The sequence below is a fragment of the Littorina saxatilis genome, unplaced genomic scaffold (assembly GCF_037325665.1).
Source record: "Littorina saxatilis isolate snail1 unplaced genomic scaffold, US_GU_Lsax_2.0 scaffold_892, whole genome shotgun sequence".
NCBI lineage: Eukaryota > Metazoa > Mollusca > Gastropoda > Littorinimorpha > Littorinidae > Littorina > Littorina saxatilis.
In genome coordinates this window covers 5,001-56,114 of record NW_027127074.1, presented here as the reverse complement: position 1 = coordinate 56,114, position 51,114 = coordinate 5,001, and the positions used below count along the sequence as shown (strand labels likewise).

Genomic DNA, 51,114 nt, shown 5'->3' with positions numbered 1-51,114 from the left:
TACAATCACAGGCTTGAGTGGGACTTAAGCCAGTCCTTAACTGGGCCAAGTCGACTATGTGAAGTATACTTCGCGAAAGCTGCCTGCACGAAGCTTTAGCACTGAGTTTTTGGTAAAAAAAAGTCTTCGCCTGGCACTAGAAAGTCAGCGCATAAGTTGACCACAGAGATCAGAAAAATCTCCACCCGTAACCCACCAGGCGCGGCCAAACTTTCCACATGGAAGGCTGACATCCTAAACACTGCGTGCTCATCAAGATTCCAGAAAAAAACACTAAAAGCAAACATCGAACAGACTTTTAAAAATTGGACCAACTTGGAGGAATGTCAGAACCATTCTACACACAACCAGACACATTAATTTTTGGTCATGCTCTAGCGGTTCTTTTGGTGTAGCAAACTCTTCAAGGGCTAGTGACAATCAAAAATCTGCCCTACCCAAGCGCAGAGTTTGCACAAGTTTCCAATACTTTGCTTACTCAAGTTTTGATAAAGCTCTGCAAGTCTCAACAAGCCTTCTCGTAACACACAGAAATGATGCTGACACTAGTAACAGGCAACCAGATTTGACACACATAAATGATTATTATTTTTTGAAAATGAAAAAATTAAATTTCAATGCAACACAAGTTTTGTCAGTCTGTGAAGCAAATGAGGTCAGATACATAATATATTTTCTTACCAGTAAGTGCACAGCAATGAATCTAAGATTTACTCACCCCATCCTTGTAGTTGACGTTGACAACAAGTCCAAAGGGCCTGGCACTGAAAGCTTCATTGGGGATAAAACCATACTCAAAGGTGGCCTGACGTTTCGAATCGACAACACGGTCCAGGGCCACAGCGGTGAACTGCACAAAAAGGGAAAACAAACAAAAATCAGAACCAGCTGTTGAACTGTTGTATCAGATAAGTGATAGATTGATCGGAACCAACTTTCAGTTTAACATACAACTCTTATGTTCCCCATTACAATGTACAGGTTGCACAGGGTGTAATGCTCACTTTTCTGTAGTAATATATTCACAGGTCTTCCAAGAGGTGCCCACTGAACTGGAACTGCCTCCTCATCAAACATAAACTGCCTCCTCATCAAACATGAACTGCCTCCTCATCAAACATGAACTGCCTCCTCATCAACCATATCTTATTAGAGCCTCTCCTGGCTTTAAAACTGACAACAGCACACACTTTTTTTTTTTTTTTGGTTTGGGGGGGGGGGGGGGGGGGGAGATGAATGCACAAAATCAAATACCTCTATACTTAAAGGTCTTGCTAGGGGGTTCTACAAAAACAAGTGGTAAACCAATTTCAAGAAGGGTTTTAGAAGCGGCTTAAACAAAAACTTAAAATTGGAGATGCACATAATTAAATTTGTAAACTTGAAGGTATTTGATTTGATCACAGTTTTGTCTTTGTTTAAAACAAATGTTTACTGCATTTAAGGAAAATTGTCATGCAAACAAAGCAAACACAGAAAATAACAGTCACCTCCCTTGTACTACACATTTTTACCTGTAGCTTATGATTTTATCAGTGTAGGTGGTAATATATTCTCAAATAATTGCTTGAACCAAATGAGAAACAAGTTTCATGTCAGTTTGTTTCAATTAAACACCTTCAAAAGGGCTAACTGCTCAGGTTATAAAAGAAGAAGGTTTAGACAAAAACCAGAAACCGCCAGAGTTATATCCCTTGCTAATTCTATACACAGTCTTCCATGGGTGAAACCTTGGAAAATCAAATTGACTGAAATTTTTTTGAGGCAGGGGTCCAGGGACGGCTCAGGCCCTGGCGGGGTACGGGGCAGGGCCCTGTTAGGGGGTCCAGGGGGGCAATGCCCCCCGGCCGAAAACGAATTTTTGCATTATTCATTGTGATTTTGTGGCCTTTCCTGACAAAACAAATACACTATCATGCAGGTCCAAAAAATACCTTCAGATTCTAATGATAATTGATATGGTAAAAAGGGTAAACAAAATCAAAACAATTCACAGAAGTAATCATTTTTGTGTGTATCCTTTCACACTTGCATCTTCCAACACAACGACACAATTGATAACAATTAATATTGACAACAGCCATACTACATGAAATAGAAAGTGAACAACTGAACAACTGAAATAAAAGTTCAAAATATTTAATTATAAGAAGCAAACATTGCCAGACAGGCATTGAAATAAATGATGAAACAGAATGTCACACATGCAAACAGCATAATGTAGCACTGCACAAAGTAGCAACTAAGCAGTAGCATCTCTTATACAGTGGAACCCCTCTCTAAGACCCCCCTCTCTAAGGACTACCCCGCCACAACGACCCTTTTTTTTTTTAACCGATGTGTTTCCTTATATAGTTGTCACCAGTGATCACAAACCAATCGAGATCAAAGGCAGGTCCATTGACATTGTGATAGCTGGGTGGCCTTGTTAAAAGACACTGACCTTCTTCCCAGGGGTCATTGACCCAGTTTTAGCTAGATAGGTGGTTCCCCTTTCATATCTGAGAGAGGAAACACTTCCTGCACCCCGGTCAGTGACCGAGTTTAACCTATGGGGAGTTTAACCTATGGCGCGGTCTCTCTGATGTCTTGAGAGGAAACTTGGCCAGGGTACTGAGATCTGAGGGTAGTACATGCACCAAAACTGGTGGACTGTCAAACATGAAATCGAAGCAGTTTGCTTGAGGAAACGGTCGTCAGCAACTCAAACTTCTGTTTTCTTTTTTTAAGAAAATCTGAGGTGACTTTCTTTGTGGCCCCCTGACCCCGCCCCCTCCCTCTGTAAGGACCCCCCTCCATAAGGACCGATTTTTGTCAACATTTTCAAGGTCGCTAGAGAGGGGTTCCACTGTAGTGCAAAGTTCTCGAGGAAAAGCACTTGAGTTTCAAGCACCAAACTTATCACACACAGTTTTAGTTTCATGAACTCCAACCAGTCCCATCGCCATTTGTTGGCTAGACCAGCATCAATAAGATCTGTCCGTGCGTTTTCCGTCAAAATCGGCATCTTTGTCGCAGAAATCGTGTCACCACTTCGTAATGCCTGCCAAAACGCGAGAGAACTTTTTTTTTTATCGTGATGCAGAGCGAATCCGAAAGCAAAGAAACCTCACCTACGGGGTTTACCACGAGCACGGGCAAAAGCGCTTCCGTTTCCAAGCAAACTGCAACCGGTTCACTATAGCAGTTCGAAAACGCGTTCCGCAAGTAGTTTCGGGTTTTTTTTCGGTTTTTTTTCTCAAATTTTTTTCTTCTTTTTTCAAAGTTGCGGATTGACAGACTTGTCAGATTGACGGATTTCAGTCAATTGACGGGCTAGTTTCACCCATGGTCTTCTGATGCTGCTTTTCAATTCATCATTTCAGGAGTTATATTGTAAAATTATTGTTGAATCATAGCTTGAATAAAAAGAGAAATATGTTTAAATTAAGTGTGTTTCACTTGCAAGCTTTCTAAAGGACTAATGTATCAGAAGGTAAATACCACTGGCTCACAGATTCGGAATGCAATTTTTTTCTACCACACCACTGAAGATCTCTGAATCCATGCAAGTGGGGTATATAAAGTTGTGGGTGAGCAGAGTTTTCAAATAGATAGCAACCAAGATGCCACATTCTCCAGGATGTCATGTCCTTGCTGCTTACATGTCACTCAAGGTATCAATTTGGTAATGGTGAAAGGTAGTTGACCTACTGTTCACAGAAGGGAGTGTAAACAACAGCTGCCAGGGATTAACCCAAAAGGTATAAAAAAAAATTTGCCAAAATTCTTCCTGGGACGAGTCAGGGACGAAAGAAATCCCACCCCGTGAGTATGACCGTTTTTACTGAGCCGTTTAGGCAGTCATACGCCGCTTTTTGGGAATGCATGTTTGCTATTTTCGTGATTCTATACACTGAACTCTAGACATGGATTGCAGGATCTTTTCTGTACACACGAAGCGGACGAACAGGTCTGCACATAAGTTGACCTGGGAGATCATTTAAGGCTCAGTAAGCCTCCCGTAAACCATCACAGATTCTGTCAGGCTTTTACACACAGTACAAACACCCTTCCATTTGAACGCTCAACGAAAGGGAACATCCTAGGTGCCCTACGTAAAGAGCGAGCAATTTTCAAAGAATTAATTTTGCGGATTTTCTCAGTAGACAATCGGACCGTGGTGTGTTTTGGCGCTAGACCTAACTTTTAAAATCTAAATAATAAATTGATAGCTTGTTACACAAACATTCTTAAATCATAAAAGAATTCTTTTTTCATCAAGACAAGCTCAGTACAATTCGAAGTTTTGAAAGTTTGAAAAAAGAAAAGCCCGGAAGCAGGGTCACGCAATGTTGTGGTTCTCGTAGCAGACGACGGTTTATGCCTATCGCCAGTTCCTCTGAACAGTCATAAGCCATCGCTAGAGTTCTTGTGAACGGCAGCCGTTTGTTTCGTGCACAGTCAGAGGTACATAATAACGTGCTATTGCAGATAAGCTCACAGCGAGTCGCCTTCGAATTACTAACTGACGACAACATTGTGAAAAAGGGAAACTGGATCACACAGGTTTACGATGGTTCAGGGGTAAGATAAACCACGCAAAATTAAATTCTTTGAAAATTTCTCGCTCTTTACGGAGGGCACCTAGGATGTTCTCAAGCGGTGAGTGTTTAAATGAAAGGGTGTTTATACTGTGTGTAAAAGCCTGACAGTATCTGTGATGGTTTACGGAAGGCTTACTGTGCCTTTAAATTCTCCACCAAAACCCACCAGGCGAGACCAAGATTTGAACTTGGGAGGCTGGCGTTGTATCCACTAGGCCACTGTGCCCGTCTCACACACACTCATCAAGGTTGAACATGGACTAGACACAGAGCATCAAGGTTGAACAGGGACTGGACACAGAGCATCAAACAACCCTTCAAAATAATGAACAAACTACGAGGCTGCACTTGACCAGCAGCGTCTGCCAGCCATATACACACCACCCACATTCATGTACCGCTATAGCGCCAACAAAGACAGCGCCAGCCACTCACGTTCTGCAGGAAGAAGCTGTAGTCCTGTGGGTAGCGGAAAGAAGCCTCCATGCTCTCCACCGTAAACTCGCCAGCTCCCTTGTTGGTGAACCCCACCAGGAGACGCACAGGTTTCCCTGCTGGCAGCTCTGTTCAACAACACCATACGAGAACTCTGTACATTTCTCTCCGCGCAACTTCAATTTAATGCAGCTTTGAATTTTTCCTTCAAAACTGATCTCAGACTAAGTTCAGTAGAACTCTTCTTTAATTTTTAAAGAATTTCGAAAGAATAACAAAATCTAGTTTGAAAAAGAAAGGGGTTCTTAGCATGAAGTAATTCAAACTTTACAAAATATGCGGAACAGAAAATCAGAAAAGGTAGGGTCCTCAAACAGTAAACCACAAGGGGGTTTCAACTGCAGTGTAACTAAATATAGCATAAAACAGACATCTTATTCAATTAATATCAAACTACATTATTGACTTGAGGTAAAGAGCTAAACACTGGACATAGCACGGTCTACTGGTTTTAATTACCACTACAATGTAAAAACCATTCTACACACAACCAGACACAGAACTTTTGGCCATGCTCTAGCGGTTCTTTAGTTTCACTCTAGCAAGTTCTTCAAGAGCAGAAGATCATAAAAAGATCAGTCCTACTCAAGCGCAGAGCTTGCAGTTCATTCCCTGAGCTACTTAAAAATGTTTTATCAGCTGTGCCCAAAACGAATAAACTTGTACCCTTGGACAACACCCATTATGACAAGTTTACCAGGCTCAATGATGAATCTTTTCAACCAGATGTAAGTTCCAAAGCTATGCATGTTTATGCATTTTTTCAATTTTAGAATATGCGTTGAATTAGAGATACATTTGTTTTACTTTTATACTAGAAAAAAAAATATAAGTAGAAAGCAATCTCTTCGCAAAAGTATTACTATTAGTACTGTCAGTGTCATGTGTATAATGTGTGACAACCATTTAAACTCAAGAAACAAAATCAACAAGCAAGTCAAGTCTTTCCTTGGCACCAGCTCCACCCACTCTCAGCTGATTATACGCTCTTTAAACTTCATCCGAAGAACTCAAATTGAAATGTGATAACCATTCTACACACAACCAGACACAGAACTTTTGGCCATGCTCTTGCGGTTCTTTTACTCTAGCAAGTTCTTCAAGAGCAGAAGACCATGAAAAGATCAGTTCTACTCAAGCGCAGAGCTTGCAGTCCATTCCCTGAGCTACAATGTACTAAAAAATCAGCTGTATCCAGAATGAATAAACTCGTACCCAGGAATGTGGAAACCTGATTAAGACAACACCCATTATAACAAATTTACCAAGCTGAATGACAAATCTTTTGCAGCAGATTTAAGTTCCATGGCTATCCATGTTTACCCTTTTAATTTTATAGATGTTTTTATGGGAATATGCTTGGTATGACTTTTTTTTTTTTTATAGCAAAAAGCCATTTCTTGAAACAAGTATGAATACAGACTACCTCATTGTCATACATGTGTATAATGTGTGATATCCATTTGAACTCCAGGAACAAAATTAACAAGCAATGAAGTTTTGCCATGCGTCAGGTCCACCCACTTTCTGCTGATTAACTGCCTACTACCCTCTTTTACCTTCTTCAAAAGAACTCAACTTGAAATGTGATAACCATTCTACACACAACCAGACACAGAACTTTTGGCCATGCTCTAGCGGTTCTTTTACTCTAGCAAGTTCTTCAAGAGTAGAAGACCATGAAAAAATCAGTCCTACTCAAGCGCAGAGCTTGCAGTACATTCCCTGAGCTACTTAAAATGTGTATCAGCTCTGTCCAGAACGAATAAACTCGTACCAAGGAATACGGAAACCTGATTTGGATAACACCCATATCACAAGTTTACCCAACTGAATGACGAATCTTTTTAACCAGATGTAAGTTCCAAGGCTATCAATGTATGTTATGCTTTTTGTTTTAAAGAATATTCTTTGAGTTACATTTTTTTTTATACAGAATTGGCAGAAAGCAATTTCTTGGCACAAGCGTCAGTGTCATGTGTATTATGCGTGACAATCATATGATTTCCAGGAACAAATCAACAAGCAAGTCTAGCCTTGGCACCAGCTCCAGCTACTCTCAGCTGATTAACTGCCTTATCATACGCTCTTCTTCAAAGGAACTCAAATTGAAATGTGATAACCATTCTACACACAACCAGACACAGAACTTTTGGCCATGCTCTAGCGGTTCTTTTAATCTAGCAAGTTCTTCAAGAGCAGAAGACCATGAAAAGATCAGTTCTACTCAAGCGCAGAGCTTGCAGTCCATTCCCTGAGCTACAATGTACTAACAAGAAGGGCAAAGCCCATACGACTCACATGCTTGACCTTGACCTTTACATGACCTTGACCTTCATGGTCAAGGTCAAATAACTAAACCTAGCAATGACATCATACACTAAGAACTGCTTTACACATTTTCCCTACCAAAATACATGTGACCTTGACCCAAGGTCAAGGTCATCCAAGGTCATGCAACACAAAGCTGTTAATTCAAGACATAGGAAGTACAATGGTGCTTATTGGCTCTTTCTACCATGAGATATGGTCACTTTTAGTGGTTCACTACCTTATTTTGGTCACATTTCATAAGGGTCAAAGTGACCTTGACCATATGTGACCAAATGTGTCTCATGATGAAAGCATAACATGTGCCCCACATAATTTTTGAGTTTGAAACAGTTATCTTCCATAGTTCAGGGTCAAGGTCACTTAAAAATATGTATACAATCCAACTTTGAAGAGCTCCTGTGACCTTGACCTTGAAGCAAGGTAAACCAAACTGGTATCAAAAGATGGGGCTTACTTTGCCCTATATATCATATATAGGTGAGGTATTGAATCTCAAAACCTTCAGAGAAAATGTGAAAAATAGCTTTTTTTTAGGCAACATTTATGGCCCCTGCGACCTTGACCTTGAAGCAAGGTCAAGATGCTATGTATGTTTTCTGGGGCCTTGTCATCATACACCATCTTGCCAAATTTGGTACTGATAGACTGAATAGTGTCCAAGAAATATCCAACGTTAAAGTTTTCCGGACGGCCGGGGGGGACGGACGGACGGACGACTCGGGTGAGTACATAGACTCACTTTTGCTTCGCATGTGAGTCAAAAAATTGGCTGTATCCAGAATGAATAAACTCGTACCCAGAAATGTGGAAAACTGATCAAGACAACACCCATTATAACAAATTTACCAAGCTGAATGACAAATCTTTTGCAGCAGATTTAAGTTCCAAGGCTATCCATGTTTACCCTTTTAATTTTATAGATTGATTGATTGATCTGTTGCTTTTGGGGTCCAGCGGACCATATAGGCCAAATCAGAACCCCACAAGTTTCCCCACAAGTTTAACATTACACAAATTTAAATTAAACCAATTTCAAAAAACAAAGTCAGGAAATGTATCACAGTAAAACTATGTATCACAGTAAAACTATGTATCACAGTAAAACTATGTATCACAGTAAAACTATGTATCACAGTAAAACTATTATCACAGGTGTGGCACCATGGTGCCTCTTCTCTTTTAAGCAGGTGAACATGTGTTATATAAGTGCGACCAGTGTGTAACCTAGCCAAAACACTTACTTCTTTTCTACTTGAAGCCATCAAAACTACACAAGATACGTCCTGAGCATTAAGGTGTCAGCCACTCATCCCCTGGTCACACATGACAAACTCGGAATTCACCATATTTTGGCAGAAAAAAAGGTTGAGAATTTTATGGGTTAGAAAAGGTAAGTTAAAGGGCTTTGGGGAGGCAGAAATAGAGAAGAGACAAGAAAAAGATCCTAATTAGGTTCACGGCATCGAGAGTGATGTGACCTTCTCTCAGAAGTTAGTAGAGAAGGCTCCCCCATCCACCACCCGGGGGACGCGCCTCTACGCCAATTAGGGGGCGCATGGAATTTTATAGATGTGTTTATGGGAATATGCTTGGTATGACATTTTTTATACTAAAAAGCCATTTCTTGGCACAAGTATGAATACAGACTACCTCATTGTCATGTGTATAATGTGTGATATCCATTTGAACTCCAGGAACAAAATTAACAAGCAATTGAAGTTAATTTCCGTCAGACTTATTTTCAGATTGACGGATTTCAGTTAATTGACGGGCTAGTTTCACCCATGAAGTTTTGCCATGTGCCAGGTCCACCCACTTTCTGCTGATCAATAACTGCCTTCAACCCTACCTTCTTCAAATACGCTCTTTAAACTTCTTCAAAAGAACTCAACTTGCAATGTGATAACCATTCTACACACAAGATCTGAAAAGATCAGTCCTACTCAAGCGCAGAGCTTGCAGTCCATTCCTTTAGCTTGTTGAAAATGTCATCAGCTGTGTCCTGAAGGAATAACACAGTGTCCACGAATGTGAATGATGCCATGACGGCATAAGTAAGATGGCTGCAAGTGCAAGCTAAATGGATTTTTCCTCTTTTTAACCCTTTGCCTCCCGCATTCTGAGAGCCTGTTGCTTATCTATTTCCCAGTGCAAGGGGAGTAACTCCGTACAAGGCACCCGGTTACCAACTTTAAAAAATCATATAAAAATAACTACTGTTCACATTTTAATGTAGTTTGGATCTAAAAATTGCTGAAAGATTTAACTTCTTTAAAATGAAACACCAGGAGAGTTTTACCTTAATCCACAGCTTGAAAAAAAATGATAAAGTTGACTGATGCAAAAAATCCACGTTTTCAGAATATATTCTAGTCCCCTTCTCTTGCTTTTTTAGGCACAAAAATGTTCCAAGTGGCAAAATTGTAAATTATACACAACTGCTAGTCAGTCAGCAGCATCATTTGATAAAAATAACAGTTATTATAATGGTGCTAGGTGTTTTTTCAGGACCAGTTTGTATTACGTTACACAATGCTCATTTCGAAAGTATCAGTGATATGACATTCTGTTATTAGAGTTAATAAAAACTATACAAAACTTTGCGTTGTTGGCTTGCTAATTTTGTCAGTCACTAAAATTAACAGAAGATGTGCCTGTTTCTGAGCAGCATAAAGGTTGGTCTGGGTGGCAATGTCCTCCCAGAAAGGTTCAGGAATAAGCAGACTGAAGTAGTCATACTCCGCTGCATCAGGTGGCAAATCATGCTGGGGACCGACAGGTGTCACACCAACATCGAACTTTTTTGGCTGGACAGGAGTAGTTCTATCACTCCACCTTGTTGTCAGTTCATTACGATTCTGTTTTGACAGCCGTTTTTTTTTCGACAAGGATTTGGAGCAGCAAGAACAGGTAAAATTATATCACTGTCACCACTGTCACCACTATCACCATGGTTATCACTATCACGATCACTGTCACTCGATTCAAATTCCCTCAGAAGCTGTTCATCGTTCACAACAACATCTAGGTCAATGTCACTTTCGTCCTTCTTGTTAATTTCGTCCAAAGAAAACCCCTCAAAACCACCTTCATCACTATCACTCTCGCCCATGATGGCACGCCAGAAGTCGCCATTGCTAAGATTCTCCATTTTGGCCACACAAAAAATTGACAAACTTTAAAAAATCACAGAGATCGAAACACTTTCAGTTTTGCCATGCAGTTTTCACAGGAAAACACCTTACTTCCTCCGGAAACGGAAGTGCGTATTAGCGGTATTGAATGATGGGATAGGTCAAAGCGAAACCGAAAGTAAGCGACCTAGTGTTTAGCGGCCGCTATCGGGCGTTACGGGAACTATAAAAGGCTCATTTTGCGGGCGCTAGCGGGCGCTGCGGGAGGCATTGGGTTAACTAGATTAGAAGAACACTCTGACCCAGTGTCTGCTTCAAACCCAGCCGGACACATTGACATGCACACCACTCCTAATTTGAACAAAACTTGTTATGACTTACCACTGAGCCAATTTTGTTGGCAGATTCAAGTTTTCTCCTTACTAGTAAAACAAGGTTGTGCTTTGGTTATCAACGCAATATAGAACGCAACTAATTCAGAGAAGTGTTAATGCTATTATACTTGTTATCGATAAGGTGTGACAATAACTTCCCCAGAAATCAAAATTAAAGAGCAATTAAATTCTACCTGGGCAACAGTTATAAGCAATCTGCTGAGAAGTATCTACTACTGGTACTATGCCCTCAATGCCTCATACTGTCTTCAAAAGAACTCAAAATCAAATACTGAAAAACAAAGCATACCATGTCCATTTCCAATGGGCTTTGTGAAATGGACGAAGGCATCGGCATCAGGGGAAGGTTTCAGCAGCTGTGCTTCAGATTCTTCCTCCTAAGTAAACACATAGAAAGACGTATTATATTTAAAACCAGCACCACTACCAGATACACATGAACATTGTTTTTTGAACCAGCAACTCAGCAATTACTTTACTTCAGGACATGGCTGGTTAGAATCAGGGTTCGACACTAGCGGGGGCGGGGGGCGGAACGCCCCAGAGTTTTGTGTTCCGCCCCAAACATTGCCGAAGCTTGGGGCCCACTCCGCCCCAGGATAAATTCCAACAATGACAAACCGAAAATTCTAATGCCAGCAGAGCCAATCACTAAAAATCGCCAGTCAAAGTCGCCACTGAAATTTGCGTTACGATCAATGCCGCAGTCAAGAAAAAAACACATTCAAATCGTCGAAGGACAATGTCGTAAGGGAAATAACTCCCAGATTGCGCTCTTTAGCGTGAGAGATAAGTATCGCCTTCAAATGCCAAACGCAAAATGTGGCGACACATCCCTGGTGTAAAAGGACATGAAAATGAAGATGAAGAACAGGGTGGAGAGAAACGAAAAAAGGAGACCGATGCAGCCGATGTCGTAATTTCAATGTCAAATGGTTGAAAGAATTTCCCTGGCTTCAGTACGATGAAGAAAAACAGACAATGCATTGCCGCACGTGAATACTGAGAGTGGGCCCCAGATTTTTTTTTCCGCCCCAGCAATTTCCATCTCTGGGGCCAGTGTGGCCCCAGGCCAAATAAGTTAGTGTCGACCCCTGAGAATATTAGCAGAAAAGATAAAACTGCACTTTTCTTGACATGATTTATGACGTTTACAAGAGAATCAAGCCTTACTACTAACAGAGCAACAGGTATCATTTTATTTTAAATGATAAATAAATCATGACCAATGCAGTAAGTTTGAGTAACTGCCCACTGTTGCAATGTGCAAAAGAAAAAATTCAAACAAAATCAAGATTACATCTAAACACACACCTGATCTGTTACTCCAGTATCAGGCTCCTCCCCTGCGTCATCATCTGATCCTCCAGCTGTATCTTCAGTCTCCACAGTCCCCTCATCATCCTCTCCTTCCATTGTGTCCTGGGCAAAGGCAAGATTGCTGCCAAGTTTTGCTAAAAAAAAATTAAAACCATCATCAAAATTAAGGTTTCAGGGATCCAGATTTCAGCAGATACGAATCAAAATAAATCTGCTGGACGAAAGTCACAGAACCAGTACAGATCAATGCATGGGAGGGAGCCCAAAATGTTGCCTTCTTCTTCTTCTGCGTTCGTGGGCTGAAACTCCCACGTACACTCGTGTTTTTTGCACGAGTGGAATTTTACGTGTATGACCGTTTTTTACCCCGCCATTGAGGCAGCCATACGCCGTTTTCGGAGGAACAAAATGTTGCCAGGACTGAACATTTTGGAAGGCCGGGGTCCAGGGGCCGCTAAGGCTCTGGCGGGGTGCAGGGGCAGCGCCCTTGCTGGGGGGTCTAGGGGGGCAGCGCCGTCCAGCCGAAAATGAATTTTAGCATTTTAGGGAGGGTTTAGGTGGCCTCTCCCGACTTGTAAATTTTAGAACAAACAAGCTTTTTTGAGATGCATAATATACAATCTTGTAAACTTGAAGGTTTTTGTAACTGACCAGCTGAAAATTAATTTTAGCATTTCATGAGGGGGCTATTTGAACCTCTGCTGGCTTTAAAACTGATAACAGCAAACAAACAAAAACAAATGGGGGGGGGGGGGGGGGGGGAGAATGCACAAAATCAATGACAATGTATCAGAAGGTAAATACCACTGGCTCACAGATTAGGAATGCAAATTTGTTCTACCACACTGAAGGTCTCTGAATCCCTGCAAGTTGGGTATTTATACCCAAACTTGTGGGTGAGCAGAGTTTTCAAATAGATAGCAACTAAGATATTGCCATATTCGCCAGGATGACATGACATAGCTGCTCCCTCAATTTGGTCAATTTGGTATTGGTGAAAGGTAGTTTACCTCAACAGCAGCTGCCAAAAAGCAGCTGAACAAAAGTATATATAAAAAAAAAATCCAAAATTCTTCCTGGGACGGAAATCCGTCAGGGACGGAAGAAATCCCACCCCTGCAGTATACACATGATACAGCCTCGCTACATATGCATCTAATTTACCAGCTTCTTTGCAAAACCAGCACGAGATGGCGTATATGGTACCTTATAACAAAGTAGCTTGCTATCAGTATCAGTCTCACTATCACAAGCATGTGATTGAGCTGTGTACAACTTTCTGTTTATAACAATGTTCATGCCGTCAGGAAAAGAGGCATTCGTAGTACACTTTATTTGCGTGTGACCTAGCATGGAAACTCAGTAATAGTAATACTGGTAGTTGAAGTACTTGTTCTAATTCTAATAGTAATACTTATAGTTATAGTAATACGAGATGTACTGCGATGTAAGCTTATTGCAAGTTGTAACAGATGGGATGAAGTTTTCGACTGAAATTCCGCCAGGCAATCAAGTTAACGCCACCACTCGTAATTGTTAAAAGAAGAGAACGTGATGCTTATCTATATATGCTAAACTAATGTGCCGTTATTATATAGTTTTAGTAGACACAATCACAACTTGTCAAATTGTGTCAAGCTGTCAACTGACAGTGACACCGACAATGGCTTGAGTCCTACGTGTAACTAAGGGCTAAGAAATCGCGTAAAAGGGTCGCCGCAACAAAAGCAGCATCAAATAGTATTGAAATAAGTATGTACTAGCAAAAGCAATTGAAATGTTCGCAATTTCACAGCGATATGAATAGTGTGCACTTGCACAAGGTACGTTTTCTGACAGCGTTTTAAATTCAACCGCTGCCACGTAGATGTAAACAAGACGCCCTCGGTCAGTTTTAACTTACGTTGTCCAACGAACAGGATCGTGGTCGGAAGCAGCAATAACAGCACAAGGAGATATTTTCCTATGATTCTGGTCATTTTGGCAGGTAGTTTCTGTCCTGTTTGTTCCTAGATTGCACCAGATTATCTTCAACTTCAACGCAACTTCCACGGCTCACGTAGTCGCCGGACCGGAAAAGACAACTTGCGGAAGTAGCATACTACTCCCGAACTGAAACGTAAAGGCTGTATTGATTGGCTGAACCTCCAGCAACACGATCAATGAAATCTGCTGTCATAACCACAGAGTGCATGCCACAGGAAAATGAGTGCCAAGTAAAAGGTTCCCGGCATTTCAGCTTTTGTTGTGCATTTTTTTCCAAGGGTAAGTTTTGCAAACTTTTGATCACCTGGACTTATGTAGCCAATATTGAACTACACCGCAAGCACAAAGCCGACGTTTTTTCTCGCTTGTTGCACTGAAACGAGTCCCGTGTTTTGGAGTGAAATTCAGGGTGCAAAGAGCACAGCCACAATGAAGGCCTGGAGCTACTACTGTACTAGCTTTCTGGTGTTGGGCCCACATCAGCTGGGGTTTGCTCGTGCTCCAGTCAATAGATCGATCGCTGAGTGCACTTAGCAAGTCTCCAACCTCGTTAAAGACGATGTGTGAAGTAATTCTATTGAAAGTGAAAACAGTAGGAGCTGTACGTCGTTCTCGGAGTTTAACAGGAGTATGGCTTTTCTCCTCGTGTTGTGCAGAACACAGGGAGTGATGAGAACACCTTTCCGTGGTACTCACTGAAACTCGGGAAACCCAGTGTTCATTCTGCACAGCCCTGCTGCAGCACGTTAATATTTCCTTGCAGTTAGACTGTGGTATTCATTTTCTTCTTCCATATTTTCTCTCCAGGCAGTGCACCTTTAAGTGCTTATTTTGAACATGATTGTGTTTTGTGCAGTATACTTTTTTTTGATGACACATATTTACCAGCAGCTATGAGATGATCACTCACAAAAGTTCAGTTAATAAAGAAAATGATGTGGCACATGGACAATAGTGTTCCAGTTCTGTCTCAAGTGACAAGTGTTGTGTGTTTGTGCATCCATGCGTCATTGCGTGTGTGTGAGACTGAAAGAGAGATCAAGAGAGACAAACAAACACGTAGAAACACACACGCACACACATGCATGCAGATGCACATACACAAAGAGGAAAACAAAGCTTGTAAAATCAGTAATCGAAGGTGCATTGCATACTCGTTTGTTGTTCTTTTACATTTGATGTCAGATCCTTGTAATATGAGTATGACTTTTGTGTGCGTGTATTATTAAGATCTTGTTATGAATTGCCATAATCTTTCTGGACCCAAGACTTGAACCTGGTGCGTTTATCAGATATGTGTTTTTAGTACTTTGCATAGTAGTACTGCTATCACTAAATGACCCCCCTCAGCCCCACCCTTTTGACCCCATCTTCTATAATTAGATACCATAGCTCAACCGGCATTCGTGCGTGCCACAGGAGTGGATGTTTAGAAGGAGCGAACAGAAGAAGAAGAAGCTCAACCGTATTTATGTTTGTGAACTCTTTTTTTTATCGTGGTAATCCGTAAGCCTGTGGCCGTTAATGGAATTAAAGACAGATTTTAAAGATTTCTAAAGTTTTGTCAAATGGCAGGTCGAAGAATATGGAAGAGATTTCAATATTTCGGATTCATTGACCCACCTTACTTTTCCTTCCAAACCTTTTTACCCTTCACAGTGTTGTTCCCAGGCCTCAGTCTTTGGTCACTTATCTCATCTGACACATTGTTCTGACCTCAGGCGGGTCTAATGTCCGAAGGTTTGATACATGGGATGTCTTTTGACACTTGTACTGTTTTTGAGGGGAGCATATTTTGACCAATATTTTGAATCTAGGTTCAACTGCTCCATTGTCTTCTGTGTCACTGGCAGGGAACTACACTGCGTTCATGAAAAAAATAATTAAATATATATGACAAAACTTGATTTTGAAGACTTTACAAGGAAAGTTGCTCTTCTCTGACATGTGTATGCATACCTTTTACTTATGTTCTAGTTAATTAGTTTTTGATAACCCGAGCCTATGCGAATATTAGACAGCAGTCTTTAATTTCCAAGCAAAAGTTTGATACTTCATTAAAACAAAATGCGTCACTTTCCTTACACCAACCTCATGGCACAGGTAATTTTATGATTTTATTTTTTTTATTTTTTTTATTTTTTTCACATTTTGCCAGCAAAACTTGACCGCTGAGGTTGTTATCGTTGTTGTTGTCATTGTTATTTTTGTTGTTGTTGCTTCTCTGTTGTTGTTGCTTCTTTGTTGTTGTTGCTTCTTTGTTGTTTTTCTCCTAATTTAACTATCAGAACAGCTGATGTGGTAGAAGAACACCTTTCTTAGACGACTGACTGTATCTTTTGAACCTGACATTCAGATGCACAATGTCGGGAGGGGCTGGAAGGCAGCATACACGGAATGGGACAGCTGGTGGAAGTGGCACCAGCAGGGCAAGGGATATTACTCCTGTCTCCACTGGATTTATGGTGGTTGCCTCCCCTGACCAACAAACTGTGCTTTCCACTGCAGTACCTCACAAACCAATGGCAGCTCTTCAAAACTCAGGTAAGGATATCTTTCATGACTTTTGCAAACTGTGGTTTGATATCTTTTATGCATGTACTGATGATAAAAGGTACAACAGATTGTGTGCAAGAGCAGTTGCTCTGCCGGGATGTTTCAGCTTCTCTTCTGGATGGAATCACTTATTTGCTTCATTCATTAATTGTGGTGCTCTCTTTAGCTTGGCATTTAGTTCAAATCTGCTGTAATTTGTTCAGACTGTCGCTTTTCAGCAATGGGTGTTTACAAAGTCCTATGATGACAATAGGATAATTCGACCACAAGCTGTGTTACTGTGAGTGAGTGTGTTTGTGTCCTTGTACTGTAGTTCACAATTGTACTTTTAAAATAACATTTTTTTACTGTTTGTATGATGTGACAACCTCTCCCCCACATCACCTACACATCTTAGTGGAATGTCTGCACTCTTTGATTAATTCTTGCATAGTTTATTTTTAATAGCACAAACTGGTTGTGTCAAGTTCATCAAACATTGTACAAACTAATAAAGCTTTAAAGGGTCAGGCCATTTTAGTCACTAGAATAAGTTTAGGTATAACATACATTGTTGTTGTTGTTGTTATTCATTGTTGTTTGTTTTTGTTTTGGTGAGGTGTTTTTCTTTAGGCATGCACAACTGTCTTGTCCAATGAAAAAGACAAATGTCCTGATCTTTATCTGAGCAAATGTAGTGTATTTGATATGGGACTACCATGAACAATGGATAATACTTCTTGGATTGGATAGAGAACATGAACTTTTATGGCCTGGGTGCAGTCTTCTGTGACTGAGGAATATATTTTTTCACTTGGGGGCGGGGCGAGGGTGCACGTAGCTGAGTGACGTGTTGACAATAAGCCGTGTCGGACAAATATGTGAAAGGGGAGCAACCTAGTATTTGATTTGTAACGTGTGACAATGAAACTTCGGCAAGAGTTGTCTCTCTTGGGTCGGCAGTTGTTCTCTATCCGCCGAGATCGACCGATCTTTGGGCAATCGGCGCGGCGACAGAGACACTGAATGAGAGGAAGTTTTGTAGCAGCAAACAAACAGATAGCATCTCTTTGGATTGATCGTGTTCCAAAGGGCTGCTGTCTTAACTAAGTATCAATGGTTGTTCTTGCCCTTCAATGAAGAAACTTTGGAAGTTTGAAACAGCATGTTTCTCCATAGAGAAGCCTGAAGCAGAGACATTGCATGAAGATAACATTGTCGTTGTGTCCGGGTGTTTTTGGGATGGTGAACAGTTATACTGTATGTGATACTTGTTCCTCATTTGTCAACTCATTTCAAAAGAATTTTGTTGTTAGCATAAACAAGGAAAACAAACTAGTTCCTGATACTGATTTTGCTCAGATGACCATTACTATCCTTAACCCAAAGTAAAGTTCAAATAATTAAAACATGGACGAGAGATTGACGAAAGTTTCATTGACAGACATTGTAGCAGATGCAAAGAGTCAGATTAAAAGTTATATCATACTGCCATTTAACTCCAGCACAACTGGGCCATTGTATGTAAATCTGTGTGCATTCATGGTTACCCTTATTTTAACAAAACACTGACGCTTTTCCATGACGAACACTCGTACTTTTGGCTGAAACGTTTTTGTCTTGGTGTTGAAATGTATTTCAAAGAAAGCTTTTCTTATGTTATGTATATGGTGTGAACATTGAAATTAGATGGACACAAAGAATGTTTCCTAAGTAACTTGGCACATGAGAGTATCCTTGGACAACCTTGTACACCCGGTGAAGTTTCAGATCCATAGACAGAATAAAAAACGAATGAAGACCATTGAACTACCCGGATACCTATGCCGCTGTTTTCTCCCTTATTCTATACATTCCTGAAAGTGATGGAAAGCTGCCAAAGGAAATCAGATTCCAGAATTCATGTCGGCGTCCTTGAGCAGTGCCCCACTTTCGTGCGGTTTACAGCTGTTTTTGTCATTAGTCAGCATAACTTCTACACGTGCGCGTACATTTCACACATCATTTGTTTACATTCTGGAGCAGCCTGCACTTTTGTACCACTTCACTCTAGCGTAAACGGTGAGTCACGAACGGTTACATCATCGCAGGTAAGAACACTCTCATTCTACAGGGGTGTGTGGGAAATCGCAGATTTAAAAAAAAACGAGAGAGGGGGGGAAGGAACATTCCACAATTCTTTGTTTACAGCCAGGGCATATGGAAATACGCGGAGAGTGAGAAAAAAGATGTCATGACGTCATATGCGCAGCAGAAGGGGAGATGAATGTTTGTGATGTAATGTGTGCAGGGGGGGGGGGGGGGGGGGGGTGAATGTTTATGATGAAGTGATTGCAAGTTTTGGAAGGAGAGGGGTGAGATAGAACCACTGAGGGAATGGGGGTTTACCTGTGTTTTGTGGCATTCCATTGTGGTGATGCCTGGCACGGGCCCAGACCCAAGTATGCCGGCATTCTACGCTGGTGAGAGTGCCTCCGCCATTCTGCCCTCTGTCGTGGTGCAAGTGGTTGTTGTGGTTTGCTCCTCTCTCTTTCCGTTTTAGGGCCTCCTACACCTCTAGCAAAACAATCCTGTTGGCAGCTACGATCATAGCCACACGAGTAATAGGATTAATATTAATAAGTGCGGAAGAAACATCAAGTAAAAGTGTTAAGTTATCCCCCCCTTCCAGATCCCCTTCAATACATGGACATAATTATTAGGTCACGCTCAGATGATGGCTAGAGTAAAGCTCTTCGATTTTGGGATTATCACACAGATTTGTATAAAGACAAAGTTAATTAAGAAAACAAAAAGCACATATAAAAAGCAAACGCAATTTGAAATACTTGGTGAAAATAAAACAGTTAAGTGGACACCAAAGGTCTCGGAAGCAAATGTCAGCATGCTTCAATATCCTTCATTCAGAATGTATGCGTTTTTGGACAGTCATTTTTGACTGCGTCGTTGGCTATTGTTTTACTCAGTGAACCTGAACACATTACACATGTAAGTTTGAAGGTAAATATTTGGGTGAACATAATTTAGTAATACATATGCTGAACAAGCAAAAGTGGATCTTTGTTAGGTCCTGCACGGAGGTGGTTTGCCTTCGTTGGCTCGTGAAACATTTGGCTTGGTTGTCTCATGAAACATTTGACTTAGTTTTCTCATCGTGAAACGTTTCAATTAGTTGTCCAATGAAACATTGGCCCTAGTTGTCCCTTGAAACGTTTCACTTCGTTGTCTCATAAAACATTTGACTTAGTTGTCACATGAAAAGGTTTGACTTAGTCGTTTCATGAAACATTGGACTTAGTTTTTGTAATTGAACACTGGACTTAGTTGTCTCATGAGACTGAAATCATAAGACGCTCAGGGTGGACCAGAAAAGGCAAAGGGTCCCAACCACTTCACCACAACAGATGGGCATGGTGTTTGAAGTGTTGTGGGAGCCGAACGTGATGATGATGCAGCTACAACGACGGCGGCGCGAGCAACCTTGGCAGCCCCCGTGCTAACATTGGCGACGGATGATGCAAAATGTTGCCTCCGCATGCCAGAGACATGAACAGCTTCCCCGCCTCGGAAGGCGGGTGGGGTGGTGGAGGTTGGGGATTCCTTGCTCTTGACACCTGTCTGAGGATTTGGGATGAGAGAGAGAGAGAGAGAGAGAGAGAGAGAGAGAGAGAGAGAGAGAGAGAGAGAGAGAGAGAGAGAGAGAGAGAGAGAGAGAGAGAGAGAGAGAGAGAGAGAGAGAGAGAGAGAGAGAGAGAGAGAGAGAGAGAGAGAGAGAGAGAGAGAGAGATTCTTTATTAACGAGGTTAATGGAATACGCAAACATGTGGGTTTTTTTACATCCAGCCCTCGCCCATGGGAGGGACTAATCTAATGATAATAAGAGAGAGCGAGAGAGAGATGTAGCCATAGCCATCAACCTGGACGTGTATGGTCATCGACCAAAACTGTGGTTCCATGTCATTGCTACTGACCAGCAAAGTGGACTGTCCAGACAAGCACTCAGACAATGAAACACCGGGCGTTGACTCGAGTCACGAAACACTGAGAGAAAACAAAAGGGGATTATTCGGTTATTTGAGTGAGTGATTGTTTATTGATTGATTGATCGATTACTAATAATTATAAGCATCTGCATACAAAAAGTTTTTGACCGTTTTTAAAGAGAGAGGTTCGTATTCTGTCAAATGTGTGTCCGTGTGTGTGTTCATCTGTCATCAAGTTGTTGAGCACGTGCGTACTAGAACTGAGAGTAGAAAATGAAATAAAACGATCAACTTGGGGGGGGGGGGGGGGGGGTTACTCAGTGTCGGGGAAAAGAAGGTCGTAGCTATTCCTGGCCGCAGAAGGTGTGTGTGAGTCAGAGGCAAACCATTCAGATTTCCCCCCTTGGCAGGAGGCACAGAAGCAGGCCTGACTGACTGACTGGCTGGGGGGATCGCTGCCAGAACGTTGCTCCCCTCTCCCTGACCCCCACAGCGTTGTTGAATGGGATCACCACCGCCTCTTTTCAAAGGCACGTGCCGCACGTGCTGACTTACGCTGTGTGTCTGTGCAACCGGTGTGTGAGCGTTGAATAACTCTTGGCCGACGAGTCATCGCGCATTCCGACGGAGTCCCCCTTTGCCTGTTTTTTTCGTTGAAGGAAAAAGTGTGTGAGTCTGACTGAGCGAGTAACAGTGGTTTGTCTTTGTGCGTGCGTATGTGAGCACAATCACACACACAGTCACACACACACACACACACACACACACACACACACACACACACACACACACACACAGAACCTACTTGCACCCTCCTGCCCTACATTTCCTCAGTCGGGGTTTCTGGAATCGTCTCGGGATGACTTTATCATCGTTTGATTTCTCACACGATCTTCATTCCTCTGGTAGCCCCCACCCCGCCGTCCTCGTATGTGGCAGTTACGAGAAGCGAGGTGTTCATTGCTTGTTTTGGTCATAGATTCCTGGCAGGTAGGCAGGTAGTTCAGTTTGTCATCCAGTGGCCATTACGTCAGCCCACTGTCCCGCACATGCCTGGCAGTTGCAGCAGTTGTCTTTGGGATGTCCTGACTAGACAGACGTCTTTTCGCTTCACCGCATTGTGGTGCACTCTAGGTCTGCGTCCAGGGGAATGTCATAGCAGGTGGTCATGCACTTACCTGTGTGACTTGAAAGACTCGCCTCCATCATATTGGAGCACCTTTCATGTGCAAGGTTGTCTGACCAACGAGTCCTACTCGCAGTGTCATAGCAGATTGTGGCTTAGTGCAGATTGAAATATGCACCTGACGTGGTAAGTCTTAGGTTTTCAAGGTTGCCTGACTGGCGCGTACGTGAACGAAAACAGTTGGTGGCTTGTGAGTGCGACCTGAAAGAAGGGTCTGGTTTTGGTACACCTTTGGTTTTCAAGGTTCTGACCAGCACGTTCATCAATGACAAGGGGTGGCTTACGAGTGCGACTTGAAAAAAAGCTTCTGATTTTGGTGCATTTTTCGTGTGCATGGTTGTCTGCCCAGCGTGTACATCAATGTCAGCAAGCGATGGCTTACCTGCGCGACCAGTGAAAGAAGCGTAAGGTTTTGGTGCACGTTTGTTTTGCAAGGTTACCTGTCTAACGCGTCCTCCACTCATTGCAATAACAGGTGATGGCATACCTACAGGTGCGAGTTGATGTACACCTGTCTTGCTACCTGTCGTCACGCCTCTGTTGCGCTGTGTCTTGAAGCCTTGACGGGCCCAAGTCAACCACCTGTCTTGGTATGTTGTCCGACATAACAGTCACGAAGTCGGGAGACCCTGGGATGACCTGGTAATGTTTTTGGGAACAGTTCACTCGTGGAGGTCGGTTCCCAGAGTTTATCACACGTGTAAGAATTTGTGGTAATTGTTTGAGATGTGATGACGTTATGTTTTCACACGAAGTGAAAATAGGCGCAAATTTGCCTCTCTAGATTCTCTGTGACAGAATTTTCTGCTGCCCATATATATGGCAAAAGAGCTGAGTACGACGGTATCATTTTTTTTTCTTGTTTAAATTTGAATGAGTTTGTGTTTTAAGAATTGTAGAATTTAAACCGTGCGCAAGCGAATAATTGACTATCGACTATTTGACTTATTGTAAGTCCTCAACCAATCAGAACGAGGGAATCCTTTTGGTGCTGGACGCTTCTCGGAAGCTGTGGTAAACTGCGTAGGTGACGGAAGGTCTGTGTTGCGTTGTAATTGCTAGTAGCTGAGCTAGAACTGACAACAGAAAAGTGTACTTGATCCAGAAGGTAGCTGCATTTTCCGTTCTTTGTTACTTTTTGTTGACCAGAGTAAAAACACGTCAGCAACGAAAGTGTCTATTGCGTATGGATCTCTTGTGAAATTTCTCAAAGTTGTTTATATATTAGATTCGTGTTCTGGTTGATCCGTTGGATTTAAAAGAACTCCGTTTCTAGAAAGGTACGTATTTCAAAGATGTTTGTGTGCATGCATTCACTTAATAGTGAAATAAGATTTTTCCTGGAAGATTGTTTGTTTCTTTTTTCCATAGCGGCGCAAGTCTAAGATCCAAGCATGAATCATTAAATGAAATCAATACTCAAACAACAGGAAAAACAATTTCGCGAGACCCAAAAGCTTACAATTTCTTGACCTTCCTGTTTGTCACTTTAAGTTTTTTTGTCGAAGACTCATGCAAAACTAGGCTTCTTCTTATGTAGTAACATCGTTGTGTGCAAATTGTCTTCAATGTCCGTTGGAGTGTCGTCGATAATTTTGAGGCCACTCAAGATTCTGTGGAGATGGCAGCTGCCCTAAAAATTGGCGTCATCAATAGGATAGAGAAATGATGAAGCGCAGTCTTGTTTTTCTGTTTTAGTACCTCGAATTTCGTTTCAGTTATCGTTTCGCGATGTCTTTGAAGTTTGTATTATGGCCGTAAAACAATTACTCCAGTTATTGACAGATCATTTGCCAATGCCAGGTTTTAATTATTCTCCAAATTTAAGGCGGGAAGTCTTCTTAAGACGTTTAAACATAGTATCAATACTACAGGCTTAGGAACACAATTGTGGACTTCTTCTGTGGGTGTAATGTTACGAAGGTATGAACGTTTGAAATGGGCGGAAAATGTCGTTTTCCTGTATCAAGACTGAACCGTTGAAACTTGCGCCTAAGTGTCAAGTTCACATGTCCTTTATTGTATACTTTGATTTGCTCTTGAACCTGTGATCAGAATTTCTGTGTAGAAATGTTTTTCCTCACAATCCTTAAGCACGTCTATTGATAAGGTCAAGGTCATTGAACGTTGGGGGTTTCTGATCACATGCATGCCCTGAGTATGTTTTCGTAAATCTGTCAACAATCCCGAACGAGTTTTGACATTCAATTCAATCACGTGGCACTGGTATGGTGGTTTGTCGCCATCACGCAGTTTTATTATGTGAACAATTTGATTTCCAAGGTCACACGTACTTTTTGACTTTTTTTCAGCTTTTGAATAATTGAAAGATTTCAGTGCACAGAATGTAAATGAGGTCATGCACCACACAGGTCTCCTTTAAAAAAAAATATGAAAAGAATCAGCCAATCAATAAAGGAATAGGGTCCTATGTTCAGGGTCAAGGTTTGCCCTTCGGTGTCTGCTCTCTGGGTTGTACGGACGAAGACTTGGGTTCTTTCAGATTACACGACGTAGTTTTGTTTGTCTCTCTGTTTACTGAGCAACGATGGATGCGAGCACCATTCCCTGAGTGTTTCTTTCGCCTATTTTCTCAAAAACAAGTGGCCCTGGGTTTTCCCTACGATTCCATCTCCGGCTGGGAAAAAAATTCACCGATGCGGGCACAGATGCCTACATTCTTCTTTTGTAATGTGATTACCGGATTTTCCCCACACTCGCAGCATGGCAGCCTGGCCGATTTGAAATTTACAAGTTACATACAGTGAATGCAAAATTGCTCATTACTTAATTCTTCTCGGTACATCAAATCTGTATTGCTCGTAAGTCCAAGTGCAGCTGCACCGCTCGTGGACTTTCCCACTCTCGTGTTTGAAGTGTGGTTGCACCTCTCCGCATGCTGACGTCGCGATAAAAGTTTGACTGAGGGTGACTAATTCAGCCCCATGCGACATGCGAAGAATGTTCTGTGTAGGAAGGTGGAGAGGAAATGGAATGCAGGTCTCGGTCACAGTGATTGTGCAGCGAGTGGTTGTAGTTGTGGTTTGCCGGCATCGTGTGTCACTAACACACAGAACAATACGCCCCGCATACTGTGTACTACTGTTGACCTGCCTTCTGTACTGTCGGTCATCACCAATAATCCAACATGTATAACCTCCCGCCTAGTTGATCATTAAACAAGCGATGCAGCTAACGTCATCAGTGCTGTTCATAGTAACTTCGTCGCTCATTCTTGCTTCTTCGCGGCGACAACAACTTATATGATCTCGTTGTTGTTGTTGTTTGAAGGATGGCTCTTTTTGTCGTCTGCTGGTGGGAGAGCTGTTTTGATTGACCGAGACAGGTTGGTGTGTTTCAGTTCACCGAGATTGTAAAAAGATAAAACTCTAAAGGGCGTCTGTACGCATCGAGTACCAGAAAAAGAACAATTCGTGAATTTAAAGTTGCAGTTGAAATAACAGACTTTCAGCATCAGACATTGTGCTGGTGCCTGTGGAAATGGTGAATCTTGTGTGCATTGTACCTACGTCATAGTGGTCTGACACTGCACGACGTTGTTTTGTGGATGTGGTCTGGGAGTGTTATGACATTGTCAAAGCTTCACTGATCTTATCTGTGGACTTCGCCTGGATTTCCCACTCGCAGATTATTGACGTTTGGATTCTACTCATTCTGGACCAGGTAGGTGTCACTTAACAAAATTGTGTTTCTTTTGCCCGTGTGTGTGTGTGTGTGTGTGTGTGTGTGTGTGTGTGTGTGTTCCATCATGCAAATAACGATATATGAGAAAATGCTCATAAAAAAAAATCATGTACAAAAGAAATATATATGTATGAACACTAGAAATATCTATCTACGAACAATGGAATTCACTCTGTATGAATAATTCACGAATGACACGACAAATGTGAACAACAAAGAGAGGGAGCTGTTGTCGTCAAAAGAGCGTGTCAACGCAATGAACGAAATGGCGATGCACGCATGTGTGAGCGCAACTGTGTGCAACAGATGTTGCGTGATTTCATTTAGTGTGTTGTTTTGTGTTGTAAGCGCTATTCAACCCACTTGCACGAACAAACGGAAAACAAACAATGTGATTAAGAGGGCACGTCAGTCATCTCGTGCGATATAAACAACGGTTGAACATCGAGAAAATTGGAAGGTGTTGGCCTATCGCATACAATCGAAAGTTTTCTGATTGTCCTTTAAACTATTTTTGTAGTTGTTGTTTTTTGGTCTCCCAGATCGAACCGAATGTTCAAAGTTTTATTAGTGTATAAGCCAAGTGTACGTACACGAAAAAGAAATCGTGTAGGTTTGCTAAGGATGTATGCTTCAACAACTGGATGCTTCTCCATTTTGTTCGGGGAAAAAAAAGGAGAACGAGGGTCGTTTCCAAGTGTGGTTTCTACTTATGGCAAGTGGTCAAGATCATAAGTGATATATTGCAAAATGCAGCAAACACGAATTCGCTCGTTAAAAAGTGATTATTCAAATGTAATTTCTCTTCGTCTAAAAAGGGGCTTTTATCTCTGTACTCACGATGAACAGAGGACGCAAGTCCAAGAGTAGACTCACTGACAAAAAAAAGCCAAAAACAAACACACACACACACACACACACACACACACACACACACACACACACACACACACACACACACACACACACACACATACACAAATGAAAGCAAATCAAACAGGTGAAAAAAGACGGAAACGGAAAAAGAGTGGAGGGAGGAAAGGCAGGACGGCAGAAAAGAAGAAGACAAATAAATCAAAAAAGAAAAGAAAAAAACAAAACACTGCCCAAGCCTCTTTAAGTCAAGTGTTTGCAGAGTGTTGCACAAACACATCGGCGTAAGGACGCGCACAGTTTGCAGTGTGATAGGACGTGTTGACAGGTAGTGGTGACACAAGTGGTGCACCATACTGCCGCTTACTGTCGAGCCCGGTCAACCACAAGCGCCGTGTTGACATGCAACTTGTGGTACAGATGGTGCACCATACATACTACGGTGTCAGGCGTGGGCGGTGCGTGTTATGTGCAGTGTGTGTGTGTGTGTGTGTGTGTGTGTGTGTGTGTGTGTGTGTGTGTGTGTGTGTGTGTGTGTGTGTGTCCGGGACACTTAGTCCATCACCGTTGCCCTCACATAGCTATGTGTGTGTATATACATATGTGTGTGTGTGTGTGTGTGTGTGTGTGTGTGTGTGTGTGTGTGTGTGTGTGTGTGTGTGTGTGTGTGTGTGTTGGGGACACTCGGTCTGTCACCGCTGCTCTCAAACCCCTTGAGACACCGGGGTCAAATCCTTGACCGTCAGCAGGATGCACCGCCACTGATCGCTGTTTGTGTACGTCTGGTTTGTGTATGTCTAGTCTTCTTTTCTTTCTTCTGTATTTCTTTTTACATTTAGTCAAGTTTTGACTGAATGTTTTAACATTGAGGGGGAATCGAGACGAGGGTCGTGGTGTCTGTGTGTGTGTGTGTGTATAGCGATTCAGAGTAAACTACTTGACCGATCTTTATGAAATTTTACATGAAAGTTCCTGGGTATGATATCCCCAGACTGTTTTTTCATTTTTTGGATAAATGTCTTTGATGACGTCATATCCGGCTTTTCGTGAAAGTTGAGGCGGCACCGTCACGCCCTCATTGAGTCACTTGAGAAAATGTGACTCTATGTAATCGGTCAGTGTTAGTCTGTCCGGCCGGCCGGCCGGCCGTCCGGCCGTCCGTAGACACCACCTTAACGTTGGACTTTTCTCGGAAACTATCAAAGCGATCGGGCTCATATTTTGTTTAGTCGTGACCTCCAATGACCTCTACACTTTAACGATGGTTTCGTTGACCTTTGACCTTTTTCAAGGTCACAGGTCAGCGTCAAAGGAAAAATTAGACATTTTATATCTTTGACAAAGTTCATCGGATGTGATTGAAACTTTGTAGGATTATTCTTTACATCAAAGTATTTACATCTGTAGCCTTTTACGAACGTTATCAGAAAAACAAGGGAGATAACTAGCCGTTTCTGTTCGGCAACACACAACTTAACGTTGGGCTTTTCTCGGAAACTATAAAAGTGACCGGGCTCAAATTTTATGTGAACGTGACTCATTGTGTTGTGAATAGCAATTTCTTCCTGTCCATCTGATGCCTCATATAATATTCAGAACTGCGAAAGTGACTCGATCGAGCGTTTGCTCTTCTTGTTTTTCAATAAAATTGATTGAAATTTTGGCCAAGCAATCTTCGGCGAAGCCCGGACTTTGGTATTGCATTTCAGCTTGGAGGCTTAAAAATTAATTAATGACTTTGGTCAAATCTGAAAATTGTAATTAAAATTATTTTTTTATAAAACGATCTAAAATTACGTTCATCTTATTCTTCATCATTTTCTGATTTCCAAAAACATATAAATATGTTTTATTCGGATTAAAAACAAGCTCTGAAAATTAAAAATATAAAAATTATGATTAAAATTAAATTTTCGAAATCGATTTAAAAACAATTTCACCTTATTCCTTGTCGATTCCTGATTCCAAAAACAAATAGATATATGTTTTTGATTAAAAACACGCTCAGAAAGTTAAAACGAAGAGAGGTACAGAAAAGCGTGCTATGCAGCTCAGCGCAACCACTACCGCGCTAAACATGCACGTCAATTTCACTGCCTTTTGCACGAGCGGCGGACTACGGTCATTGTGACAAAATGCAGTGCGTTCAGTTTCATTCTGTGAGTTCCACAGCTTGACTAAATGTTGTATTTTCGCCTTACGCGACTTGTTTGTTGGTCTATTGCTTCCATTTTCTCTCTCTCTTACTTTATGTCTGTTTTTCTTTTCTTTTATCTTTGTTTGCTGATTGTTTTTTCCTGTTTTTCTTGTTTTCTCATTGGGAGGTTTTCTGGTCTGTGTGGGCGTGTGTCGTGATGATTTGTCTTATTACTTAGCTAACAGCCTGCGCTAGCTTCTCGTACTATGGTGGCTGTGGTGCTAATTCGCATGCTTGTAATCATGTTTTATTTAAGTAGTTCAGACAGATGATGTTGGTGTTACTAAAACACTAATTTCTTACAGGACTCAAATCCTTGACCGTGTAACAGGATGCCGCTGATGGCCGTGTCGGTCTGTCACTGCAGCCATTGTCTTGACACGCTGTTCGTGTACGTCTGGGCGCGCGCTCTATCTGTCTTTCTCCCTCTGTCTCTGTCTCGATCTGTCTCTCTGTCTCTCCCTCTCTCTCTGTCTCTCTCTCTGTCTCTGTCTCTCCCTCTCTCTCTGTCTCTCCCTCTCTCTCTGTCTCTCCCTCTCTCTCTGTCTCTCCCTCTCTAGCTCTGTCTCTCCCTCTCTCTCTGTCTCTGTTTCTCTCTGTCTCTCTCTTCCCTCTCTCTCTCTCTCTCTCTCTCTCTCTCTCTCTCTCTCTCTCTCTCTCTCTCTCTCTCTCTCTCTCTCTCTCTCTCTCTCTCTCTGTATAAGTGTTTGTTTAAGGGACAGGTTGTAAGATTAGGCTTTGGTAATAAAGTTCAATTTCAGTTTCTCCGTCTCTCTCTCCCTCCCTCCCTCTCTCTCCGTCTCTCTCTCTCTCTCTCTTTCTCTCTCTCTCTCTCTCTCTCTCTCTCTCTCTCTCTCTCTCTCTCTCTCTCTCTCTCTCTCTTTAGCATAGTCTGTTATGATAATGATGACAATCTGACAATCGTTGCTGCATTACTCAATACTACTGTGATCAGATTATGCTTAGAATCACGTCATGGGAGCGCGAATGATTCCCACATGAAATACTCATTACATAAGACTTTCTCGCGGACTTAAATTTATAATAATACCCGGTGTGTTGAAATCTGTTCTTTAGTATTGAAATCAAATGATCATCGACTTCTTGATCTGAACCATCTCGTCGTTTTCGCTGATATCGTGATATGTGTCTGTTGCTCTGTGCCTTTCTGTGTGTGTGTGTGTGTGTTTGTGTGTGTGTGTGTGTGTGTGTGTGTGTGTGTGTGTGTTTGTGTGTGTGTGTGTGTGTGTGTGTGTGTGTGTGTGTTTTTCTGTTCGGATTTAATTGTTTGAATGCTCTAAGTCTGAGTATATTTTCTACAGGAACGAATAAGGGGGATGCGGTATTTGAAGATATTTGCCCGTTAAAACTGTAACGAAGAGCTGTTGTGACGAAGAGCTGTTCACATTTCTGTGACAGTCGAATTATGAAAACGACCACGTTGCGGTACATCTGCTTGTTTGAAAAATGTCAAAGGAATGTGCATACTGTGTGTCTTGGTGTTTGCGAGCGTGCATGCTTGAAAGGAAACGTGAATCAAGTTGCAGAGCTCTACCATGACCCGTGTATCACTACAATTTATTTCAAACGAGATGAATCATCGTCATCAAAACACAAGCGTATAGTGAGTGATACTCCAGCGAAGTCACTTGGGCGTGTGTTGACAATAAACCGCCTACGCACATAATACCACACATCGACAGTTTCAGTCATCGTTTATGCATATATCGAAAGTGGCTTTTCATAAAAGGACAGGAAAAGACTCGACTATTGCTCTGTGTAAGCAAGTGCAACGAATGTACAAAACTACAATGAATATATTACTTTGCACTGTATATATGTGTAGAGGGACAGGGAGGTTGCGGGGGGGGGGGGGGGGGGGGGGGGTCTTCGCATGGTTATCGACAATTGAAGTGAGCGTATCTCGAAAGTGTTTCTTCTACAAAACAAAAAGGGCAGGAAAAGACTCGACTATCGGACTCTGCAAAAGAAGTGTGACGAGTATTCAATACATTGCTTATCACTTTGACACTTTGTAGTTTCTCTATAGTGCAAAAACGGAACAGCAAAATAGAGTCATCGAGTGGTTGAATGTGTGACCTTTCAGAACGACAACCGCTCGAACCCTGACCGAGAGTTGAGGATCAAAGTGCGGGGGATTGTTTTCATGTGAGAATGAGAGATGTTGTGAACGGTTGGTGGGTTGAGTCTGGTGCAATGTTGGGTGCCAATGGTTGCACAATATCCTGGGTATGCATGGAATGCATAATATGTTGATTTTCAAGGCTTGGGGCCGTCCGAAATCAAATTGTAAAAATCTTCAACCCTTCTGCACGTTTTATGGTGTCTTTTTCTGAAAGCTGTCGAGTGGGCGTGCGTGTTTGAGAGGGAAAGGTTGTTGTTTTCTTCTTGTTTTTCTGTTCTGTTTCTTCTCTCTTCTCTTCTCTCTTCTTTCCTATTTTTCCTTCTCGTTTTTGGTGAACTTTGAGTCTTTTCTTTTCTGTCTCTATTTTGATTGGCTTTGTTTGCTTGAATGAAATCTGTTTCTACGGCAAGGTTTGGGTCGTACATTTGTATCCTTTTTAAATCTAGCTTGAGACTCTCCTGCCGCCTGTGTTGAGACTCTCCTGCCGCCTGTGTTGAGACTCTTCTGCCCCCTGTGTTGAGACTTTCCTGCCCCCTGTGTTGAGACTCTCCTGCCCCCTGTGTTGAGACTCTCCTGCCCCCTGTGTTGAGACTGTCCTGCCCCCTGTGTTGAGACTCTCCTACCCCCTGTGTTGAGACTCTCCTGCCCCCTGTGTTGAGACTCTCCTGCCCCCTGTGTTGAGACTCTCCTGCCCCCTGTGTTGAGACTCTCCTGCCCCCTGTGTTGAGACTCTACTGCCGCCTGTGTTGAGACTCTCCTGCCCCCTGTGTTGAGACTGTCCTGCCCCCTGTGTTGAGACTCTCCTACCCCCTGTGTTGAGACTCTCCTGCCCCCTGTGTTGAGACTCTCCTGCCCCCTGTGTTGAGACTCTCCTGCCCCCTGTGTTGAGACTCTCCTGCCCCCTGTGTTGAGACTCTCCTGCCCCCTGTGTTGAGACTGTCCTGCCCCCTGTGTTGAGACTCTCCTGCCGCCTGTGTTGAGACTGTCCTGCTGCCTGTGTTGAGACTCTCCTGCCCCCTGTGTTGAGACTGTCCTGCCCCCTGTGTTGAGACTGTCCTGCCCCCTGTGTTGAGACTCTCCTGCCCCCTGTGTTGAGACTGTCCTGCCCCCTGTGTTGAGACTCTCCTGCCGCCTGTGTTGAGACTCTCCTGCCCCCTGTGTTGAGACTGTCCTGCCCCCTGTGTTGAGACTCTCCTGCCCCCTGTGTTGAGACTCTCCTGCCCCCTGTGTTGAGACTCTCCTGCCCCCTGTGTTGAGACTCTCCTGCCCCCTGTGTTGAGACTGTCCTGCCCCCTGTGTTGAGACTGTCCTGCCCCCTGTGTTGAGACTCTCCTGCCCCCTGTGTTGAGACTGTCCTGCCCCCTGTGTTGAGACTCTCCTGCCCCCTGTGTTGAGACTCTCCTCCTGCCGCCTGTGTTGAGACTCTCCTGCCCCCTGTGTTGAGACTCTCCTGCTGCCTGTGTTGAGACTCTCCTGCCGCCTGTGTTGAGACTCTCCTGCCGCCTGTGTTGAGACTTTCCTGCCCCCTGTGTTGAGATTCTCCTGCCCCCTGTGTTGAGACTTTCCTGCCCCCTGTGTTGAGACTGTCCTGCCCCCTGTGTTGAGACTCTCCTGCCCCCTGTGTTGAGACTCTCCTGCCCCCTGTGTTGAGACTGTCCTGCCCCCTGTGTTGAGACTCTCCTGCCCCCTGTGTTGAGACTCTCCTGCCCCCTGTGTTGAGACTGTCCTGCCCCCTGTGTTGAGACTGTCCTGCCCCCTGTGTTGAGACTCTCCTGCCCCCTGTGTTGAGACTCTCCTGCCCCCTGTGTTGAGACTCTCCTGCCCCCTGTGTTGAGACTCTCCTGCTGCCTGTGTTGAGACTCTCCTGCTGCCTGTGTTGAGACTCTCCTGCTGCCTGTGTTGAGACTCTCCTGCCGCCTGTGTTGAGACTCTCCTGCCCCCTGTGTTGAGACTCTCCTGCCCCCTGTGTTGAGACTGTCCTGCCCCCTGTGTTGAGACTGTCCTGCCCCCTGTGTTGAGACTGTCCTGACCCCTGTGTTGAGACTCTCCTGCCCCCTGTGTTGAGACTGTCCTGCCCCCTGTGTTGAGACTCTCCTGCCCCCTGTGTTGAGACTCTCCTGCCCCCTGTGTTGAGACTCTCCTGCCCCCTGTGTTGAGACTCTCCTGCCGCCTGTGTTGAGACTCTCCTGCCCCCTGTGTTGAGACTCTCCTGCCCCCTGTGTTGAGACTCTCCTGCCCCCTGTGTTGAGACTTCTCCTGCCCCCTGTGTTGAGACTTTCCTGCCCCCTGTGTTGAGACTGTCCTGCCCCCTGTGTTGAGACTGTCCTGCCCCCTGTGTTGAGACTCTCCTGCCCCCTGTGTTGAGACTGTCCTGCCCCCTGTGTTGAGACTGTCCTGCCCCCTGTGTTGAGACTCTCCTGCCCCCTGTGTTGAGACTCTCCTGCCCCCTGTGTTGAGACTCTCCTGCCCCCTGTGTTGAGACTCTCCTGCCCCCTGTGTTGAGACTCTCCTGCCCCCTGTGTTGAGACTTTCCTGCCCCCTGTGTTGAGACTTTCCTGCCCCCTGTGTTGAGACTCTCCTGCCCCCTGTGTTGAGACTCTCCTGCCGCCTGTGTTGAGACTCTCCTGCCCCCTGTGTTGAGACTGTCCTGCCCCCTGTGTTGAGACTCTCCTGCCCCCTGTGTTGAGACTGTCCTGCCCCCTGTGTTGAGACTCTCCTGCCGCCTGTGTTGAGACTCTCCTGTCCCCTGTGTTGAGACTCTCCTGCCCCCTGTGTTGAGACTGTCCTGCCCCCTGTGTTGAGACTTTCCTGCCCCCTGTGTTGAGACTCTCCTGCCCCCTGTGTTGAGACTCTCCTGCCCCCTGTGTTGAGACTCTCCTGCCCCCTGTGTTGAGACTGTCCTGCCCCCTGTGTTGAGACTCTCCTGCCCCCTGTGTTGAGACTGTCCTGCCGCCTGTGTTGAGACTCTCCTGCCCCCTGTGTTGAGACTGTCCTGCCCCCTGTGTTGAGACTCTCCTGCCCCCTGTGTTGAGACTCTCCTGCCCCCTGTGTTGAGACTCTCCTGCCCCCTGTGTTGAGACTCTCCTGCCCCCTGTGTTGAGACTCTCCTGCCCCCTGTGTTGAGACTTCTCCTGCCCCCTGTGTTGAGACTGTCCTGCCGCCTGTGTTGAGACTCTCCTGCCCCCTGTGTTGAGACTCTCCTGCCCCCTGTGTTGAGACTCTCCTGCCGCCTGTGTTGAGACTGTCCTGCCCCCTGTGTTGAGACTCTCCTGCCCCCTGTGTTGAGACTGTCCTGCCCCCTGTGTTGAGACTCTCCTGCCCCCTGTGTTGAGACTCTCCTGCCCCCTGTGTTGAGACTGTCCTGCCCCCTGTGTTGAGACTCTCCTGCCCCCTGTGTTGAGACTGTCCTGCCCCCTGTGTTGAGACTGTCCTGCCCCCTGTGTTGAGATTCTCCTGCCCCCTGTGTTGAGACTGTCCTGCCGCCTGTGTTGAGACTCTCCTGCCCCCTGTGTTGAGACTCTCCTGCCCCCTGTGTTGAGACTCTCCTGCCGCCTGTGTTGAGACTGTCCTGCCCCCTGTGTTGAGACTCTCCTGCCCCCTGTGTTGAGACTGTCCTGCCCCCTGTGTTGAGACTCTCCTGCCCCCTGTGTTGAGACTCTCCTGCCCCCTGTGTTGAGACTGTCCTGCCCCCTGTGTTGAGACTCTCCTGCCGCCTGTGTTGAGACTCTCCTGCCCCCTGTGTTGAGACTCTCCTGCCCCCTGTGTTGAGACTGTCCTGCCCCCTGTGTTGAGACTCTCCTGCCCCCTGTGTTGAGACTGTCCTGCCCCCTGTGTTGAGACTCTCCTGTCCCCTGTGTTGAGACTTTCCTGCCCCCTGTGTTGAGACTTTCCTGCCCCCTGTGTTGAGACTCTCCTGCCCCCTGTGTTGAGACTGTCCTGCCCCCTGTGTTGAGACTCTCCTGCCGCCTGTGTTGAGACTCTCCTGCCCCCTGTGTTGAGACTGTCCTGCCCCCTGTGTTGAGACTCTCCTGCCCCCTGTGTTGAGACTGTCCTGCCCCCTGTGTTGAGACTCTCCTGCCCCCTGTGTTGAGACTCTCCTGCCGCCTGTGTTGAGACTCTCCTGCTGCCTGTGTTGAGACTCTCCTGCCCCCTGTGTTGAGACTCTCCTGCCGCCTGTGTTGAGACTCTCCTGCTGCCTGTGTTGAGACTCTCCTGCCCCCTGTGTTGAGACTCTCCTGCCGCCTGTGTTGAGACTCTCCTGCCCCCTGTGTTGAGACTCTCCTGCTGCCTGTGTTGAGACTCTCCTCCCGCCTGTGTTGAGACTCTCCTGCCGCCTGTGTTGAGACTAACACGCTGTGAACGCCGGGGGGTTTCCTGTGTTTTTACATTGATAAGAGAGCGTACATCGTTACTGATAGACTGTGATAGCTTGCGGGCTGTTCGACCTGAGAATAAAAACCTTTCATGGTAATTGCAGATGCAGATAGATTATACAGTCACGTTTGGATGTATTTTCTCTGTCTTAGATATTTTCAGCTGGTACTTTTTAACAGCGGTTTAACGGGAATTGACTGACTTGGGGCAAAGCGAATTTGAGTGCAATATGCCCCATTTAATTTGGATAATATCAGTTTAAATTAAATTAAGAAGTTATCATGATTGTTAATGGAATATGAAATTGAGTTGTAAACGTATAGTGTACTCTCCCTCTCTCTCTTATCTCTTTTGTCCATTCTACTGTCTTGTCCTGTCTCCCGTATACATATATATTTTTGTTTGTTTGTTTGCTTAACGCCCAGCCGACCACGAAGGGCCATATCAGGGCGGTGCTGCTTTCACAATGACATATAACGTGCGCCACACACAAGACAGAAGTCGCAGCACAGGCTTCATGTCTCACCCAGTCACATTATTCTGACACCGGACCAACCAGTCCCAGCACTAACCCCATAATGCCAGACACCAGGCGGAGCAGCCACTAGATTGCCAATGTTAAGTCTTAGGTATGACCCGGCCGGGATTCGAACCCACGACCTCCCGATCACGGGGCGGACGCCTTACCACTAGGCCAACCGTGCCGGTATGCATATTTTGTTTTTTGGTTTCAAAGAAAAATGTATTCAAGTCTCGCCGCAATATATTGTAATCCGTATGTTTGTTTCTCCTGATAGGGGCACCACCATGTTAAGCTTGAGTTTGTTGTTGATCCTTAACATGTATTATTATGCATTATCCATTGCTGAATAAACACTGTTTAATTGACTGACTCTTGACTGATTGATCCTTGTTGGTGTAGGCTGATTGATTGACATACTGACTGAGGACCTGATCCTTGATCTATCAGTTCTTGCCTATTTCAGGCCTTGTGTTCTTCAAGGAATGGCTTCGTCGAACAATATATGAACCTCATTTGACACTGCTTCTTCTTCTTCTTCTTCTTCTTCTTCTTCTTCTTTTCAATCAATATGAGGCTTATATCGCGCGTATTCCGTGGGTACAGTTCTAAGCGCAGGAATTTATTTTTTTATTTTTATTTTTTTATTTTATGCAATTTATATCGCGCACATATTCAAGGCGCAGGGATTTATTTATGCCGTGTGAGATGGAATTTTTTTTACACAATACATCACGTATTCACATCGGCCAGCAGATCGCAACCATTTCGGCGCATATCCTACTTTTCACGGCCTATTATTCCAAGTCACACGGGTATTTTGGTGGACATTTTTATCTATGCCTATACAATTTTGTCAGGAAAGACCCTTTTGTCAATCGTGGGATCTTTAACGTGCACACCCCAATGTAGTGTACACGAAGGGACCCCGGTTTTTCGTCTCATCTGAAAGACTAGCACTTGAACCCACCACCTAGGTTAGGAAAGGGGGGAGAAAATTGCTAACGCCCTGACCCAGGGTCGAACTCGCAACCTCTCGCTTCCGAGCGCAAGTGCGTTACCACTCGGCCACCCAGTCCTTTTATCTTTCTTTCTTTCTTTCTTTCTTTATTGCTTTCCTCACCTGTGTGTTGGTGCTGCATTTTTCTTCTTCTGCTGATGGAAAACGCTTTTGCGATGCTATGTGTGACCCGTTTCGTAACTTGATGAGATCAAAGAGGGGCAATGACGTCACTTGTCACAAGACCTGCGACGTCAACATGTGGCTTGCGTTGTAGGCGCTCTGAACAATGCACGACTCCACAAAATATGCCCTGCATTGCGGATATGTCCTAGTTTGGATGGAGGGCTGCAAAACTCGACGTATTATCATTTCCAAATTGCATTTAGTTTGTGTACACTGTAAATAGTATTAAGCTGCAAGGGATTCAAGCAGAAACCTAGTGCTCAAGCTTCGTGCTACCAGATCCGCCAAGTATACTTCGCGCAGTCCACTTCGTCCAGTTAAGGACAGGCTTTACCTTGACAAAGGCCTAGGTTAAACAGCAGTTATAACAGAGTAGGCATCCTTTTCTCGTTTGTCTGCTTCTAAGTTAAAATAAAAATAATAAATGTAATTTTTTTTAAATAAACAAAAGCTCTTCAGACATTTCCATTGTTTCATATCGCGGTTTTTTTCCTGTTGCACTCCTTTGGCACAGTGGAATAGTATCCCGTCACCGTGAGAAAAACTGTCAGTGAAAACAGAAAGAGCGTAAGTAACGAGATACCCATTGAGCGTCTTCGACCTTTATCGGGCCTTTTCACAGTAACACTCGCGATTCGTTTTCAGAAGATGATACGTCACGGTCTACAATTTACGTCACAAAAACTCAACGCCATCTAAGGGAAATGACATATTACATTGTACGTAGAAAACTCGGGCAAGGTATTGGATCAATACGAGTGGAGGGAAATAAAGGCGTGGGAGGTATTGGAAGTGAATACTATCACGATTTTGACAGACTAAATGGACAAAATGATGGCAGTGAAACACACGATAACGTTGTGACCTAGCAGATACCGTCCTTGCCATGTGAACTATCTTGTAAACCATCAAGAACTCTACATCCACATGGACACAAAGCCGGTTCCTCTGTAGAGTGTGGATTTTTCTCTCTGCTTCTTGGTTGGATGACATGAGCTGACACCTCTCGTCAGCTCTGCCTTACCTCACCTTCTGTCGTCACAGAGCACACAGTCAAAAGCTGAAGGACTGTTGACATTATGATGCAATGATGAACGTAGTTGATACGCATGCAAGACAAGGTATCCCTGACTCTGAAAACAATGCAGTGATGTTCTTCGTTGTGGGATGTTTGATTTTTAGTTGCTTGTTAATTAACCACCACCCCACCCCCCACCCCCATCATCCTTGTGAGAGGTTTATGTCTAACACAAATAAACCATCGTATTCGTATTCATATACCTTACCGGCCTCTGGTGAGACAGACACCTTAGTGTCGAAACACGTGTCTGGCCCTGGTAGTAAAACAATGGTCCTCCTCAGGACTACATTGTTTTATGTCGATAGGTGGTCACAAGGGCAGGTTTGGCTGTATCTTTGATTTAAAGGAAACTGCTGACATGGATTTAGTTTATGAAAATGCTCATGGCAGCTATTCCAGTGAAGCATAGCTAGGTGCTAAGAAAAGTCCCATTCATTTTCTGTAGGTTAAATCGATCGAAAAATCAGTTTTGCGAGGACTCAGGAAGCAGGTCATTTGTTTTGGCGCGCAAGTGTGAAGAGAATAACTTCTTTTTAGCTGCTTGTAATCCATTTGGAAAGGAAATGGTGGGTTGTTCGTTTAAGCTTTATTTTGAATTCATGTTGTAAGACTCGAATGTTTGTGCAAGCTATGGAAAGTGATTTATCGTTGTCCTCGCAGAAAGAGCAACCCAACACCTGTTGACAGAACAACGTTGTATTAAAAATGAAAACTCGACTTTTGAAAACACACACACACACACACACACACACACACACACACACACACCATCCTCACCATTACCCTCTCTACCGGAAACTTCTTGTTTCCAAAACTTCGACCCCTCGTGACCTTCCGAGCACGTGCCGCGTCAGCCAATCACCGCGCTGGCATACCAGAGCCTCTCAACCAATCACAGCGCAGAACCGATCTGAGAACTTCTCACAGACTCGGCGCAGTCGCGGCAGGAAGGAGACAGAGAAAAAGTGGATGATGGATTGAGGGCTGGCAAAAAGGGGGGTAAATACACAGCGTGTCTGTGGCGATGCTTCGGTCCTCCTTCTCCCATGTTACACTCAAGGCCCTCAGGTAGATCTGTTGGCTTGTCTTTCTTCTTCTTTTTCTTCTTCTACCTGGCGGCATAGGTGAGAGCTGACATCATCGCGGAGGGGTGAATCCCGGAGAAAATATGCCAGGAGCGCGAGGAGGAAAATACAAACAGCGCACCGTGCCTTGGCTCACACCCATAAAGCGGTGTCTCTCTCGCTCGCTCAAGTGTTTGCCGATTGAGCCGTGCTTTTATTTTCGTCCGATTTTTGTATTACCCTTTCGCCCTAGTCTTACCGCCCCCCCCCCCCCCCCCCCCTTCCGATTTTTTCCACTTCCTTCGTTCTATCTTCCTCCACACTTTTCCTTCAGCCTCCTTCCTCTCTACCTTATAATTGATGCTGTATACACGCACACAGTGATTCACGTTTGGTTGTGCATTGAAGTTTGTCCACATTTTATATACACAGAAATATCCCCCCCCCCTAAACACACGCGCGCGAGCACACACACACACACACACACACGGCAAAACAAAATAGTGAACACTTATGTTGATGTCATCTTATTTGAGTTTGTTTGGGTTATTTTTACAGCATAGTGACATTATCTTTTCTAATCACGGAGCAAAACGAAGAAAGAATATGTTGACATGCATATTTCAAACAAACAGTGAAGCCTGCGTAGATGCTTTCCAGAAGCCTTAAGTGGAAAGGATGGAAAAAGTAATGTTTTAATGGAGAAAACACATCATAAATATTAACGGACGCGCTGGTGGTGAAATTAATTAGCCTCGGGGCTGACGTTATATGGTGTACTACTGCATGGTTTCATGGCTTTCGGCGCAACCCTGTCACTATGATGTACAGTGGGTACGCGGGGCGTTTTGTTGCAGCTTGGCCTCGCATGAGTGCACGCAAGATGCTATGCGCTTTCCAAAAAGAGCTGTCTGTACTCTGACTACAGTTGAACCTCCATTTTAAGACCCCCAATTTAAACTTCCTCCCTTTTAAGACCCTGTTTTCTCAGATATGTTTGTCATAACCTCTGTTAATTTACCCCCATTTTAAGACTCCCTCCTTTTTAAGACCTGATGTTCTCAGACTTTTTGAGGTCTTTAAAAGGGGGTTCCACTGTTTATTTATGCTCGTTGGGTGATTTTGCGTAACGAGGTGAATATTTACAGATACGGGCAACGAACAAAGAGCGATGGAACGAATAAACAAAACGAGCAGCTCAAGCTCACAACCGACAAAAGTGGAACAACATGAGGTAATTGGACCAAGCAGTGGGTTAAAAATAAGAAAAGCAACTTATTACATGTAGTTGCAAAAATGGTGAATTGATATTTGTTAAAAATTGCGTCTGGGTCAGTTTTTATCCCAGTACCAACAATTTCAAGCTGACAGTGATCCAGTACGAGCTGGGTTTGTTTGTTTTTTTGTGTGTGTTTTTTTGCTGATCCAGTACGAGCTGTCTGTTTTCGGACATTAATACAGTTCAGTAAATAGGACAGGTTTTAATTGGGTGGAAAATGTAGGTCCGGGCAAGAAAGTCACAATGTGAAGTCACGTGATCCAGCCTGAGGACTAGATAGTATTGGACAGATATGGGTTGTCCATTTTGGTGTTCAAACTAAACTTTCCACTTTTTAACAAAAAAATCAAAGACAGCTTGATATTGACCTTGGGCGGGGATGTAGCTCAGTCGGTAGCGCGCTGGATTTGTATCCAGTTGGCCGCTGTCAGCGTGAGTTCGTCCCCACGTTCGGCGAGAGATTTATTTCTCAGAGTCAACTTTGTGTGCAGACTCTCCTCGGTGTCCGAACATCCCCGTGTGTACACGCAAGCTCAAGACCAAGTGCGCACGAAAAAGATCCTGTAATCCATGTCAGAGTTCGGTGGGTTATAGAAACACGAAAATACCCAGCATGCTTCCTCCGAAAACGGCGTATGGCTGCCTAAATGGCGGGGTTAAAAAACGGTCATACACGTAAAATTCCACTCGTGCAAAAAACACGAGTGTACGTGGGAGTTTCAGCCCACGAACGCAGAAGAAGAAGAAGAAGATATTGATCTTGAAATTTAACCTTGATGAAGTGTTTTTTATTGACGATAAAGTGTTTGTACCTATGTATCGTCTGCCGACCTGTGACCATTATGCTAAGGGAGGTAATCGTACATATGGAAAATAAGGCGTGCATGGTAATTAATGATCAGAACGAACCCCCCCCCCCCCACCCCCCACCCCCACCCCCCTTCACCAAGAGACACGGTGTCACGAACTGAAAACTCTGTCTGAACAATCCTTCTCATTGCGGTCAATACGCATGCGCTAACATGGGGAGATTAATCAGGTTGTGAACAACCTAACCCTAACCCAAATCCTAACCCATGGTTCGTTTGGTCAAAGGGTCGCATTTTTTAAGTCCAAGATTGGCGCATGCGCATTGACCGCAATGAGAAGGATTGTTCAGCAGAGGTTTCAGTTCGTGACAACATGTAGATGTTACAAGATCTCATTTATATCCCGAAAGAGGTGTAGTTTTGACGCCTATCAATTGGCCTATAATCTTCTTTTAAAGTACACACACGACATTAACAGTGCAAGCTGTTGTTCTTTGCTCTGCTCTATTAACGATTTTCGTTTTTACATTTAGTCAAGTTTTGTCTTCATTTCTCTTCCTTTTTGTATGCGCATTCCATGAGAGGTTAGCATGGCTGGGTTATCTAAAGCTTGTCTCATTTATGCAGACAGAGTGCATTGCACGGGATTTCTGGGATACAAATGAGGGACGAAAATATATATGTCTTACCCTGCACTGATGTTTTCATCTGCAGTTATTTTTACACTTCGTCTCGAATCCGCTGTGAAACAATTTGCAGGGGTTATTTCAGATCTTCATGAAACGTTTCGTGTGAATTCTTCCGGATGATATCCCCGCCCGTTGTTGTTGTTTTTTTCTTGAATTTTTCGATAAGCGTCCTGAATGACAGTATATATGAGTTTTTACAGGGTAGAGGCAGCACTGTTGCGACCTTATTTTTCAGTCAAATTGATTGAAATGTTGTTCAAGCAATCGTTGACTCAGTCCAGATCATGGAATTGCATTTAGACCATCTGACCTATGATTGCATGCTTCGCGGAGACAAGCGCGTCCCGTCTCTGTCATCTGGTTTCGGCTAGCCAAGCCTCACTTGGATTGTTCAATGTTGTTGACTGATCCCGGGTTTTAGTGTTGCTCGTTTAGTTTCAGGCCGACAGATTGACTTATACTCTGGCCCGCCCCCCTCCACCCCGGTAGTTCATTTAGAACTGTCTTGTAAAACTGAGAGCAGACTAGTAGCGTAGGTGTAAAAACATTACTCTTTTTACATTTAGTCAAGTTTTGACTAAATGTTTTAACATAGAGGGGGAAATCGAAACGAGGGTCGTGGTGTGTGTGTGTGTGTGTGTGTGTGTGTGTGTGTGTGTAGAGCGATTCAGAGTAAACTACTCGACCGATCTGTATGAAATTTTTCATGAGAGTTCCTGGGTATGATATCCCCAGACTTTTTTTCATTTTTTCGATAAATGTCTTTGATGACGTCATATCCGGCATTTTGTAAAAGTTGAGGCGGCACTGTCACACCCTCATTTTTCAATCAAATTGAGTGAAATTTTGGCAAAGCAATCTTCGACGAAGGCCGGACTTTGATATTGCATTTCAGCTTGGAGGCTTAAAATTTAATTAATGACTTTGGTCATTAAAAATCTGAAAATTGTAATTAAAATTATTTTTTTATAAAACGATCCAAAATTACGTTTATCGTATTTTTCATCATTTTCTGATTCCAAAAACATATAATTATGTTATATTCGGATTAAAAATAAGGTCTGAAAATTAAAAATATAAAAATTATGATTAAAATTAAATTTCCGAAATCGATTTTAAAACAATTTTATATTATTCCTTGTCCGTTCCTGATTCCAAAAACATATAGATATGATATGTTTGGATTAAAAACACGTTCAGAGAGTTAAAAAGAATAGAGATATAGAAAAGCGGGCTATCCTTCTCAGCGCAACCGCTACCGCGCTTTTCTGTATTGTTAATTTCACTGTCTTTGCCACGAGCGGTGGACAGACGATGCTACGAGTGTACGGTCTTGCGGAAAAAATGCTTTGCGTTCAGTTTCATTCTGTGAGTTCGACTGAGCTTGACTAAAATTAATGTTGTATTTTCGCCTAACGCGACCTGGTTTTTTTTTTATAGCTGAAATGCACTTGTTTACCAATATCGTTTCTGTTATAAGCATGTCAAACCTGAAATTAAAGAAGAATGTTGACAAGAGAGAGATTGGCCATTTCTAGGTATGCTATTGCAGCAACGTCGTGAATCTGCCCTATTTCCACCAAAAGCAAAATATTTTGCATTGGAATTGCTTCGATCATTTGTAACCTTGTTATTGCGACAAACCAGGCCTGAGGTCAGGACATCCAGGAAGAGAATATCATTTGACATTTGGATCATGACAAGTGGATCATTACGAATAGTTCTGAGTTTCGCAAACATGACGTGGGAAGGGGGATTTGGTGCAGACACCTTGAGGAAGAGGTCCCGACATTGGGCAATGTGTCACACTGTTTGCACAGTCGCCCTCTGCAGTCGCTGAGAGAAACGAGACCAGGAATCGAAGTGTGGCATTTTAGCGTGGTCTCTCGTAGAGCACGTGCACTCCCCGAGTGTCCTCCCTAATTAACCCAGATAAACGCAAGTCAGAAACAGTTCATTAAGCAGGTCACGCGGCAATTGTTTTTCTTTACAGCTTGTGGACAGGAAAACATGATTATTTTGCTTCGAGGTGTACGGCGATGTGCGTACACGGCGGTTTAGATTGGTAGTTCCGTGTGTGTGGGAGGCTGGTACGTGCGTCAATGGACACTGAGCTCCACTGTCTGTCAACGGCCTTCACCCTGTCACAACCCCACCCACCCAACCCCCCACCCCCCCCCCCCTCTCTCTCTCTATCTCTCTCTTACTCTCTCGGCGGTGCTTGCTCTCGGTGCCATTCTTGTACGAGCGTGTGTAAAAAGTTGTGCATTTATTCAATTGATCGGTAGTGATGCGGTGTTGTCTGGCTTCATTGCACGATTCAGCTTTGGCGGCCTCCGACTTCGTACGGGCGTCAGGTACGAGACTCAGCTCATAGCGTTCTACATTACGGTTCTAAATTTTGCGTTGCCGAGAAGTTCTATTCCATAAGATGAAGTTAATGTACACCAAAGATGAAATAATTTGGTAGACAGATGTAGAAGTTATTATAATTGTTGTGGGTTGTGAGGGGGTCACCCTGTAAAGTGTACCGCACTCGTATCCACATAGTTCTAGTCTGAGATCTTCGAAGGGCAAGTTCCAACACTGCACCACCATGGTTGTCAGAAGACCTGATGACATTGTACTGCACCACCATGGTTGTCCGAAGACCTGATGACATTGTACAGCACCACCATGGTTGTCCGAAGACCAAATGACATTGTACTGCACCACCATGGTTGTCCGAAGACCTAATGACATTGTACTGCACCACCATGGTTGTCCGAAGACCTAATGACATTGTACTGCACCACCATGGTTGTCCGTAGACCTGATGACATTGTACTGCACCACCATGGTTGTCAGAAGACCTGATGACATTGTACTGCACCACCATGGTTGTCCGAAGACCTGATGACATTGTACTGCACCACCATGGTTGTCCGAAGACCTAATGACATTGTACTGCACCACCATGCTTGTCAGAAGACCTGATGACATTGTACAGCACCACCATGGTTGTCAGAAGACCTAATGACATTGTACTGCACCACCATGGTTGTCAGAAGACCTAATGACATTGTACTGCACCACCATGGTTGTCAGAAGACCTAATGACATTGTACTGTACCACCATTGTTGTCCGAAGACCTGATGACATTGTACTGCACCACCATGGTTGTCCGAAGACCTGATGACATTGTACTGCACCACCATGGTTGTCAGAAGACCTGATGACATTGTACTGCACCACCATGGTTGTCCGAAGACCTAATGACATTGTACTGCACACGGTCCCAAACAGCCACATAATATGAACGCCAGAACGGACATGAACAACCAACATCCTTGTACCGCACCGCACTCGTATCCCTCCGTGTGTACGTACCACTGAGCCCCCCATCGTCTCATCCTGGTTCCAGAAGAAGGCAGGAGGACAAAAGCTCCGGCTTCCATTCATGGGCTGTGTCCCTGGGTCCTAGCGCGTCATCGCTCAATAGGCCGACCAGTGATGACGAAATCAGCGCCGTTTTTAGCCCTCCCGGCTGCAGCAAAACAGCAATGTCGTCGATAAACGTGCGTAAAGGCTGGCGAAGGTTAGCGTCTCATCCGGGCAACCCCGCCACAGCCTCTTCCGGATTGCGGACCGGGCGCCTTGGGGTGTGTGTATTCTCGTCTGCTGTCTGCCGCTAGGGGACGATCACAGTCGTGGGTTGTGGCGTGGATGTTGCTTTTTTCTGGTTTTATTGATTGAAGGGGAAATAAATTTAATTTGTGCTACTTTTTTTCTCTCGCTATTTTCTGTCGGGTTTTGTAGATGACGTCCAGTGTTGTTGTTGCGTGCGGAATGACGTTTATTTCTCCTCCCCCCCCCCCTTTCTACCCTCGCTTCGACCCGTATCCCCTTGCACAACCATCCGTCTCTCCTGCCTGGTTAATTGTTTTGATAAACACTCATTTATTTTATTCTCAGATGTTTTTCTTCTTTGTGACCTTTCTTCCCCGCCCCCTTTGTGTTTGTCCTCGTATGACATTGGTTCTTATGTGTAAACATGTATATAAGAGGGAAATTGTAAGATGTTGGTGAGAACAGTTTTTGTAGTTATCTTGATGCTGGGCAGAGCTTGTTTTGTTGTGGTTCTTATTTACGATTGATGGTTTTGCGTCAGGCTTCTTTGGTATGTAAAGGCTTTGTAGTTTATGGGAAGAGTGTTTTCTTCTTTCCACAATCTCGTTTTGCAATTCCTGTGGGAAGGTGTCTATCTCTCATTTTCTTTCTTTTCGTGTGATGACATTTCTGAATTGTCCTACTGGGTTGGAACGGTATTTTAAAGTATTAAAAATTAGTGTGAGTTTAAATCGGTCTGTGTTGTGACTGCTTTATTTTTGATAATTGTTTTTCTTTTGTACAGCTTCAGTTGTAAGTTTTAGCAAATCAGAAAAGATTTAATTTTGCGACAAAAAAATGTTTGCATTAATCGGAATGACGCGGAATGAATTAAAAAAAACACGCCCTTATGACTCAATATTGGGCACAGCATCTGTTTTTGAGTTTTTTTAAAATATTTTTATTTTAGTTGTTTTTACTTTCTTTTTTTCTTTCTTTTTTTTTAGGGGGTGAGGGTGGGTGGGGAAGGGGTCTGTCTGAAGACCTTGCTTTTTCGCCAAAATAATATAGCTTATCTTTGAATGCGAAAAGCATGCAATATAATGTGTTTACCCCCTTAAAATAGCACCAACGCTCAGATCAGGGTTGGATCAAAAACGCTCGGAATGTCAGAAACGCACCCTTGCATAAACAGATTTTGTGTTTCATAGTCTACGCTTGTTCTGACGCATTGCTATATGCTTTGGTTTGATTGGTACACCTAAACTCGTGAAGCATTTTAAACGTCAGTTTTTGTTCGTTCCTGATATTATTGCTGTTGTTCTTACCAAATTAAGTCAGAAGCCCAAACAACAGTGTCCTAACCTCGCCCGAAAGTCGGTCCTGAATTAAGCCCGAAGTCGACTTTGCGAAGACTTCTCGAAGTCTTTTTACCAAAAACTCAGTGCGGTCAGCTTCACGAAGTATACTTCGCGTAATCGACTTCGGCTGGTTAAGGACGGGCTTAAACCTAATAAACGTTTACCTTCGTCATCAAATCGCCGAAGCTGGCGCATGGCACAATGTGGTTTACGACCTACAATCTCGTAATTACTCCAATCTACAAATTACGCTCTACTAGCCTTATTGCGGAGACTCCATACATTTTAGACAGAGATGTTCGGCTGGCTGTGATCAGTGACTTTTGACCTACGTCACAGGTCTGGCCATCAGTGACGTGTGCTAATGAGAAATTGTTGTCTGCGCATACGTCGTCTCGCGTGATGCAAGACCTTGATAAACCTCAAGGGGGTTGTTTGTAGTCTGCACTGATAACTATGGGGCTCGAATTTCATTGATACGCGTGTGTCAATTTACATCTTGTTTTTCAGCCTGGGGAGCACAAATGAGAACAGACGTTACGTTACGTTACGTTACGTTGTATTATTTGCTTAGCTTTCAAAACTGCGACCGAGGAGATGTAAGAAATATTGTAGGTGCATACTTTGTACTAAAGTGACCATGTTTCTGACAGGCTTGAAGATTTGTTATAAATACAACCAAAACACTAAGAAACACAACAACATCCGAACGGTTCTTAATCTAATTTTTCAAGACAAAAAAAGAAGACTGCTTGAATTTCAAATGCAGTAGCCTCTCTCTCTCTCTCTCTCTCTCTCTCTCTCTCTCTCTCTCTCTCTCTCTCTCTCTCTCTCTCTCTCTCTCTCTCTCTCACACACACACACACACACACACACACATACACACATACACACACACACACACACACACACACACACACACACACGCGCGCGCGATATTTACAAAAAACTCGATCTTATTTCCAGAAAACTCGCACTGGTTTGTACGTTTTGTTCTGTCAGTAATTAAACGCTCCAACGACATAGTTACCTTTCTTGTTTAAAAAAAAAATCTTTTAGTTCTCATATTCTGCAGACGACTTGCTCCACAAAGCGTGTCTTCGCACTGCAAGTAACAGATTGAACCATATTCTTGTTGTCGTCTGCTTTGACGCTTGCTTGTCTATGGATGATCTCCCTTGAACGGGACATCCAGGCCAAATCTCAACTGTAGTTCAAGTTGCATCGTACTCCAGCTGTGTCTGGGGTGGTATTCGGTGACTGCAAATGGTACCATGGTATGTCCTGTATTAGTTATGTTTGAACTTGATAGCTTCATTTCTGTTGATAAAGGTCCGGTCATTGTTGTCATTAAGTCAGCACCTGTTTTAACCTGTTCGCATACCTTGTGATTTACCGGCGCGGTACACATGACTTTGCCAGAAGAAAAAAAGTTTGAGTTGATACAGGCTTGATGCATGCCTAAGGTCATTGCTCCTTGGTGGTGAGTGATGATGGTGGTAGAGGTTTTGGTTTAGTCATTGTTGGTTTAAACAATGTTTATTCATATTTACATGTTCAGGAAATGTACATCAACATAAGGTGAAAACAACAAGCCTACGCCTTATGGCGGTGTCTTCAAACAAATTTACAAGAAGAACACGGCAAACAGTCAAGCCCTTACACAGTAAGCAAAAACAATCCCTACATTTTGCACAAAATATTATCCAAATTTAGAAGTAATTGTTGTCACCTGTATGTGCTGGTGGCCCTTCTTGAAGGATATATAGTAAAGTGTTTACAGTATTGAAAACCAGTTGCTGAAGTTACTGTCCTTTGGTTGTTGTTGTTGGTTGTTGTTGTTGTTGCTTCCTCTGTTATTGGTTGTTGGGTTTTTGAGTCACTTGAGAAAAAGTGACTCTATGTAATCGGTCAGTGTTAGTCTGTCCGGCCGGCCGTCCGGCCGGCCGTCCGGCCGGCCGTCCGTAGACACCACCTTAACGTTGGACTTTTCTCGGAAACTATCAAAGCGATCGGGCTCATATTTTGTTTAGTCGTGACCTCCAATGACCTCTACACTTTAACGATGGTTTCGTTGACCTTTGACCTTTTTCAAGGTCACAGGTCAGCGTCAAAGGAAAAATTAGACATTTTATATCTTTGACTACTTTTCTCGGAAACTATCAAAGCGATCGGGCTCATATTTTGTTTAGTCGTGACCTCCAATGACCTCTACACTTTAACGATGGTTTCGTTGACCTTTGACCTTTTTCAAGGTCACAGGTCAGCGTCAAAGGAAAAATTAGACATTTTATATCTTTGACAAAGTTCATCGGATGTGATTGAAACTTTGTAGGATTATTCTTTACATCAAAGTATTTACATCTGTAGCCTTTTACGAACGTTATCAGAAAAACAAGGGAGATAACTAGCCTTTTCTGTTCGGCAACACACAACTTAACGTTGGGCTTTTCTCGGAAACTATAAAAGTGACCGGGCTCAAATTTTATGTGAACGTGACTCCCAGTGACCTCTACACTTTGACGTCTGCTTTGGTGACCTTTGACCTTTTTCAAGGTCACAGGTATGCTTCAGGTATGCATTGTGTTGTGAATAGCAATTTCTTCCTGTCCATCTGATGCCTCATATAATATTCAGAACTGCGAAAGTGACTCGATCGAGCGTTTGCTCTTCTTGTTGTTATTGTTGTTGTGGTCCTCGCTGTGTTGTTTTTGTTGTCATTTTTGAAAGACTTCCGCCGATGAAGATTTTTCCGGCGGCGGAAGCCAACTTCCGGAATTCCAAACGACTTGTTGTTGTCATCAGCCTCTGCTGTTTATCCACACCACCTGCCATTTTGTGTTGAGGAAGAAATTCTTATTTCTGTTCTCAAACTTATGTGCTCTGCACTCGTATGTGCGCCTGTCTTTGATGGCGGTGTTTTTATTTCAGAATCTATTTTGAGAAAGCTATTACTGTTTAGATTATAAACTCTCTAGCCCAGTCGCGAATGACGTTGAGTGTGACGAAGGGGAAAAAAAGAAAAAGAATAAAACTCAACCGTTTTATGAAAAAAATCTCTTTTTTTCACTAACGGAAATAATATATATGAGAATCTCTTTCACATTTTTCAAACTTCACCTCTTTACAAAAATCCTAATCCTGTTTAATCCTAATCCTGTTTAGTCAAAAGGCCATTTAGGTTCTTTCTCTGTATCTTAAAGGGGTGGGTAGTGGGGGGGGGGGGGGGGGTACTTTGAACATTCACGCAAAAGAACGAACACACGCAGTGCAAATTGCGCAATCTTCAAGCACTCCGAACACAACTCGTCTTTATCAACGGGCTTAGGGGACGTTGCCTTGAAAGCACCCAAAAGAGCTTGAAAAAGCCGGGTGGAGTGCAACCTTCGCACCCACCCTCTTGCACCCGAGAAGGGGGTTTGATTGTGCAGCAGCGGAGCCGCGTGGTTGACAGGGTGCGAAGTCCTCCTGTTGGGTCTCTGGGGGGTGATAGCCGGGTGCCGAAAGAATGCCACACAGGAATGCTGACGACTCGACGGGTGGGGAGTTTAAATGGGAGGGAGGGGAGAGATGAGAGAGAGAGAGAGAGAGAGAGAGAGAGAGGGAGAGAGAGAGAGAGAGAGAGAGAGAGAGAGAGAGAGAGAGAGAGAGATAGAGAGACAAACAGACAGACAAAACAGACAGACACAGAGAGTTTGGGATGGGATGGTTATAGGCTATGAGCCCCTTTGCAGAGAGAGAGAGAGAGAGAGATAGACGTGGGCAGACAGACAGACACAGTGAGAGAGAAAAAAGAGTGAAAGACAGACAGACAGATAGATAGATAGATAGATAGATAGATAGATAGATATAGATAGATAGATAGATAGACAGATAGATAGATAGACAGACAGACGGATATAGTTAGACAGATACAGTGAGAGAATGAGAGAGAGAGGGAGAGAGAGATAGACACACATACAGTGAGAAAGAGAGAGAGAAGGAGAGAGAGTAAAAGAGACAGACAGACGGACACAGTGAAAGAGAGAGATAGAGAAGGAGAGAGACATAGAGAGATTTCAGGCCTTTGGACTGAGGAGCGGGTAATGGGGTTCAGGTCTGCACGAAAACGACTCGTGATAAAACGCTGATTGGGGTGGTTAGTGTCCTCGCTCTTAATCTGCAGGTGTGCAGGTGTGAAAGAGGTGACGGTTGATACTTTGCATTTCAAGGTCCACTTTCAGTCAAGTGTCCGCATTTACCGCAATGCGGGTAAGCTTTCTACCACGTGCGTATTTTGAAAATAAA

The 51,114-nt window shown here is 43.7% G+C and overlaps 2 protein-coding genes across 2 annotated transcripts; both read right to left on the bottom strand.

Moving 5' to 3' along the window:
• Window positions 1-718: 718 nt before the first annotated feature.
• Window positions 719-14,359, bottom strand: LOC138955540 (translocon-associated protein subunit alpha-like; the record flags this gene model as incomplete). Its single annotated transcript, XM_070327126.1, is given in 5 exon segments — window positions 719-850; window positions 5,022-5,149; window positions 11,234-11,321; window positions 12,259-12,398; window positions 14,168-14,359. Coding segments are annotated over 5 exon segments (564 nt in total), but the record flags the coding sequence as incomplete, so codon positions are not given.
• Window positions 14,360-19,747: 5,388 nt separating this feature from the next.
• On the bottom strand, window positions 19,748-35,228 carry LOC138955539 (filaggrin-2-like; the record flags this gene model as incomplete). The annotated part of the gene is made up of 2 exons (XM_070327125.1): window positions 19,748-19,756; window positions 31,299-35,228. Coding segments are annotated over 2 exons (3,939 nt in total), but the record flags the coding sequence as incomplete, so codon positions are not given.
• Between the last annotated feature and the right edge of the window lie 15,886 nt (window positions 35,229-51,114).